Source organism: Lytechinus variegatus, chromosome 5 (genome assembly GCF_018143015.1).
Source record: "Lytechinus variegatus isolate NC3 chromosome 5, Lvar_3.0, whole genome shotgun sequence".
NCBI classification, from domain to species: Eukaryota; Metazoa; Echinodermata; class Echinoidea; order Temnopleuroida; family Toxopneustidae; genus Lytechinus; species Lytechinus variegatus.
Window position 1 is genome coordinate 19,649,294 of NC_054744.1, and position 72,089 is coordinate 19,721,382.

At 35.5% G+C, this 72,089-nt stretch overlaps 4 protein-coding genes across 5 annotated transcripts; 1 reads left to right on the top strand and 3 right to left on the bottom strand.

Annotated features, from left to right (window-relative positions):
- Positions 1 to 15,075: 15,075 nt before the first annotated feature.
- Positions 15,076 to 23,054, bottom strand: LOC121415665 (uncharacterized S-adenosylmethionine-dependent methyltransferase Rv2258c-like). Of its 2 annotated transcripts, none has more exons than XM_041608968.1 (5): positions 22,874 to 23,054; positions 19,327 to 19,515; positions 17,507 to 17,718; positions 16,421 to 16,543; positions 15,076 to 15,912 (listed from the first exon to the last, which is right to left on the bottom strand). In XM_041608968.1, exons 2-5 carry the CDS (start codon positions 19,509 to 19,511, stop codon positions 15,347 to 15,349), a joined length of 1,086 nt encoding a protein of 361 aa, XP_041464902.1. In that variant the 5' UTR covers positions 19,512 to 19,515; positions 22,874 to 23,054; the 3' UTR covers positions 15,076 to 15,346. The 2 variants fall into 2 exon arrangements, with proteins under 2 accessions (XP_041464902.1, XP_041464901.1); XM_041608967.1 differs by having other exon boundaries at positions 22,869 to 23,054.
- Positions 23,055 to 26,877: 3,823 nt separating this feature from the next.
- LOC121415666 (leucine-rich repeat-containing protein 28-like) lies at positions 26,878 to 45,606 on the bottom strand. Its single transcript, XM_041608969.1, has 9 exons — positions 45,569 to 45,606; positions 35,710 to 36,022; positions 34,895 to 34,932; positions 33,605 to 33,642; positions 32,988 to 33,125; positions 31,567 to 31,773; positions 31,039 to 31,141; positions 29,812 to 29,972; positions 26,878 to 28,687 (listed from the first exon to the last, which is right to left on the bottom strand). The coding sequence occupies exons 2-9, from the start codon at positions 35,941 to 35,943 to the stop codon at positions 28,446 to 28,448; spliced, it is 1,161 nt and encodes a 386-aa protein (XP_041464903.1). The 5' UTR covers positions 35,944 to 36,022; positions 45,569 to 45,606; the 3' UTR covers positions 26,878 to 28,445.
- A 110-nt stretch (positions 45,607 to 45,716) lies between these two features.
- Positions 45,717 to 58,243, top strand: LOC121415668 (glutaredoxin-like protein C5orf63 homolog). The gene is made up of 3 exons (XM_041608970.1): positions 45,717 to 45,817; positions 56,227 to 56,283; positions 57,107 to 58,243. Exons 1-3 carry the CDS (start codon positions 45,752 to 45,754, stop codon positions 57,269 to 57,271), a joined length of 288 nt encoding a protein of 95 aa, XP_041464904.1. The 5' UTR covers positions 45,717 to 45,751; the 3' UTR covers positions 57,272 to 58,243.
- A 7,131-nt stretch (positions 58,244 to 65,374) lies between these two features.
- Positions 65,375 to 70,936, bottom strand: LOC121415669 (stabilizer of axonemal microtubules 2-like). The gene is made up of 4 exons (XM_041608971.1): positions 70,605 to 70,936; positions 67,353 to 67,529; positions 66,892 to 67,094; positions 65,375 to 66,710 (listed from the first exon to the last, which is right to left on the bottom strand). The coding sequence occupies exons 1-4, from the start codon at positions 70,640 to 70,642 to the stop codon at positions 65,710 to 65,712; spliced, it is 1,419 nt and encodes a 472-aa protein (XP_041464905.1). The 5' UTR covers positions 70,643 to 70,936; the 3' UTR covers positions 65,375 to 65,709.
- Positions 70,937 to 72,089: the final 1,153 nt, after the last annotated feature.

The window sequence follows — 72,089 nt, forward strand, 5'->3', positions numbered from 1 at the left end:
TTTTACGTCTAGGTTAATCAGTCATAGTGGCTGACGTTATAGACGACAGATATCACTCTCGGGCCTTTTTATCAAAGTGGAGACAATGGCAGAGTTGGGATTCGAACTCACAACCTTACGATTATGAGTCCTATGCTCTAACCACTGGACCACACGACCCGTACACCCTTGTACCCTTGTGTTATCTCTCCTTAGGCAATGTGATCAAATCGTGATTAATAATGCCATGATGCCATTTATCAATTAAAATTTGCACATTTTACATGGTTGTGACCTAGGTAGAAAATATGAGTATGCTGTGAATGTGATTTGTTTATCTGTTCAGTTGACAGGAAGATACTGAGGGGGCAGGGCAGGGGCGAATCCAGGATTTTCCAAGGGGGGTCCCTCTCAATGGGGAGGGGGGGGGGTCAAGGATCGCTGGATTTGCCCCTACGGTACTGGATCTGCCACTGAGAGCGGGTCATGAATATTCTCCCAAACCTCCATTCCCATATTCATAACAAGTAATGTAATTGAAGTAGATTAGAAAGAGTTCCGTGCTCCCCATTACAGATAATTTATCTGTCAACTTTAATGTCAGAAATAACCATTGCATTCACAGAGCACCGGTATTTTTATACTTAATTGATAAATAAGATTAATGCAAAATTGGTTCTGATTTGTTCACATTGTCAAGATACAAGACTCTCTTGTTGCTACCACCTTTTTCCTTTTTGCATAAGTACATTAGTTCAAAATTCAGAATATAGATATCCACTTTGTGGGTTTTTTTTAATATACAGTATATATAAAACACAGTGTCTATTCTACAATGTCTATAAAGCTTGCAATCCAATACCATCATTGTGAAGAACTCCATGGATATGTACTAACTTTTGCAAGGGCTGTACTCTTTTTTGTTGTTGGGTATTGTACAATGTAAACCTGGGAGAAAACCCTAATTTTAAAGGGTGAAATTTGGAGAGGAATATACAAGCGTAATATCAATATGTAAAAGGAAAAATATAATTTAGCATTTTCCAATTCAAGATTGAATGCTGAAAATGAAGAGATACAAGGTGCTCACTCTTTCCAAGTTTTGGTGAGATCCAAAGATTATTCACACATGATTAAACTCATTGTCAGATATAATGAAAGAGCATTATGTTAAAGCACATGAGTACGATATGTCATGGGTAAAATCTGCAATCAAAATGTAAAAAAAACATATTTGAAAAAAATACTTTCTGAAAAAGTAATGACCTACTTTCATGTATTTTTTGGTGAAAATTTGAAAAAAAAGTGTTTTTTTTTTTTTTTGGGGGGGGGGGGCATCAATTACAATGGCAAGCATCGAATCGTACAGCGTGAAAAGCACAGGGATGTACTAACGATATATCTCTATGGTGAGAAGGGATTGAAAGTAGGAGAAATTGCCGTACACAGCGGGGGGGGGGGGAACAAAAATTGAAATCTTAAATTTTTGTATTGAAAATGTTTACAAAATTCACCAAAAGTATGCATGAAATTTTTCGATTTCACTATAGAAAATGAAAAAAAACCCGCCCCAATTACAATCTCGGTCGCTTTGCTCCCTCGCTTTTGAGTTTCTTCCGAAATTTTTTACCCATCCTGACCCCCTCCATGAAAAAATCTGCTTACGACCATGTCAGAGAAAGAAAAAGAGAGGATAAGACGTATAAGATATCCGGTTGGAAAGTAGAGGAAATAGATTTTGAAGGAAAGATAATATTGTTGACAGAGACGAGGAAAAATCAATCTATTTGACAGATTGCCGATTTTGATCGAGTTTTTGTAAATGTGTGGTAAGGCTGCATGGGAAAGAGAGAGAGGATGAAAGGAGGAAAGGGAGTGGATGAAAAGTTTTTGTTCACTAAAATATAGGCCCAAATAAATTGTGTTTGCAGCTATTAAAAGCCATATTTGCAGTAATGTACCATGATTGTTATTTTTACAACAATTTTCAATTATTTCATGAGAAAAAACGAATGAAAACTACTTATAAAGAAAACACCTGCATCAATGGATGACCGACACTCCACCCCCCCCCATGATTGAAAAAGGGGATGACCCCAAAAAAGGATGGGGAAGAAGGGTACATCAAAAAGAGACTTTTGGCCATGTAATTCTATGATGGTTTTTTATCTCTTAATAAAGTCACCATTCCCATCATATCCGTTACCCCCCCAAACGGGCTTATGATGCAAAAGCAGGGGGGGGGGGGGCGGCAAAAAGCCGGAAAACATTGCTCTCTACTACCCAGGGAATTTTGATAGAAGGGGTGGGGACGGGGGGGTTGCAGACGACTAAAAGATGACGTCACGTTAGGGTTATTTATAAAAATGCATGACCAAGATCTCTTTTCTTTACCTTTCTCTCTTCTTTCCCCCTTTCTTCCTCTTTTACCTCTTTTTCCTTAGTTCCCCTTTTCCCTTCTACTAGTATCTCGAGGGGGAGGGGGAGGTAATCACCCGTTTTACACTTCTATAAATAGGCCTACATGTTTTTATTATTTTTAAAAGTCCTTTGGACTTTTAATCATGAATTTAGGGCATAATTGCACGGGCGTCGATCCATTTTTCAGATGGGGGGGGGGGCAAAATCAAGAATCAATTTTCCAAAGGCGCTCGATCACACAAAACAAACTAACAAACACACACACACATGCCTATATATATGTGTACATATATATATGTATATACACACCCTCACACACACACACACACACATATATATATATATATACAGTGCGTCCCAGAAAAAACGAAACCGAGGTTTAGCGACGATTTATCATAACTTAATCACAAATAAAATAGACAAATGACCTACCATTGTAAAGCTTAGAATCTCCTCTTTCATCTGATATTACTTAAATTATTCCTTATTTACGCATGAGTGAGCAAAAACAATTTGAAGAATGGATACCAAAAACTCATTTGGCGGGGGATATCTTAATTTAAAAAACAAAATCACAATTCTTAAAAGTTCAATATCTGCTCTTTAATTTGATACCTCAATTACAGAAAATGGTCAAGAAATAACAAAGTTCTGGTTATTTGAAATATGGCTTGAATTTCCATAATTTTAGTAAGTAAACTGTTTTCACCGGTTTCCCACAGAAACTATTGCATGGTTAACAAAAGACTCAATGCATGGCTGATCGTGAACAAAACGGAGTGCCTAGTGAGTTTGAACGCTAGCCTGTGAAACGTCTTCATTTTATGAAATTATTGAAATCCAAGCCTTATTTCAAATAACCAGAACTTTGTTATTTCTTGACCATTTTCTTTAATTGAGGTATCAAATTAAAGAGCAGATATTGAACTTTTGAGAAATGTGGTTTTCCTTTTGAGAGCCAGATACAACCCGCCAAATGACTTTTTGGTATCCCCTCTTCAAATTGTTTTTGCTCACTCATGCGTGAAGGAGAAATAGTCTAAGTAATATCAGATGAAAGAAGAGATTCTAAGCTTTACATTGGTAGGTCATTTGTCTATTTTATTTGTGATTAAGTTATGATAAATCATCGCTAAACCTCGGTTTCGTTTTTTCTGGGACGCACTGTATATATATATATCTCGGTCTACCAGCAGATTAATGCGAGCGCGAAGCGCGAGCTGAAAATTTTGATATTTCGATCTGAAAAAAAATTGAGTTTAATGGACGTTTTTGATAAAGAACAAGATATATATATCCAACCAAAGATTATTGCAAATCGAAGTGGGAGTTCTTTTGAGGTTTAGAACTGAAAACGGTACCATATTCACCTATTTAATCATGGAAAGTATGGGTTTTTGTTACAGAAATGATGCGAGCGCAAAGCGCGAGCTGAAATTTTTGATATTCCAATCTGAAAAGTGGACATTTTGAGCACGATTTTAGACAAAGAACGAGTTGTGGATATCAATCTCGCTTGCTGATTTCTGTGTAACATTACAATCTTATTTTATTTTTAGCACATGCGGAATTATTGGGGGGGGGGGGCAAAACGATATGTTTGGCCCCCCAATATTTTCATTGGTGGGGCGAACGCCCCCCTGCCCCCCCCCCCCATAATCGACACCTCTGCATAATTGTATAGAAAATAAATGGCAAGCAAAAAAAAATAGTTGTATAAAAGGCAACATTCTATATCCGCTATGTTCTGATCTATGGTTTTACCCACTTGCTTCCCCTTCAAGAGAAATGTGATATGATCTTCGGAAAGAGAGATGTTGCTTGATGCGCTTGTTGTTTTTGGAACATGAATATAGCTAATAGATGCCAAATTAGCTGCGATTTTATGCGGAACTTTTTATGATAATATATACAGTATATAAAGTTTCGTGGCATAAAAGAAGTAAAATCATAATACTTTGTATTTGGGATTATAACAAATGTTTTCAGGTCACTGTCATCAGATTGCAAGTTATTCTTTCTGTGCTAAAATACAGGTTCCATCCCATGGGTAGAGCGAGCCAAACCGTAAAAAAAAATGCATTTCAATGATAGTTAACGAAAATTCCACCAAAATGTATATTTTACTGTATGAAACCAAGAGTGAGATCGAGAATCTTGTTATATAGTGAGAAGATTCCAAAGTGTAGTCTTACTTCATCGAAGTTTATAATATAGGCCTGTAGGATGAGCGCCCCCTTCCCCATCCGAGCTCCCCCCCCCCGCCCGTATTTATCTCGCGTTTTCGAATTTTCGGAGAAAGGGTTGTATTTTAGGGGCTCACTGTTCGGGGAGCAGATCATGAAATATCATTGAAAAGGGTGTTTTCAAGCATTTTCTTTTTTCCGAAGTATTTTAAGTGTATCAATTAATGATTGTAGGAATCTCCCCGAAGTTAGCCCGAACAATTAATCGTGAAATTTAGGGGGTAATTTTGAAAGGCAGGGGGTAATTTTGAAAGGCCTTGATTTTGCTAACTTCCCTTTTAAAAATCCGTTAATTGGTCAAAATCTTATAACCCATTTCAATTCTTGGGTATCTCTTGGGTATTTGTTTTGTCATTTGTACAGCGCTTTCTAACTTTTGAAAAAGCGTCTGATATAAGAAGTAATTATCATTATCACTATTATCTCTAGGAAAAATGCGTAAGGTTGACCACCTATAGAGGAGGTTTATTTTCAGTTGGTCCATTGCCAATTTAATGATAGTAGATGAGTTGGCAATTGGATCAAATTTTGGTCTACCATCAGTTCGTCCAATATCCACATATTCTAATTGCCATTTCGTCCACTCACCATTTCCTCTAATAACCAGTCCAACAGCTATATACCATTGGCCTAATTAGACTAAGTATCAATTGGGCAAAATCAATCAAGATAAAACGAATATTGGGCCAACTGGTTATGGGACCAAATGGTTATTGGACCAAGTTGCTGTTAGACGAAATGTTGATGGACGGAATGGCATTATACTAAACGAAGGTAGACCATGTGGTGAGTGGACGAGTTGGCCGAATTGGCAATTTACCCTATGAAGAGGAGGGGGTGACAATTTCACTTGCAGGGGGGTGCATGAGCCTGAGATAGAGTTTACTGCGTAGTGGAGGGAAAAAAAGCAAGAAAGGAGAAGAAAAGGAAAAAAATGGGGGGCATAACACTGATAATTTCGATTAGTTAAAGAGAGAGAGAGAGATGTCTGCAGCAGGGGCCGTGTAACTTTAAGATCACTTTTCTATTCAATATTGATTTTACAAAATAATGTCGTCGTATTACCCCACCATCACCCTGCATAAACCATCCTCGCGCCATCCCGAGGCATTCATATTTTTGTGCTATTGGGGAAAGCCTTATTATTTTGGGAAAAAAAATCGTCACCACTTGTTTAGTTTGTTGGTAAATGCAGTAACCATACCAACGAGACACCCGAATGTGACTTTGAAAAAAGTTGGCAATTAGAAAGTCGAATTTAGAGTAGAAAATTTTCGGGGAAATCCCTATTCACTTCAGGCTTTGATGATAGTCTTTAAACAAAGCTCATGTGCAATCCTGTTTTGTTATTTTGCTTTGTGGGTATCACTTGAATTGATTTTGAGTTTGCAGAAGGGGCAGAAAGGACCGGACCATATATACTATAGGTTTATCATGTTAATAATGGACCACATCAGACACCACGTTAGATTGCCCTGAAAATTACAATGAAAAATGATATGATAAGCTATTTTTACCACTATACTGGAAACTCGTCTTTATGAGACAATAGACTACGTTGACATTGTGATTGGTTATTATATTGTGACGTCATGGTAAGATGTTTGGTTTTGTCATAGAATGTAATTAAAGCCTGCATGTAACCACAAGTCTATGATGTCAATTTGTAACTTTCAATGGTTTGTATAATTTGGGGTTTTCCCTTTTATATCATTTAAGAGAAAGTGACGGGTGACCTAGGAGAACAGTATGATTGATTTAGGCCGCCTTTGGCCGGCGATTTGGATGTTATAAGAGGGACTGCTTGTTAATTAGAGGGCGGGTGCAAGGATTTGGAGGGGGGGGGGGGGGGGGTGAGATATAGTGGGGTGGAAATGAGGGTGCGATATAGATACTACTTTTCTTGATTATTGATCCTGCAGCGAACTCTGAACTCCGAATTCCCTCTCTCCTACAATGATGATAATAAATAATGATATTAATAAATGAATGAACAAATAAGGAAATTAATTAAAAAAATCGAATTGCTGAGAATATAATATCGGAAGGTGTGTCGTGGAATATGCATCTATTTATTGCAGCACAATTAAGATTCCAATGCTTGATCTTAACTTAAAACTGTCTACAGGCAAAATGTTGATGAAAAGGATCACCCCCCCCCCTATTCTGTTAGAATAACTTTTTGGTCAAAGTCCCAAATATCCTTGAGAATCCTTGTTATTTTGCAATTCCTTGTAGGCCTACACCTAAAAATAAGAAAACTTCTGAAAATAAGGAGAAGTGAAAGGACCGTATACAGCTTTGAGTAGGCGAATTACAAGGGTGTTTTGATACTGACGAGGGGATATTGCAGTGGATAGAAAGATGGGTGGCATGTCATGAAACAAACAGGGATTTTCACGACTTGTTATAAGCTACTGAAATCCTTGCATCTGATTGGCTAAGGGCAAATTCGTCAGTGCAAATCACCTGACGGTATACTTGATGAAACACTCTCCTGACTGGGTGTTTTTGTTGTTGTTTTTTTCCTCTAAACGAGCATTACAGTTCCATACCCAATTAAGACCGCTCTTCCTTAAAGGTCAAGTCCACCCCAGAAAATTGTTGATTTGAATTGATAGAGAAAATCAAACATAACGCTGCAAATTTTATTGAAATCGGATGTAAAATAAGAAAGTTATGACATTTTTAAGTTTCGCTTATTTATCACAAAACAGTTAAATGCACATCTCAGTGATATGGAAATGAGAGAGTCGATGATGTCCATCACTCAATATTTCTTTTGTTTTTTTATTGTTTGAATAATACAATATTTCAATTTTTATAAATTTAACAATAAGGACCAACTTAATTTAACGATAAACTGTTGAAATAATGGTAGTTCCACATGTTCAGGGAGAAATAAAACTTTGTTTCACTTGACAAGGAGAAAATTAGAATATTTCATATTTCATATAATAAAATACAAAAGAAATAGTGAGTGGGTGACGTCATCAGTCTGCCAATTTGCATACCAACCAGGATGTGCATATAACTGTTTTTTTTTAAATCAAGCGAAACTTTAAAATGTCGTAACTTTCTTATTTTACATCCGATTCACTGTTCAGTGTTTTGTTTGTTGGAATTTTCTCCATGTTTTCGAATCAACTTTTTGTTGGGGTAGACTTGTCCTTTAAGTCTGCATGTATAACACCGTCCTTGGTTATATTCAGTGGCGGCACCAGGATTTTAAGGGGGGGGGGTGGATGCCAAAAGAAAATGTAGGGGAAGGGGGGATACTCCACAATTTTTTCTTTTTTCTTTTCTGAAAACAAAAATGCTGGTTGTCGCAACTACGAATTAGCCGAGATTACCGTTCAAATACATCGCACTTAACAATTTTTTTTTCACTTACTTTGAAAATAAGTGTTTTTTCCACCAAAATGTGCACAAGATCCTTCGGATCAAAAATGCACTCCTCAAATGCTTGGTCACAACTCTTGATCATGTTCACTTTTTATGGTGATATCATCAATAAAGACTAATGTGCACGCATGGTCATGTCATAATATTGCAGGGGTCGAAGACTCGATACTTATGTCATCATCATAAGTATCATGACTTTATTCATGCGCTAATATCATACATGTAAATTATCTTAAGCAATCAATATTTTAAGAGCTTTTAGTTTCACACAAACTCCACTTAGTGATTTGATTTCAAAACTGGAAAGTCATTGATGTTTCACTAATATGAGAAATGTTATATAGTGACGATATAATGCAGGGGTAGCGGAGCGTCTTTGAAAGTGGCGGGACATCACCATAAGGGATACATTTCGTTTAATATTAGGGTGACATGCTGTTTAATTTTCATTTTGGATACGATTCAAGACGATTGCAAAAAAGGGGCCGCGGAAAGGGAGGGGGGGAGGGGTTGGGGTGATTGGGCTTCAACCTCTCACTCTTTTCCATAAAAAGCGTTTATGACCAAATTTTTTCAAGCTCAGCCCCCCCCCCTTACCAAACCATTCCGCGGTCCCAATCCGCATGACAGTGCGTGAAAATAATAGAGAATTTCAGTTTCTTTTTGGAACATAATACAACGAATTATTTACTTTGGAAAAGTATAGGCCTCCGAAGAAAACGAACATAAATTTATTTCAACTTTTTTGTTTCAAACGTTTCAAACCATACTCTTCTATTATAGTGAAAAGGGGGTAGTCAGTATATTTAACTTCATGATAAACAATTCCTCCCTGAAACATGTTTGAAACAAATCCCCATAAAAAACAGAGTATAAAAAACAGTTGTTTTCGTTGTTCTTTTAACCGTTCACAAAGCAAAAATCATATCATTGTAATGCAAATTTGTTATATTTTTCTTTCTACTCAACAAATGAAATTACTTCCTTTTCTAAATAAATACCCTGTTTTCCTCTCACCCCTGTGGTCGTGTTGTGACGTATAATTTGCACATTGATGGGGGATAATTTCATTTTTTTCTCCTACACATTCTTAACTTGCATGAGCATGATGGAAAAGGAGTTATGATACCTTAATGCGATTCTCTTTTCTGCATTGTCTTGTGGGCAACAGTTTGCCGAAGAAATCAAACTGAAATATATATTATATACTTAAAAAACAATGGTAATTCATATTTGAAGGTATAAACGTAGGCCTACTCTCTTTCGATCGATGGCAAGTTTACGAAGTTGGGAGGGGATATTATGGTAGAAGATAAATGAAAGTGATTGTCATCAAATGTCTAGTCTGTTTGCTAATAAAAAGAAAACACGTGCCGGACCTCAGTTGCAATTATTGAATGTTTTCTTAAGATCGCATTTCTAAAACCTCAAGTGCCACACTGCTTCTTAGTATAGCTACATTTTTTTTTGCCGTGGGAAAGGAAAGATTTTTAATACAAAAAAAAATATTCGATGTGGATTCTTGAGAAATTTTGAAGATTTACAAGAGTGAGAGAGGGGTGGGGAAAAAAGGAAGGAAAGAAAAATAGAAAGAAAGAAAGGAAGAAAAAAAGGAAAGAAAGAAAAAAAGAAAGAAAGAAAGTGAAAGAAAGACAGACATGACGTAAAGCCAAACATACTTAACCTCCAAAAGTAAATAAACCCTAATTGTAATCTTGATTTTATTTTGAATATAATGCTCACTATCCGTACTCTAACCATGCCCTCTGAGATCTTTAGACCTGACCAAATGTCGTAGGAAAATATATTGTGTGATCAGTACTGAATGAAAGTTTTCAAAAAACACAGTAACGATACATGTATCATAAATTCAATTTATTTAGGTAATAGGAATTCTCACACATTAGAAAAGACAACTTGTGGCTACCTTCTATGAGATTATTCTACTTTACTATGATATTCCAAGATTTTGAGACAAGTTGTTGCATCCCTTAAGCATATGTGCATGTATATCACTGCCAAATTAATCGAGATGTACTCTTAATTTTTCAGTGAATATAATGTAAGATCAAAGGCTTTTGATTTCGGTAACTTTGCCAATATTGTGACTAGTAACTACCATGGCAACAGGGCTCAGCAGCTAATCAAAACTAATGCTTCCATGGTTGATTACAATAATGACAAAATACCATAATTGTAAGTCTTTATTAAAAAGAGCTCAGGTAGATCACGTATAAAAATTTGTTGTTCTGTTTTGATAATATCAGGGGTACAAGACAAATTGTTGTTAATGCTATTGATGTTTTTTCAAGACCATTTTTTGAGAGACCATGAGCCTAAAGGTGATGAGCCCCTGAAGTCACCAAACCTGTGTCGTTTAAACTAGTCAACATAAATATGTAAAATATCTGATCTGGGATCTGTTGCCAAATGGTTGCAACTAAATGCAACTCCCAAAATTGAATGCAATTTGATTTTCAACCAATCAGAAGCATGCATTTGGGACTCAGTTACATTTATTTTTTAGTTGTGTTGAAATCTTTATCTACAATGGGCTTGTGAACAGTAAAATAATTAAACCATACATTTTAAAGGATTTTCAAGAACAGGGGACCGTTTCATCGACATTTTTGTCTGACAAGTTGTCAGATCTGACATCTTTCCTTGATTATGATTGGCCGAGAGGCACTGTTCCTATGGTAACTGTCGGATAAAATGGGACTTGTCGGATAAGACGTCCAACAAGTCCTTTCATGAAACGCTCCCCAGAGCATTACATACAGTTGAGGCCAATAGTTTACATATACCCATGGAATTCAGTGAAACTTATTCGCTTGCCAAACAACGTAAAATTTACTGTATCTTTAGAAATATAAATACTACCATGACAAATTTGGTATCAAATGAAAGAGTGTTTTAAGTTCTTTCACATGGTTGGGATGCCATTGGGATTAAAGCATATTTCAGGTGGAATCTTCTTTGAAGAAAAGTAATATTCCTGCCAAATGTATTCTATTGTTTGTTATATTTTGTTTGTTTGTTATATTTTCAAACATCGTTTCATAAAAATATATGAATGTCAAATATATGATTTATATTTAAATTTTTCTATCATATTTCACCACTGAATAAAAAGTGTAATCTGAAATGTTTGTGATGAGAAGAAACTTGCACAAATATAAGATGTTTTTGTCCAGTTTTTATATTTAATTTGTCTAAAATATGAAGATTTATGGGAAAAATGACACCTAAAAATTTTCAGCTCCTGATAATAAAGCAATGTGATGAAGGGGTATGATATATTCATTTGTTTGATATCAAATTTTTCATGATAGCACAAATATTTTATAAGATACCGTTAATTTTATGTTTGGCAAGTGTCAATTTTTCTTTGAATTTCCTGGGTGTACGTAAACTTCTAACCTCAAGGTTTTTTTACCTATACCTTGCAAGTCATGTGGCGAGTAATATTGATTTAAATGATAACCTTGATAAGAACATTGTCTGGGCTTGCTTTATATCAAATTTACAAGTGAGTTTTAAAACTCAACACTTACACAAGTCAGAGACAGGCTACACTCTCTTTTAGAACTGTAATTTGTTTTGGTCAGTGAGAATGAAAAAAAAAATGAGTCATAGCCAAGGCATACAAGCTTCACTATATTCCTTTTGTGAAAAAAAATCTACCTGTTTGGCGAAAGGTACAATGTCCAAGTAGATTCTATTTCTGTAGCCAAGAATGATTAAACAATGAAAGATTCTTAATACCATTGCACATAAATTGACCAATGCTAATGCTAACGGCTTATTTCGAAAGGGTGGGTGCTGTCGCGTTAGGGTGCGTCAACGCGAACGCGAAGATTCGTCCAAAGCCCCCCCGGTTTGGCCGAAAGGGTGCGTTGGGAGCGCCACGTCGCGTCGCGTTCACTGGAACGCGCCCTTTCGTCCAAAGCCCCCCCGGTTTGGACGAAAGGGTGTGTTTAATAATAATGAATAAATAAATACAAATATTTATAAGAAAGCTGAACAAACAAAAAAGACGAGTGATATGTGAAATTTGCATAGGAACATAAATCATCATATGGCACAAACATTCTTAAGGTAAAAAAAAAACAATGACGGCATGCTGCATGAGGATTTTTCGGTGGAAATGTTTTATGGTGTAATATTGATACATGTAAAAATTATGACTGATTTCAAGGTTCTTTCAAATAAAAAAGTAACTTACCTTCAATTTTATACTTTGCAGGTGTGTATTTATTACAAAGGAAAACATTTGTATACCTGGAGATATTTGATGTCCCCCAAATTATAAAACTTACGGCAGATGTGTCCTGGAAGGGCAAGGCCAAAATTGATGTCGGGTCAGCATTCACAACGTTTAACTCTTCAGACCCTACCTTACTATATTTCACACTTGAGACCCTGCCTCTACATATTTTGTGAGATGTATCTGTTGTGTATGTGTGCGTGTTGTGTGTATAATAATAATAATAATATGTGCGTGTTGTTTGTATAATAATAATAATAATAATACTTATAATAATAAAAATAATAACAATAATAATAATAATACTTATAATACTGATAATAATAATAATTTTCACCCCAAAGAATGAATTAATTCACTCCAATTTGGAGTGAAAAATTGGCGCCAAGTGGCTCATTGCAAGGGTGGGTATCTGATTTTATTATTATTATTATTATTATTATCATTATTATTATTATTATTATCATTATTATTCTTAGATGAACTTTTCTTTCTTTTCTTCAAATTGTCAATGCTTTAAATGATTGAAAATCCACTATTTTACGTGCAAATTGGCAATATTTGACAAAATACCTTATATTCAGCTTTCTTATAAATATTTGTATTAATTTATTCATTATTATTAAACACACCCTTTCGTCCAAACCGGGGGGGGGGGGGGGGGGCTTTGGACAAAAGGGCGCGTTCCAGTGAACGCGACGCGACGTGGCGCTCCCAACGCACCCTTTCGGCCAAACCGGGGGGGCTTTGGACGAATCTTCGCGTTCGCGTTGACGCACCCTAACGCGACAGCATCCACCCTTTCGACATAAGCCAATGCTAACGGACTATTACAGAATATGGCAAGTATCAATCTACACTAGCGGATGCAAGGCCAGAAGGATATAATCACAACACTAATATAATTTTGCATAAGAGTAGTAAATGTATGTTGATTTATTAATTGTTACCTTAATTGTGAAGCAATACCTGGTGTTCATAGGTTAAGAACGACTTTAAGAATGACTGGTGTGCTAATTAATAACCAATGAATATTCAATGATGAATAACATTTACCACAAAAAAGGATCACCAGTCATTCTTAAAGTTACTATTAACTTCCGAACAACTTTACAAAACAGCCTAATGGTCTTGTCCCGGCCTCATTCGAGAAAATACCCTTAGGACAAGGACTTCAAGCCACCATGGCTAAACTACATGTAGGCCAAGCATTAGACCTCTGCGACCAAGGCTACATAATTAAATTAGTTGAAGAAAAGATGGAAAATCTTAAATTTGTCATGCTAGAAAAAGTAACATGACTAACTTTAACAAATTGCCGCATAGTCAAATCATGTAGCATGTGCTTGACTTTACAGTAAAAATTACAAGATGAACCATTACTACAAGTAGTCACTGAATTATCTTTCACCAAACATGATATAATTACACTATACTCTAGTATACATGTGTATGTATGAAAGCTTAATATTCTTAGAAATTATGTTGGCAAATTAATGCACAATAATAATGTTGAAGATGTTCATCATCGCGATGAATTCAACAGAGTAAACGATTATTCGGTTGTCTCGCAAAACGGTTGAAACTTTTTCAGTTATCTCTATACAAGTTTCAAACGCTTCAAGAGGTAATCAAATCATTGTCTACTCTTAATAATAATGTAACTTAACATATCCAACAAACTTCTGAACCGCACCTTTTAACAGGAATCTAGCTCAATGCCTCCGTACGTCTTAACCTCCCTCTTCTACAATGGGTGCCTATGGGAAAGACAATGAACACGTTTCCAGCAGAGAGTCGCAGCATAGACAAGGTGTTTAATAAAATAAGATGTGAAAAAAAAACACTTCAAATGGAATAAAATGTAATGAAGTAATAATAAGAACAATGATTTTGGATTGGTTCAAAGGTGAGGTATACATATCTGTAAAACAGTATTTTGTACTTCATGATTAAACTTCATTTTAAGTGCCACTTAATTGACCTCTTTGTGATTTTAATTGATATATCTATTACTGCATGTACATCATTCAAGCACCAATTCTGAAAACATGAAACTATCCTCTCATACTCAATACTGTTTCCTGAAAGAGATAACTCGTAGTGGACATAGTCACACACACATATAAACAAGCTTTGGGATGAACTAAATGAATCCTTGACTGTGCAAGAAAAAAGAGAGAGAAGAGACGAGTTGTTGACAACCAACATACATAAAATCACTGGTATTCATCGTAGGTGGGCTAAGGCATAAAAATTAGAACAATGCCTCAGTCCGACATTCAAGAATTCAACCAACTTGATCAGATTCTGGTAATGATTTTCTCATTTTAGTGTTCTAATGCAGCAAGTAACAGCAGCACATTTCATGCTAATAAATAATATCTGAGATGAAATTTTTTGGTATTCTCTTTACATTTATCATTTCTAAATCTGATACATTAACTGAAACTAAATCATAGAAGTTGGGTTGGTATATTGCATTTCTTCTTTGCTATGTTTCCTGAGAATGAGAATTTTTTTTTGTCATAGCAAGTTCAAGCAATCTAAATACAGTCGATTATGAATTAACCTTAATGTTCAAGATTGCAAAGCACACTCCATGGTGACATATGGCGCATAATATGGCAGCCTCCTTTGCAGAAGAAAGACAAGAAAGTGAAGGGGTACCGGTACTTACAACATGCTCATCTAGCTTGAGATTTCATTGATTAATGGCTCGGGAATCAAGTTTATTCAATACTGATAATAGAGGTGCCTATCAATTGTAGGAAAGATATGAGAATTCATGATTTTTAAAATCATAACATTGATAAATCAGGATACTAGTACTGGTTTATGACTGATAACATTCAATAAGCCTTTGGAAAGACAAATTACTCTCATGATTCAGCCTTAATTTAAAATTTTGCCACTCACAATGATAGCATAGATCATAAAGTTTATAAAGACAAGATCATATTTGGCAGACAGCAATCAAAATAAATCAACTTTACTTCCATATTGAAAGCAAAAAATCTAAACCTTATACTTGTTTTGTACACATGTAATGTGCCTGGTTAGTTCCTGCAGGGTTTGTGATCGAATCCACCCTAAACCCAGCTGCCTTGAGAAACTGGGTGGCTTTGTCTCGTCCCCAACAGGTTCCTAGTCCCACACTGCCCTCAGAGAAGAGCGATATTGGCAGGCAATGGAAGAGACTCATGGTGTATAACCTAGAGAAATACTCGTTGGAAGCATTCCTTGATTGCTTGGTGTTGCAGTCGGGATCTATCATGGAGAAGACTCCGTCAGGTTTGAGGATGCGTCCCAGAGCTAATAATACCTTATCCGCGTGACCAAGGTCATGGATGACATCATACGTGAAGATGTAATCAATGGTCTCGTTCCAAGAGTCAGGTATACATGCTGCATCCTCACAGACGAACTCGACGTTTGCAAGACCCTGTTCCTTGGCCAACTCCCTGGCATAGTCTGTGGCCTCCTTTGAGAAGTCTAGTCCAATGATGGTGCTATTTGGATAGTTCTGCGCAAGGGCAAGGGAGGCTAGTCCTCTCCCGCAACCCAAATCTAGTACTCGGATCCCAGACTCTAGAAGGCACAAAAGAAAATCAAGGAACATCATACGCAGTGTATCAAGAATTTTCAAAGTGTTGGCTGTTTACACTAACACTACCCATCGACCCAAAGACCTGATTTACAAAAATTGAATTTGTAAACCAAGGACTAAAAGCCTATTTCAAGTGTTGGTAGAAGAATGAATATAGGTCTGGAACATATTCATATTGTCAGATTGTCTACTTTCGATATGAAGATGATCTGGGATCCATTTAGTAAAGAGTTGCCATTGTGGTAACAATCACGGGAACAGCACTGTGCAGCCAATCACAATCAAAGGTCATGGCAGTTACTATAGTTACCATGGTTGTTGATCTTTATGAAACAGACCCCTGATATCCCAATCATGGCTTCTGGAGAACTTCAGTGTACAGACATATCTGCATGGCTATCCATACCTAAACAATAGAGATTTAGACCAGGGTACAGAATGAGCAAGTTTGGATGGCTTCCCTCATCAGAATTCAGAATACAGACTTACTCATTCTTTCTTCTACTTGAGGCATAGATGGTATGAAATCTTGAACCAGATGTTGCTGAAACCATCTACTGCTAAACTTGGACATCATGGTGTGAAAGTCTGTGTATTCAGAGTATGATAATCCTGCAAAAACAACATTTATAGTTCAACATTTCTGCACACATGCTCATGATTTACAGTGTATTCCACAAAAAAATCTGCCCCCAATAATTGTTAATATTTTCAGATACATGTAGTATTGACCATTGATATCATTGTAAAGCTTACCATCTCTCATATGATTCCCCATTCACGCATTAGTGAGGGGGGGAAGGGAAAAAAAGGATACAAAAATCACAGTACTTGAAATTCGAAAAGCAAATCACATCTTGATAGTTCACTATCTGCTCTAAAATTTAATGTCTTTTTTTCTTAGACTGTAAAGTCTGCATTTCCATAATTAAGTTGTGTTGAGCAAAAGTCTGACAACTAGCCTGTAAAATACCAAGGAACCTGATTATTTTGGTTTTAATTCCCTAGACCTATCCTCTGATATCATTAACTCAATAAGCCAGTTCGTAGTTCCTTTCTGCGCATGATCAAAATATTCTACGCATGATCAGAGGAAGGTCATTTGTACTAAAGTGACATGGTGGTTTAAAATCTAATGAGATAAGCACCAATTTTGATGTCTTGATTATTCATATATTCCTTTGAATAGTGGTTTTCATTTACATCCACAAAAAACAACAATGCGTCCACGAATGACTGGTATTTCACAGTTTGCCAAAAAGTAAGCACATTGTGCAACATGCTATGATATGCATTCAAAGTAGGAATGCAACAAATACCTTCATAAACTGTTCATTGGTGTGCTATTCTAGTCACCTGGTCTATTCAATTTCTTCATTCTGCTATGTAAGGCAAGCTTAAAATATCTTGCTTTGAAATCTGCCTATCATACTGAAAGAAATGAAAGGTCATTTGACCAAAATTGTCCCTGAAGTAACTACGAACTGGTCTATTTGATGGTAATATCAAAGTACCTTTATATAGACTTTTTAATGCGTACCTTTACTAATGTACACATACATTCTTTATATTTACCTAGTGGGCCATCTTTTTTGAGACATTCTAACAGCTTCTTGTAGATTTCACCAAACATGGGCAATGCGGTGATTACTGCTGCAAGATCACACACTTTACTGCCTGGTTGAAAGTAGGGAATACGATGAGGGGGGAGAATGTATTTCTCAGTCTCTGGGTTGATGTCTACGATATCGGCTGTCACCATCACTCCAAGCCATTCCTTTACGTATCTAAATGAAGAATGAAAGATGGAAAGGGAGGCCACTGTGCATTGCAAGTCTTTGAAAAGTTTAAATAGAACAAGGATCGAGCTGAAGAAATCAAATACCACAGTCAAATCTGTTTTAGCAGCAACATGACTTTTAGTGTAAACCCATTTTTAGTGGCCATCAAAATTGACTCCCATGAAAGAAAGATGTTGTAGCAGACCTATCTATCAAAGCCATCTGTCATCACAGGCCACTTTGCTGTTACTCACTTACTCTTGTGTAGCCTTAAAGAGAAATGCCAGTAGTTGCAGTAAACACTGATTTCATGAGAAAGTCTGTAAAACCAGGCTTAATTGTCAGTATATCATCGAGGATCTAGATCTGGTACAGTCACATAAACTGAACTTTGTAAAATCATGAAAAATATTCACAATGAAGATCACCAACACAGATAAGCGCACGTGGGACAGTGTATTATTATTGCTTTGAATGTCGTGCCCGATGCTTGACCCGATTCCTGTGCTTATTTGCTAATTTCTCAGCAATTACACAATTTCTTCCAGAATCCTTTGGCACATATTCTTTATTTATACAAACAGACACTTTGGTGGTCATTTCATTGGATTCTGTACAAACTAATTTTGATATCATTACCAAAACTGGCATTTTACCTTTAATAAACAGATTTGACTGTGATTTATTCATGTATTAATAATAATAATAATATTCTGTTTTTATATAGCAACGCTTAATACATAGGATCAACGTCTCAAAGCGCTTTACAGATATATTATTACCCCGGTCATTGGATCCTGTCATGACCACGTACAATGTATGCCCCATCTCCACTCCCTGAGGAGCATTCCAACAAGTGTTCCAAGAGTTCAAATTGAAATATATGATGTTGATCAGCCTCTTATCTCCCATTCAGACCTTAAAGAAGTGGATGTGTAGAGTTTATTTGCTATTTCCAAAATAATTTGTAATGCTATTTATGTACGGTAACTTGAACAGACTGTACACCAACCAAAAACAATTTTAAGACCAATGTTAATGTTATGTCTATGATACCAATGATGCCAAAACAGAAACAATATTCATGTTATTCATATGATATGACATAGTTCAGCAACTAATAATGTTGAGACAAATTGCGCCATTTATTCATAAAGGTTAGTCATTTTGTTTATGACATTTTTTTTTATATCACAAACAATATTCCAGGTGAAGGCCTACATTTTGATTGAGATAATGATGCTTGAAAGTCTGGCTGCTTGTACAAACTTGTGTTGACACCATTACCTAGCACTATTTGGGCTTCTATAAATCTCTAAAGGCCGTCAAATTTCTTTGGTCGTGGATGATCCATCTGGCCTTGATGCACCTCTCATTGGCCTTGCAGATATGATTTGCCCTCTTCTATTATTCCAATTTGTGCTCAAAGAAATTTTCCCTTTAGAACCATGGACTTGCCCTAAAAGTATTTCAAGTTGGATCATCACACTTATTATTGTGACAATATCATCTCCACTAAAATCTACAAAAACAGCATTTGCTGATAGAGCATTCCATACCATGAGCTGGTAAATAAATAAATAAAATTAAAAAGAAATGAAAAAAAATCAATACCTTTCCTTGAGGCCAGCTGTATCAGCAATCTCTTGGACCGTCCTCTCCTCGTCCTTGAGCTTGATAAGAGCATCAAACAGACCAGACTGAATTCCTAGAGATGTTGAAAGTGAAACAAACCCATGGATCACCAGGCTGGTAAATCTCTCCCCAAACTCCTCAAAAGTCTCTCCTGCCTTGGCCATGGTGCTGTAAAATGAATGGAGATGTTTGTAAATTAATATGCATGAAGGTAGGTGGCTGAATGGCAGAGGAAGTAGAAATAATGGATTGATAATGATAAAAAATTGAAGACTTGAATAGGTTAAACCTACTTAGGGTGGGTTTCAAAACTTGTGGTTGTAAAGTGGTCCAGCAGCATAGCCCAGCAAGCACAAGTATAGCCCAGTGTGCTGCTTGCACAGAAATAACCATGTTCTGAGAAATTATTTCATCAATATACTGAATGCATACAGTTTTAAGTCTATCTAGTTGCACATATGCTATCTGCTACATCACACATGCATAACAACAGCAGCATACAACATATTTCTTACAGCGCGTAGGGCCTACAAGTAGTTTAGAAATGATTGTTGGAGTCTTGTGACCTGCTAAACTTATCTGGGCACTTAACAAGCACAAACAAACTAGTACAATATGCCAACGGCAGTCTGTACTTGACAGGAAGAAGGATAAAGTGACCAGAATGCAAAATTCTGCCCCTGGCCTCACTGGCCAAACTGTTCACAATTATTTTGACCTGGGCCGGATTGTGTGTTGTTACTTTAGAATTGCTGCATGCAAAGCAAACATTTTCTGTGTTTTTGACTGAGGGGGAAGATGACATACACAACCAGGGGTTTATCAACAAGAGAAAGGATCCATAACTATGAAAAGTAAGCAAAGACATTAGGACAACGAATTAAAACAAGTGGAATGCCTCTGGCCGTCTCACCTGCATCACGCGGTTCAATATAGCAGCAGTGCTGACTTTGAATACTACTCTAACTCACACAAGATGTTCAGTGATACATGGTTACTCTTATGTCCACTTTTTATGAACGAGACCAATAAACTTACAGAGATATGATGGTTATTCAACAAAAAACCCCAACATAGCCAAAGTTCATTGACCTTACATGACCTTTGACCTTGATCATGTGACCTGAAACTCGCACAGGATGTTCAGTGATACTTGATTACTCTTATGTACAAGTTTCATGAATCAGATCCATAACTTTCAAAGTTATGATGGTAATTCAACAGATACACCCAATTCGGCCAAAGTTCATTGACCTTTGACCTTGGTCATGTGACCTGAAACGCGCACAGGATGTTCAGTGATATTTGATTACTCATATGTCCAAGTTTAATGAACTAGACTAATAAACTTTCAAAGTTATGATGGTAATTCAACAGATACCCCTGATTCGGCCAAAGTTCATTGACCCTAAATGACCTTTGACCTTAATCATGAGACCTGAAACTTGCACAAAATATTCAGTGATGCTTGATTACTATTATGTCCAAGTTTCATGAATCAGATCCATAAACTTTCAAAGTTATGATGGGAATTCAACAGATATCCCCCATTCGGCCAAAGTTCATTGACCCTAAATGACCTTTGACCTTGGTCATGTGATGTGAAACTCATGTAGGATGTTCAGTGATACTTGATTAACCTTATGTCCAAGTTTCATGAACTAGGTCTATATATTTTCTAAGTTATGATGACATTTCAAAAACTCAACCTCAGGTTAAGATTTCGATGTTGATTCCTCCAACATGGTCTAAGTTCATTGACCCTAAATGACCTTTGACCTTGGTCATGTGACATGAAACTCTAATAGGATGTTCAGTAATACTTGATTAACCTTATGGCCAAGTTTCATGAACTAGGTCCATATACTTTCTAAGTTATGATGTCATTTCAAAAACTTAACCTCAGGTTAAGATTTGATGTTGACGCCGCCGCCGCCGTCGGAAAAGCGGTGCCTATAGTCTCACTCTGCTTAGCAGGTGAGACAAAAAACGAAACGGCATTTCTACTAAACAGCATTACCTCAATATATTCTTTATTAGCATTTTTGTCAAATATGTTGCTCAAAACTTTTTTTAATACCATAAAATTTCCTAAATAGTAAAAAATAAAGCTTAAATGCTCCATAAAATGTTTCTGGAAATGCATACAGCATTTTGGCCCATCCCCATTACCTCGGGCGAAGTTCGTGCAGGCTCCACTCCAATTCACTACCGCTACACTAGTACACTCCACCTACCCGAGCATAGTGTAGCGGTAGTGAAGTGGAGTGGAGCGTGCACGAACTTCGCCCGTGGTACATCCCCATAAGCTATACTGTGTGGGCTAGTGGCTGAAAATAGGCATTTAAGTCTTAATGCTGACCTAGACTATGGTATTTGAGCCTCTGTGAGGAGCCATGGAAACATGTCACATTGATAGATGATCAACCTGGCTGAAGAAAATGTGAAGATGTTGCTACATTTGGCTACATTGTTCACTCGAAATATAGAATGAAATTTGAGGCAAATTCACCTACTACTAGTACTACAAAATTTACAGCACAAATCTGGTGCCATTGCCCACCTAGACAGGAATAACCGTCATTTCTGGGGATTTATTCGACAATTTCTGACATTTTACTATAATCCTCATTCACCAAGGAAAGGATCGAAGACGGTGTTTTGATCATCATTTGAAATGGTTTAGCGGTAACTGCGGTCTAAGGAATGATATTTCTGAATTTTAAACATTTTTTCGTAAATATGGATGTGATTTCTTTTTCATAATGTGACATTTTATGTACAAAAACGATCGGAAAATCGGGTTTCCGCTGTTAGATCTAACATTACTGCTAAAATACGTTGTCTGTACGCAGAGATGCCAAGTTCAAAGACCAGCTATGCGTGAGATTTTCTGTGAATCTGAGTGAGATCACAGACATTGTGTACAATGTATATGGGGATAGGCTGTGATAGTTGCGTGAGACAGAGATTTGAGGGGATGAACAAGAGTCCAAAATGCTCGAGTCTCACGATGCTTGAGTCTCGCGCATAATGCGTGAGACTTGGTAGCTCTGTGTACGTGCGGGCCTCCAAGCTCTTCATTCTATGTATTGGTGAATGAGCAATGCAGTTCAGTGGAACAACCAAAATACAGAGACTGAAGCTTTTGGTCTATTGCTCACCCTACTTTTGGCAAAGTCAGCATCTTAATTCTTATTATTATTATAAAAATAAAATGCATTTTTGTTCAAAATATTTTCTAGATATAATGTATATTCATAAATTCATTGTTTTCTTGACTATTTGGAATTGGAGTTCTCCCCTTTGTTCACAAAAGACATTTTGCAATTTCCTATAGAAAAAATTATGACACTGATCGAAAAGGTCACAAGTCATGCAAGTTGTGTCATTTCCAATTTCATAGTTATTTATTTTTTAACTTTTGACTTTTTATTTAAAAAGTCTTGACTCTTGTCAACCCTCGACCCTCTTCCTTTCCTGACATTTAATAGTACATGATTTATTATCAATCAACCTACCGTACCATGTGTCAATAGTTCCGCTTTTAATTCAAGGCAAATTCGAATTTAGTTCAGCAAGTCCGAGCGGGTGGCCCTTCTCTAGCTATCCTTGCCGCCGGGAGAAGCGGGCGGCGCAGGGCTCCGGCTGCGCTGGTAGACGGCTCGAAAGAGACCCATTCATACGCGGGTATCATGGAACAACAGCCGATATAAGCGTGCGGGAGCTAACAGTATCTTCAGGCGTTCTCAATTATTCATTAAAATTTGTGTTCCTTTTCAGAACTTTATTTGAATTTTCAGTCATAAATAATAATAATTTGAATTTTTTAAATAAATACAACATATAAGAGGGATCAGCATCTTTATTAAGTTTCCCTAGCCAGCGCATACATTTTGAAGACGTCTGGCATACGACTACCCCCAAAAACAGCAAAAAAACAATCCGACACGCCTCTCATGGCCACGCCCACCCCGGCCCCGCCCACTTACATCGAAGAGCAACATGGGAGGACATTTCCCTGTAAAAGTGGATTATATCACTAGAGTAAATTCCTATGCATCCAATTCGTATGTGAATTCCCCCCCACAATTTTAAGCTCCACCTGCATCAATCATGCCACACTTACTCCTTTCCCAAGGTGAATTTAAACCTTTTTTCCGCAGTAGCCTATACATTAACCATTTATTCACCTTCTTAAATTTTCTTGAATCACTTGATAAAGTCACATTAAGAATGTTAACATTATCGACCATTAATATAGCGCACGGGATAGCGCAGCTACTAATACTATATTATATACTCTATGGTGCTCTAAACATTTGGACCATGGCAACCCCACCCAAAATGCCCTGGGTTCTTGATAGAATGATGGAGTTCATAATAACCTTGACTTTCTTTATTTCATTACAATTAAAAAGTGTAAGGAAATGAATATGTGGTCTGACCACTTGACAAAATTTATAGGGGAAGTTCACCCTGACACCCTGACAAAAAGTTCATTGTAAAAAGAGCAGAAAAAAATAATTAAAAATATTGCCGAAGGTTTGAGAAAAATTCATCAAATAATTAAAAAAAGTTATTAGAATTTCAATTATTTGATTTATGACGTCATATGCGAGCAGCATTCCTACGTAGTGAATGGTAAAAAAAATCAATGAAATGTCATTTTCTCAGAAAATGGTTTTCACTGTACCTTTTGTATATCATTAGACAAATCATTTCACACTCTATCATGAATAGAAAACAAAATTAAGTCATCAGGACCGATACAAAATTTGTAATGCATGCATTTATATTACATAACACATGGGGCAGCTGCTCGTTTATGACGTCCCAATTCCAAAAATTTGAACTCTAATAACTTACTTACTCTTTAACCGATTATCCCCAGACCCTCACCAATATTTTTTACTATTTTTTCTGCTATTTTTACAACTAAGTTTTCTTCAGGGTGAACTTCCCCTTTAATGGTCCCAAAGAGATGAGAGAGAGGGCGCTATTGAACTGGAATTGGTCATAATATCATGTGCATTAGAGATTGAAATCTGGCTATTTCCAAGCAAGTGAACCTCCTGTCTAATGGACCTTTGGCTTCAAGGGCCTTCCAAAACGTGGCAATTTTACAGAATAAAAGAGACAACACTCAGATATACATGTAACAAATCATGAAAATTTAATGCAGATAAAGTACTTTATCAAATACAAAAGATATTATGACACATAGAAAAGCAAGAACGAATTGCCATAGATATAAATACACCCTAAATAAATTTAATGATTTGTGTGATATATATAATTTTGTTAATTGCTATTCAAAAATAAATATAAAAGGGCAAATTAAATTATACATTTATAAATCATCAGAAGTAACATACTGATTTCAACTTATTTGATATTAATTCGATCATATTTTGGAAAGTGTTGGGAAGAATATTACAAAATGATGGATTTATTTAGTCATATTTAGTCATTTTCCAACTATTCACAAAATGTTGCATATAAGAATTAATCATCACTTGATGTTATTTAATGTTTGTTGTTATCCAAATGACTTCAATCCAATTTCACCAAACAACTACTTCTTTTTTTTTAATTGCCTCAGTGGATAGATCAAATAGAACAACATGACAACAACAATTAAATTGATAGATATAAAATGTGTTAAATGATGATAAACAAACACCCAAGATTATCTGTCTGTTACAGGACTCCCTCTCTCTATTCTAATAATTTTATATGTGATGATTTGTTCTTCACTCCATTCAAAATTGTCATAATTGCTTGTATAAATATTTCATTTGACACTGTCAGTCATATAAATTGCTCAACGAACATTCACAAAATGTTTACTTCAGGCATCAGTAGCAGTAATAATACATTGGCATTATCTGCTTTAACATGTTAATTATTCCTACAAGGAACCCAATCCCTACAAAATAACATGGATGGAGCAGGGAAAATGTTACTAAACTGGAACTTTACTAAAGTGGAAATCAAATGTCATAGAAGCAAATAACTAGGTCATTGAATAAACTTGAGTTACATGTACATGTAATGTAAATCACTGATCAAGTTGAGAATGATTTCAATCATAGCAAAATTTTAAGATCGATGAACCAACTTTCTTCAGCTTTAACCTAAAGGGTCTACCACTGACTGTACAATGTTAATGGAGTTAACAACTATTTGGCATAAACCCAACAACTTGCCACAGTAGATCTTGCAAAAATACCTCTCTCACAATTTGTTCAGAAATTAAAAGACCAGAAATTTCCTTTTTCTCAAGATGGGCCATTTCTCCAAGTACTCTAATTCTATTACTCTCCGACTCCTTCCAAGAGTCACATTACATTACAAACAGAGCCTGGGGCTGTTCCAGATAGTTAAGTGTGACTTTAATATCACACTGTAATTCCTCATTGCAAACAGTATATGAAATATTGCAGTACTGATGCTTTAATTTTTTTCTCACTGAATGATATTTGATGAAGAAAATCATATTTCCTTCCACAGCTAACACAATAATACATTACGAGCAAGCTTTATATCTGGATCAAACTATTATAAACTGGCCATCCTCTCATCAAGTCCATTATATATCTTCATTCATATGAATACTTCAATAACAATAATAATACATATCATGACATGATATTGTACATATATATTTTCATTCAAAGGAATATTGTTCATCGGCAGAATAATCAAGTCTACTATCTTTGCAACACATTAGTACAAAGAAATAATAAATAAAATACAGGAATGTACTATTCTTCTCTATAATACTATTGGCAGAATTCAATCAATCTTAAATTTCAAGTTTGAATTGGGTGGTATGACACACATCCCATATAGATTACATTTTGTTTTCAAAGCACTTAACCAAAGGTAGATATACATGGTCAGCCAATGTAGTAACATTTCTAAATAACTTGAAACTATTCTAAAGAATTCTCAAGAAGTCTAATTTTCATACATACATGTATGGAAATAGCTTCTTAAAATCAGTACCCCCCCCCCCCTAAGACACAAAGGAGTTGTATCATGCATACATGAATATGATACATGGAAATGAAATTTCAAGGACTTTATTATTTATAAGTCTATCAATAATGAATCTTAGAGACACATAGGCGGCGGAAGCGGGGGGACGTGTCCCCCCCCTAAATTTTAGGTGGGGGGGACGGTCCCCCCCTAAATTTTACTTTGATAACCTTTTTTTTTTTTTTTTTTTTTTTGCTTGTCAATTTTTCTCCTGCGTCCCCCCCTAAATTCACATGGCCCTCCCTCAGACGTGTGTGGTCCCCCCCTAAAATTTAGGTTGATGACCCTTTTTTTTTTTTTTTTTTTTTGCTTGTCAAAAAATTTTGGGGCGCTTGTCCTATTTTTTACATGTGTCCATCCCAAAATTTCAGGTGGACACCCCCTAAATTTATTGGCTTCCGCCGCCAATGTAGAGACATAATTATAATTGCACAAGTACAGTAATGTTGCAGTATACATTAAAAACTTCAAGAAATTCATATTTTTAGGATATATATTTCTGTAATTACTCCCTATATATTCCTACTACCAGCCTGGTAAAAACAGGTGACAGAGTAGAGGTTTGCCTCACAGCCATATTTTGTTAACCTTAGTCTCGGCCATGGTCTGATTAATAAGTACACAGGAGAAACTATACCATCAGTCTCATGTCATGATTTCAATTTCCTTAATTCACCCAATTCGATTCTTTGTTCATCACTGGTCACTTTCTTGTAAAACAAAAAAGAAATAATATTGCACAAGATAAAGTGTTTTCATGTTTCAAACGATTGTTAGCCTTCTTAATATCAGAAGTCGGTCAAGATTTTAAATTATTAAGTCGACTGATCAACCTCTATCTATCTTAACAAACTACATGTTTATGAAAGACATTCAAAAAGTATAAAATAAAGAATAAAATAATTATGACACAAAACTTTAAAAATCAAGGAATACAATCCTTTTATCACAAAGACAGACTCTTTTTAGTTGGCTATTTACAGCTCATTATTTCTAAAATTGCATACCAGATACTTAAACAATAAGTAAGTCAAATTCTGAACATCCATCTGTACACAAAAAAGTGATGTAACATACAATATATGACAGTGATACATTTGGTAGATAACATTTAATTGGTCCAAAGAAAGCATATTTTGTACATGAATGGCACAGACATACAATGTAATATAAAAATTAATTGCTTATTAAGTCTCGCACATATAAAAATTGAGAACGACTATCAGTTTGAGACTGAAGATGCACTTTGTTTATGCTTATTTATAGGGAAGTATTAGTATTCTGAAGTATTTTGAAACACACATTTTGAATGAATGTCAAAAATTCAGTTTGAAAATGCAATTTGGAATTTTTTTTTTTTTAAACACAGCTTCAAGTACTGTTAATGCCAAATTTCTCTTTGCTAAAATGAAGGAGTTCCCTTTGTTCACGCTGTCTTCACATTGATGCGTACATGACATTGTTTCTGAACATGAAACATTCTATACATGTGTTAAATATATGAAAATTTCAGCAGGCAAGTATTGATTGTGCAAAACGGTACTCAGACCGTATTTATACATGTAGTTGACCACATGAACATAGTACATGTGCATAGTGGTTTCATATGTCACCTAGGGGTGTAACACAAAGAGATACGCTTAATGTTTATGATTGATTGTAACTTTTTAGTATGTGGATTGTCACAGACTTCCAGTTACAATTAATTACAAAATTGATCATATCTTTATTTTACAGGGCCCTGGTATTACTTCAAGTGGCAAGAAACCACCCTTCCACTTGTATTGAGGCATATACAATGTAGATGAAGGTGATGGTAAAGCCTGGATTTGGTTTTACGATTTCCAAATCAACTTGCCATCAGTAGTCAAAGAATTCTCTAAAAGACTACTGTATACATTCTCTATTGTGGTTTGCCACATTTTCCACAATCTCTTTCCTCTCTCACTCCTTTCTGACTACATCAAACCTTTGCCTACTGGGATCAGGTAGTCCATGCACAAAGACTATGGGATTTATAGAAATTGGTAGTCAACGGGTTCATGTAGGTATCAGGTAGGGACAGGATGCTTCTTGAACATCTCCAAACACTTCATGGAACAGCACAAGGCGGTCAGAGACAGATTGCTGTTGCCACCGAGTGTGAACTGCTGAATCCAAGGTATCTGAAGGAAATGCACATAGGCCTCTGTGAAGATGAGTTTTTCACATCCTGATGGGGCAACGCAGTGGGCAGTGGGGCAAGCAATCAGGTCAGCAAGACTCTTGGGCATGGAATCAACGTCCAGGATGTCTAGTCATCAGGGAAAATGAAGATAGAGCAGATACACATATAAAGAAATTAGAAATACCACTCATTCATTGAAATAGGAAAGCACAGAGTTACCATGGAAACACAAATGTGTTTATATTGCATTGATTTCTGGGGCTATGACTGATTGCAAGTCTTCCTCCCAGGACTGAAATTGATTTTTTTTCACAGAAGATATTTTCAAAAGGAAAGCTCCACATGCTGAATCTTATTCTCCCCCTTCTGATTCTGTTTGGTTTGAAAGATTCACAGAATTCAAGGAATTTCAGTGTTTGGAGATGTCCACAGAAAACACATTTTTCGGGCTCCAACAATTGAATGATGAAGAATGGTGGAATCATGAAAATCAAAGCGATACCCAAGATAACAAAACTAAAGTAAAACATCTGCGTATCAAACCTATTTACAGTGTTTAGCACATGTTTCTTAACTTTATTGCAAAGAAAGTTGTGTTTTTTCTAACATCATTTTTTACCACTGCTTTATCATACGATTGTAAACATTGCCAAAGAATACTGAATGCGGTGCCTGGAACACCAATTAACACAGAAATAGAACTAAAGAAAATGGAAAACTAGGGCTAGTGTACACCTTAAAGATTGAAGTAACAATTTCCTAATGAATCCGTACAGAGTCCAATAAAATGACCACCCAAGTGTCTGTATGTATAATACAAGGAATGGGCCAAAGGATTCTGGAAGAAATTTTGTAATTGCAGAGAAAGTAGCAAAATTATCATCAAATTCAATCTAGATGTTGCTCCTTTTTCAAAGCAATTAGCATTCACTGTCCCACATATGCTTCAGTGTGATCGTTTTTCAGCTCAAATTTCATGATTTCACAAAGTTCAGTTGATGTAACTGCACCTGGGGCCCGTTTCATAAAGGACTTGCAACTGTTGTAACTTTGCCATTATGGCAACTACCATGGTAACCTTGATTATGACTAGCTGCTGAGCCCTGTTGGTAGTTACCATTATGGCAAAGTTACAACAGTTGTACGCCCTTGATCTAGGATGATACGGTGACAATTAACCTTGGTTTCACAGACTTCCCTGTGAAATCTGTGTTCACTGCTTTCACTACTTTCGTTTGTTTTCAATTTACCCTTATGATGGTAGACAGCATTTAATGCTAATTCAAGAAGAGTACTTGGTATATTGATGGATGTTCTCTCATCATGATAGACCTGTATCTCAGAAGGAAGAACTCCATGTAGTCCACCAATCTGAATACATCTATTACCGGGAGGCTTGGCAGAGCCGCATCTTCAATAAAAGAAACATAGAGGGTAGGATATTCAATGGACAATAGTTAGATTTGGATGAGCTAGGAATGCTTGATTGCATGGGAAATAAGAACAGGAGGGATTCTTTGAGCTGAGATTAACTTTACAGCTAGTGCATAGCTTGGTAAAGATTGAATACCGGTAATACAAATTGTATTGACCTATCATTTTAACTTTCAAACTTGCATCTTGAATCCACATGTATGGGATTTTTTTTCATAATTGTTGCATCACCACCTGATATCATGCCTCTTTTGGGAACAAGCACATTTGGACAAGGAATCATTACATCAAGGTACCTTTTGTAATGACAGCTTAAAACAGCCTATTGTATAAATTTGTGTACAAAAAATGTCACATTTCTGAAACCGCTACAAAATATGTATAGCGAGTGTATCACCGACAGGCCTTGTATTACTGAATGCGTGCATTTACACATTATAAAATAATTTCAATACGCTTTAACTTTGCGACATCCATCCAAAGGGAATTTGGATAGAAACATGAAAAAGTACCAAAACAATCTTTTCAAAGTCTTTTTTGCTAAGAATATTAAAATATGGTCAAAATAGCTGATTAGTGATTTTGTAAATTTCCAACTTTTCCTACAGAAAACACACGTTCAATAATAAAGTACCTTTTTCAATTGACCAAAATATTTCACAAGAAGGGTACGTTTGGAAGCTGATATTGTAAAAAAAAAGATTGATCTCTGAAAAAAATTAAATCTTTACTTTTTGTAAGCATTTACATGTATGTATTCATGGTGGAAGTTTGATGAATTTTAAGAAAATATTGTGTACGATACGACTGAATTTATGAAAAGTGTTCAGTAATACACTAATAAATTCACTTTCTACACCTTCAGACTTCTATTTTCTCATCAAAAGTCCTTTCTGGAACAACTTGGATCATAAAAAAATAAATAATGTTGAGAGAATACTATAGAAATAAACATAACAAATAATTTGATTAATGTAGTAGAGTTCATCCAATTTGACTCAATCATCTAATAATGGGGGTTAAAACTAGAAGCTTCTCCTCACCTACAGACTCCTATCTGCTTGCTGTGTAACGTGAAGGGTATCGTGCATAGTCTTGGATTACTGTCAACATATAGATGTTGCAGATTTGGTAGCCAGCCCAATCCTGCAAACAACGTTCAAATTCAAAGTACATGTGTAGGTTATACTTCAAAAATTACTATCAAATTTTGTATACCCGGTAATCCCAATGGAATTGAAAAAGAACATTCAAAATCTTGAGAAAAGTGTTGTTTTCTATAGAATTTATAGACAATATAATTCCTAAAGTTTATCTTTGCAAATTATGTCAAAAACAGATATTTGTAAATTAGAAGTTTATTGTAAACATGTAATCTAACACACCTGATCTCTAGTCCAGTGCAGCTTGATTTTACTCAAATCCCAAATAAATCAAACTTTAACAATGAATTGCTTTCACTCACAAATACAATGTTTCAATAAATTGTATAAAATCAGATACAATCCATATAACATGAATCAAGATATTCCTACAGGTTGCAAAGAAATATAAGAAAAAGTTCAACTTACTCATGGGCAAGACTAGGAGATTATTGCCTGTTACAGATAGTTCTTTGAGATTGTTCAATGTGATGAGTTGCCTAGGTAAGGTAGTAAGCTTGTTCCTATCCAGGTGAAGGGTTTCTAAGGATGAACACAGCCCAATCTCTGATGGGATACTTTCTAGTTGGTTATCCATCAGGTTCAAGATTGTCAGCTGCTTTAGTTCTCCAATTTCTATTGAACATCAAAATAAGAAAGACATTCTGAGGGCACAGTAGGACCACTTGACAATAAATTATTTGATCATACAACTGATTTGTGGGATTGGTTTAATTGATGCAATGTAATCAATAAAAAAATTAGAAGCTGACCCTTGTATTTACCTTGAGCACTCCTAATGTGAAGAACTCAATTCTGATCCCATCCCCTGCTTGTCGTGCTTGGTTGCTCTGCACTGTAATCTCCCCCCCCCCTTCCTCCCCTGTGGAAAATTGACTAAATCACTAAGGCCCGAATTCACAAAGGTGGTTTTGAAAACCCACGGATGAGTCCATGGTTAATGCAGATTTCCTGTATAAATTATGCTTAATTTAGCAAGTACCTGGCACGTGTATAAAAATGCCAATTCTGATGCGCGCTTTTGACACAGTGCGCCAAATTGACGCTTGTTACCATGGTTAGAAACGCAATTTTATTCATGAGTCCACTGTTTTTATTCATGAGTCCACTCTTCAAACAGTGGACTCATGAATAAAATAGCGTATCTATGTGGAGCGTTGTGGCCCAGTGGATTAGTCTCCGGACTTTGAAACAGAGGGTCGTGGGTTCAAATCCCAGCCATGGTGTAGTTTCCTTCAGCAAGAAATTTATCCACATTGTGCTGCACTCAACCCAGGTGAGGTGAATGGGTACCTGGCAGGAATTTATTCCTTGAAATGCCCCAGCGCTGTAAAAGGCTGCGGGGCTAAAGCCAGGGTAATAATATCCAAGTCTTTTGGAAGCGCACAGAGACGTTATTTATAATGTGTTATGCGCTATACAAGAACCGTCTATTATTATTATCTAACAAAGGTAACAGGCGTCAATTTGGCGCACTGTTACAAAAGCACGCATCAGAATTGGACATTTTTTTATACACGCGCTAAATTAAGCGTAATTTATACAGGAAATCTGCATAAACCATGGACTCAACCATGGGTTTTCAAAACCACCTTTGTGAATTCGGGCCTAAGGATTTGTGCCTTTAAATAGGTGGCAAAGACATTCACTGTTTGATTGATGTCTGTAATTAAGTACAACTACAAATACTGTACATGGGCTAAATGTCCATGCCTTTCCCCTTTGGATTTGACAGTGCTAATCTTAACATACTTTCTTCTAGAACTTGACACATGTGCATACACCATGTACATGCATGTAGGGTCCTTAAACCTTTTTATTCTGTTTACCTGGAGGCAGAGATGAGAGACGGTTAACTGTCATGTACAACTCTTTAAGGCCGGTACAGCGACATAAAATATCAGGAAACCTGGTGAAGAGATTCTGACTCAGGTCCAGAGATTCCAGGGACTTCATCAGACTCATTTCTAGAGAAAGAAAACACATCCTAAGAACAGATCAAAAGCACACCCAAAATAACTAAACAAATTTCACTTCTCTATAAAAAAAAACAACAACTGAATAATTACATTACTCAATCTTACATTTCTAAAGAGAAATCTTGTAGCACATACCAATGTCAGATGCATCCCTATGCATTTTTTGAGAGGAATAAAAAAAAATCAAGAATATGCACAAATGTTATTTTGTAATCTAGACTATGAAAAATAAATGAAAAAGTTAAGAAAAAAAAACCAGCTGAAGTAAACTCAGGACTATAGGCCTATCATTTTCAAATTCATATAATCATTTTGATAGACTCAGAAGGAACAGCTGCCCCAGGCTCCAAGTTTCTCATCAATCGACATTTAATACAGATAACATTTGCTTTGAAATCATATCCATAATCCATACAAATGTGTCATAGGATTCACATTAAGAGGGAATGTATGAAAAAAGTCATTACCCTTGGGAAGAGATGACAAGTTGTTTGAATGAAGATATCTGAAAAGAATAAGTTGAGATTCAATTTAGCACAAAAAGACAGATCACATATTATTTATTCTAATGATGCAAAAGGGTAGATTTTATTGAAGGATCAAACAATATCTTAACCATGCTTTTCTTTCAAATAGGGTTATGTGATGATAAGACATATCTCACATATTCAATATTATATCAATACATAATCAATACTTAATCAATACTTCAACAGAAAGTATACCAGCTCCAACTTTCATAAGAAAGCATTACTCATTCTTCTTCTAGCTAAACTTCTGACGCACACACATTTCATGAGTTTCTTCACTACATTTCATGTTCTCCCTAAAAGGTCAACTCCCCAACTCAGAGTAAAGTTATGACGTACAAATTGTTTTGGTCAAGCGTCCAAGGTTGACCAACATAACACCTGTTTGGTTGTAAAGAGTCTAGACCAGACCAATATAAAAGGGGTTCACTTCTGAATCCAAATCAGATTACTTTAGAGATTGTTCCAGCATACAGACAGATTGCAGTTTCAGAGCTTGGAGCTTAGAGCTACATAAAAGTATACTACATTAGCTTGCAGCATTATCTTAATCTTCACAGAGTATAGTCACCATTAGACTTACTCATGTTTTTGTCAGTAATCATCTTTAATAAATAAATGTATATATGAACTGTACATCCTGAATCCATTCGTCTACACTCATTTAAGTCCGGTTGAAAATAAAAGAGTATTCGATCCAGCGACAACACAACAATAACCCAAGTTTTTTTTAAAGTCATTCCTATACAAGGTAACCGATCAGGGTAGATGTGCATAAAGCAGGGGTAATAGAATGCAGTGCTTAAAACTGCTATCATTCACAGATATATGATTAGAGATATGTTGTAGATCTTAAATGTCTAGATATTATCATGGTTTCAAATTATAACAAAGATCCAAAATAATGGTTCAGGCATGACAAATATTTTGAAGCAGAAAAAACCTTCCTTCTAGACTTCTCACTTATTTGGATGCTATTTTAATGCTGTAGTATGAATTCCTCTTCATATTTTGCAGTTTTCCAACAATATTCAACAACCTATTCACATTTCTCTATAAAAAAAGTCCAATTAAAAATTCAAATACTTTGGGGAAAACGCTGCAGTATAGAGAAAGGGAGTTTAAGAGATATGAATTCAACTATTTATAATATGAAGGCTTTAACATACAAATTGTAAAGGGGAAAACAATATGAATAATGATTGCTGAAAAAAGTTGATTACTTACAGAATTTTCAGGCTTGTCAACCGATGAATATCATAGGGCTGTATCAAAAGCAAAAGACAGACTAGGTTTCAGTTATAATGTTCAAATTTCATATCATTTTGCGATTAAACTCAATCTAAAAATCAACAGAAATGGAGATCTGGAAGTGGCACTGAAATTAATCCTGTACATATAGACACTGTCATGGCCGTACGCAGCTCGGGTGGGGGTGTGAGAGGTGCGGTTACACATTTTCTTTCCTGAAAATTTTCACAAAATTCACCAAGAGCATGCACAAAATCCTTCAATTTCACTTTAAAAATGCAAAGCACCCAATGACAAGCTCAGTCACTTTGCTCCCTTGATTTAGAGTTCTTAATTTTTTTATGCATCTTGCCCCCCCCCCCTTCCCCAACCCCAAGAAAAATTCCTGCGAACGGCCATGCACACTGCAGTTCTGAAATAGTGTTACTGAAATTACTAATTATGAGAAAATGAATCCATAAATATCTTTGCCTAGTATTGCCTACTGACAAATCTGAATATTCTGCAACAAGTTAGGACATGAATAAATCAGTACAACCAGCATTATCCTCCTTGACAGAAAATAAAAAGTACACCCCCCCCAAATAAAAACAGTGACTGAGGCCTTAAATAGCCCTATTAAATTACCATCCTATGATCATAATGAAATATGTTCCTGTATCAGCTTCACTGGAAGTTTAGTGATGTGCTGACTTTATAAATATTGGCCTAACTCCAACAAAATAAGGTCGAAACAGAACTTGAAATCATCCACTGAGATTATAACATGACAAATTGCTATTAAAACTTACAAGATGGGTGATCAAGTTTCTCTTGGCATAGATAACCTGGATGTGTGCATAGTCATCTTGACTGGTTAGCTGAGGAGGGAACTGCACCAGTCCTTTGTAGTTGAGATGGAGTATCCCATGTTCCCGATTGCAAAGGGCTTCTTTGAAGATGTCTGAGAGACTACTCCCTTCATTATCTTCTTCCATCATTGAAGCACCCCTAGTCGTCAGATGCATGTTAGTCCCATGTTGCATTGCTGAGTTGTATAGTTGATAGGCACAATACTATCCACTTCTACACTGTGGTTCAGCAGGACTGCTAGTGTCAAACTACCTGGAAGGAAAGATTTTTGGAATACCTTAAAACGGGGTAAATGGGCGCAGAGGGCTGAATATGTAATGAGACATAGTCTCTCACATTGTATTTAAAAAACAATGCTGAATAGTTTTATTTTCATTCATTTTTATAGTTATTTAACACATCTCCTCAGCTGTCTATGTGTTACTGTTAAACAAGCACAAATCACAAGGACACACTCATATCACAAGGACACATTCATTAAACATTCATACCCAAGCATGTACACACCCTCACACTCACCCCACATCCAGACACACACACACTATAGAAACAAAAGTACATACATGTAGTCATGAGCAATACGTAGGAATTTTCAAGGACCGTTCTTACGAGATAGGAAGATTGGCGACAAATTGGCGCTTTCCATTTCACGAAGGCATTCGTCTTCTAAGTCTGCAACTTTGTTTGATATTGGCAAAATAGTTAGTCTTCATTGTCACCTGACCCTTTTTTTACGGGATACATTTCATGAGATTATAAATTCAATGCTTTGTTTAGAAAATTTAAAAATTCAATTTTGAATGATGAATCATGTATGCCATCTGTAAATACATTGCTTAATTGTAACTCTAGAGTAAAACAAATTTATCAAGAGATGTTGGAATTAAATGTTGAAAGATCAAAGGCCAAATTATTTTGGAGAGAAATTTTAGATGAAGAAAATAAGAATTCTTGATTTTTACATGGACACTGAAACTCAAAAGTATTCAAGATAATGTCATAGCCCACTTTAATTTCAATTTTATGTATAATTTATTACCTACTCTCTGTAACTTAAAAAAAATGGAATTTAAGAAACACTAATATTTGTAGTGAGTGCAATAAGTTGAGTGATTTATTTCATTTGTTTTGGTTGTGTATAGAGGTTGATAAGTTTTGGAAATACGTAGAAGCACTCATAAGAAAATGTTTAATTCAAAATTTTCGTTTGAAGCCTCAGCATATTGTTTACGGTCTAAGAAAAGAAAAAGGAAAAGAAATTAATTTAATTTTGAATTAAATTAATTAAATTATATTCTATTTACAAATGTTACAAAATAACATTAGTTACAATGAAGTTTTATGATTTGAAAATTATGTTCATATATGTTGTGAAAAAAGATATGATATTGAGAAAGGTAAACGAAAGGAAAATTTGTATATGAATATGAGCAAATGGAATCTAATATTGAATAATTTGTAAAATTTTTGTTTGTGTACATATGTATGTGTATATTTTTATTCAAATAAAGAAGACCAGTACTGGTTTAAAAGAGAAAAAAAAAATAATTTCAATAAATGGAGATCAAATACTTTGTTATTTATTACAGTTGTAGAATTGATGTACATGTATGGTGCTTATTTTGGGTAAAAGGGGAAACAGCTTTAAAGATTCACAAACATAACTGGATAAAATACAAATATCTCTATTATTTTCCTTGTGTGTGTGTGTGTGTATTTGAGTTTTGTCAGACGTGTATCAATCAGATGTGATTGACGTTTAACATCACCATCCAAAAGACGTGACCAGGGCTCAAACCTCTGCATCAATTTGTAACTTTCCCATATGGCTTGGATTACAGGCGCATGCCACATTACACCCTGTTATTTAGAACAAGGTACCTTTCATTGATATTTCAACAAAAGAGACCCTTGTCCGAAAAATAAAAATTTGAATTAAAGTAATTTCAACATTATATTATTTCAATATTCTGAATTTTATTGAATGTTAATTTCAAATGATAATTTTGCAAATTATGCTTTAAATGTTAGTTGTTGAGGTACAAACAGTGACTGTAAAATGTTTGATTATCGAAATACATATATAATTCTTAAATTCTAACAAACCATGAGTGTTTGAAATATCCCTTTCCATGTTTTCATGTCAGTAGGCCTAAAAAGATATCAATTATTTCAGCGCTTTTCATGCACATTAAAGGGGTCATCCAGGCTGAAAAATTATTATCTGAACAGATAATAATCAGACAAACAAAATACTGCAAATATGATCAAAATCGAATAAGGAATAATGAAGTTATGCCATTTTAAATATTTGCATTATTTCAGTGAAACAGTTTAGTCTATACATATCTTCATGAATATCAAAAGAGTTGATTGATGGTGTGTATAATCTCCACTTGTTCTTTTGTATTTTATTGCATGAAATTATTTTTTATTCAATTTATATCCTCTTTATTTGAAAGCATGCTTAAAAGGTCTGGTTTCATATTGGAATGACACATATTTGCAGCTCACACTTCGCAATCACTGCGCATCATTTCCTTTGCAAGAAACCCATTATTTTTTATGATTGCAAAAAGTTAAAAAATGTCCCGTTTTGAGGTCTTAACCTCAAAAAGCGCGCATTTTACATTTGCAATGATTGTTTATTGGACATATCTTGCTCTCACATTAAAACGTCTATAAATTATTTTTTTCAGATCAAAATATTAAAAAAAATCAGTCGCATTAAGATACCCATCCTTGTAATTGATACAAAAAGTGTTTAGAATGTCAAGCTTTCAGCCAGAATAAGAAAAAAAATCAGCAAGCACTTTGCACTCGCATTACTAACTTATTCAGATAACATCCTGATCATTTTTACAAAAAAATGCTTTGAATGTCAAGTTTTCAGGTTAGATTATCCAAAAGTTTTAGCTCGCACTTCGGGCTCACATCTTTGATTGGTGATATATCAATCCTCCTCATGAGTCATTCCAAGTTTTTCTTTCTCTTTCCTTGTCCATGAAAGCATGATTATTTCTCCTTCTTCCCTTTCTGCCGACTTCAGCATTAGACAAAGCCATGACACCTGTTCTGGAACTAGAATCGTACTCAATCTAAGCAAAGTACATGTACAGCAGAGAATTAACTTCCGTAACAATTACTGAAAGAACTTTATAGCAAAGGAAATTAGAAATTCTAAGTTCTAAGGAAGATGCCAACATTCAAAATTTGTAGTATGAATTATTTAGAATTCTAAAAGCATTAAATATTGTATATAATTCTCAGGAAATTGCTTTCGTTGGCAATTTTCACTCTTTTCAAAGTGATGTTGAAAATAAGTTGTGTAATAATAATTTGACAAGAATGAATTCAATAGCTATGATTTTTATGGGAACCTAGATGGAGGGTACCTTATATGACTATGATCCGGAGTGATTCAGTAAAGCACAAATTTGTAACATATTCAAGAAAAAATGTCACGGAAGTTAATGCCTTGAGGAAGTTTATGTCTTTATGCTTTATGGTCAAATGTGGTCATAATTTAGCAGCCCTAACTTTGAAAACTGTATTTATTATGAAAGGTGTCTCTTATCCTATATAGTACTGAATCCTTAACAGAACTGCCAAAGTGCATATTTTCTTAAGGAGCGCTATGGATGTTAAAGCTGTTAGTCATACATTTCATTTTCAAAGAATAGTCCTTCACTTCCGTGTAATACAGGAAACACATATGATAATTCCCTATTAATCATTTATTAATGAATATCACTCTACTTGCAGACACATTATCATATAAATATCAGTCAGTTTGAAAGGGAGAAAAAACTTATGGCAGTCTTCGTTACAGATATTAAAATGAATTTGGAACAAAGTTAAAAGTGAAAATCAAATACTACGATAAGCGCAATATGTCAGACATTTACACCAAGCTGCCCTCACTACATGTACAAATTAATGTAGGGAAGAAATACAGACTACTTATTAAAGGACAAAATCACAAATCCACCCCACAGAAACTTAATTTGAATACAAAGAGAAAAATTCAACAATCATAACACTGAAAATTTCATCAAAATCGGATATAAAATAAGAAAGTTATGACATTTTAAAGTTTCGTTTATTTTTAACAAAACAGTTATATGAACGAGCCAGTTACATCCAAAATGAGAGAGTCAATGATGTCACTCACTCACTATTTCTTTTGTTTTTTATTGTTTGAAATATGAAATATTTTGATTTTCTCGTCATTGTCATGTGAAATGAAGTTTCATTCCTCCCTGAACACATGGAATTCCATTATTCTAACATTTTGTGCTTCAGGCAAGGAGGTCCTAATCATCAAATTCGTAAAAATTGAAATATTGTATAATTCAAACAATAAAAAACAAAAGAAATAGTGAGTGACATCATCGACTCTCTCATTTGGATGTAACTGGCTCGTTCATATAACTATTTTGTTAAAAATAAGCGAAACTTTGAAATGTCATAACTGTCTTATTTTACATCCGATTTTGATGAAATCTTCAGCATTGTGCTTGTCTGATTTTTCTCTATTGATTCAAATCAACATTTTTCTGAGGTGGACTTGACCTTTAAAGAGAATGATAGTAAAATCTAAAAATGACCAGAGACAGTGTTGATTCTAACAAAAAGCAAAAATAAAAGGCTTTTGTAATATTAGAGCTTAACTACATGTAGTCACTGGTCAAATATGCTTTTGTGGAGCTAGTCTATTAATGTCATTGTCTTGATAATATTTTTGTAGAAAATGCAGAGATGCGAAGTTCAAAAATTGTTATGAGATTTTCATGACTCAGCGTCTCTGCTCGCGCGCAGCTACTTACACTTGTATGTTTCGAAAAGGCGCATGCGCGCGAGATACAAATTTTTTAAGAATTTGATGATTAGAACCTCTTTGCCTGAAGCACAAAAAGTTGAAATCATGGAATTCCACATGTTCAGGGAGGAATGAAACTTCATTTCACATGACAATGACAAGAAAATAAAACAAGTGGAATGCCTCTGGCCGTCTCACCTGCATCACGCAGTTCAATATAGCAGCAGTGCTGACTTTGAAAACTACTCTTAACTCGCACAAGATGTTCAGTGATACATGGTTACTCTTATGTCCACTTTTTATGAACTAGACCAATAAACTTACAGAGATATGATGGTTATTCAACAAACAAGTGGAATGCCTCTGGCCGTCTCACCTGCATCACGCGGTTCAATATAGCAGCAGTGCTGACTTTGAAAACTACTCTAACTCGCACAAGATGTTCAGTGATACATGGTTACTCTTACATGTATTTCCACTTTTTATGAACTAGACCAACAAACTTACAGAGATATGATGGTTGTTCAACAAAAAAAAACAACATGGCCAAAGTTCATTGACCTTACATGACCTTTGACCTTGATCATGTGACTTGAAACTCGCACAGGATGTTCAGTGATACTTGATTACTCTTACATGTATGTCCAAGATTCATGAATCAGATCCATAAACTTTCAAAGTTATGATGGTAATTCAACAGATACACCCAATTCGGCCAAAGTTCATTGACCTAAGGCCTTGGTCATGTGACCTGAAATGCGCACAGGATGTTCAGTGATACTTGATTACTCTAATGTCCAAGTTTAACAAACTAGACCAATAAACTTTCAAAGTTATGATGGTAATTCAACAGATGCCCCCAATTCGGCCAAAGTTCATTGACCCTTAATGACCTTTGATCTTAATCATGAGAGCTGAAATGTGCACAGGATATTCAGTGATACTTGATTACTCTAATGTCCAAGTTTAACGAACTAGACCAATAAACTTTCAAAGTTATGATGGTAATTCAACAGATACCCCCGATTCGGCCCAAGTTCATTGACCCTAAATGACCTTTGACCTTAATCATGAGACCTGAAACTTGCAACAAAATGTTCAGTGATGCTTGATTACTATTATGTCCAAGTTTCATGAATCAGATCCATAAACTTTCAAAGTTATGATGGGAATTCAACAGATACCCCCAATTCAACCAAAGTTCATTGACCCTAAATGACCTTTGACCTTGGTCATGTGACATAAAACTCATGCAGGATGTTCAGTGATACTTGATTAACCTTATGTCCAAGTTTCATGAACTAGGTCCATATATTTTCTAAGTTATGATGACATTTCAAAAACTTAACCTCAGGTTAACATTTTGATGTTGATTCCTCCAACATGGTCTAAGTTCATTGACCCTAAATGACCTTTGACCTTGGTCATGTGACATGAAACTCTAATAAGATGTTCAGTAATACTTGATTAACCTTATGGCCAAGTTTCATGAACTAGGTCCATATACTTTCTAAGTTATGATGTCATTTCAAAAACTTAACCTCAGGTTAAGATTTGATGTTGACGCCGCCACCGCCGTCGCAAAAGCGGCGCCTATAGTCTCACTCTGCTATGCAGGTGAGACAAATATTTCATATAATAAAATACAAAAGAAATAGTGAGTGATTGATGTCATCAGTTCCCTCATTTGCATACCGACCGAGATGTGCATACATGTATAATTGTTTTGTGAAATGAAGCGAAACTTTATGTCATAACTCTCTTATCTTAAATCCGATTTTGATGAAATTTTCAGTGTTATGCTTGTTGGATTTTTCTCCTTTTATGCAAATCAAATTTTTTGTTGGGGTGGACTTGTCCTTTAATACTTGGAGCGGTTTGACCATACATGAAGTCCATAGACCCTTGCATAATGCATGCAACAGGCCCCTGATTAGACCAAAAGCTTCAGTTTCTGTATTTTGGTTGTTCCACTGAACTGCGTTGGCTCATCTAAATGTCAGAAATTGTTGAATCCCCAGAAACGACAATTATTCCTGTCTAGCCACTGATTAACGTTACTTAGATACGAAACTTTCGAAAGACCCTTTCATGCAAAACCAAAATATCTGCCAGAGCTGAGCTTGGAGTAAACAGCTGGCAGCTGTCTGTTTCAAGGAGTTTTTTTAACATTTTTTAAAACTTCTCCTCATACACAGACGGCTCGCTATTGTGCAGTCACCATTAGGGGACTTGCAATGCAAAATCCCCCCATTGGGGCTCTTCAATTTTTGTTTTTAAAGTAGAAATATATTGAAAATCGTAAAAATGGAGAATCATATATCACAATAAAGGAGAAAATAAGGAGAACACGATGGTGTACATCATTTATCATGGAGACGGATGAAACTCAGTTAATTGATAGTTTGAAGTTCTCTCTCTGAATGCTTCAAACACGCAGCCTAACGTCCGCGAAATTGGGGATTTTTTATGACGTCACTGTCTGTACGAGAGGCGTGATTGGCTCTCCCACGTGAAGCTCCACTTGCATGCAAAACCTGTTGCAAGGGTACATTTTCTCCACATTGTCACTGAATATTTCGATCCCGAAATGATCGAAAGAAAACCCAGAATTTTATCTAGATTTGGATTTTCAAATTGATGATTTTGAGATGAAGAGAATGATGATGAAGTGAAACAACACAGTGACGTAGTTGGAGGTAAATTGGGGGAATTACGCCGATGATGATGATGAAAATTCAACTTGCAACACAATCACAAGTAAAGTCATGTACATGCCGATTCGCTACCAATTCATGCTGCTGGAAGTGCTAGCTACACCGCGCGGGCCAAATTGAATTCATGCTGAACATGAATAACCACATCCAAACAGAGTCTATCATAAGAAGGAAAATGATATAACTGTACTTACAAACAAGTGAATAATCCGAACCTGAAGGCAAATCAATTCAACGAATACATGTAGTAGCAGACGATATGGCATATTCACTGACGATAAACTTCATGTGGCTGGATAGATTGTCACTCGTTCTGTTAGATGTAACTTTTACCGAACTTTTATCTCATTAATTTGACAAAATTACGAAACTCGTGGAATTATTTATCTATGTAAAAATATAGTAACATCTCTTATCATTTTTTGAATTACGATAAAACCTGTTTTGAAGGAAAACGTTGAGGTAAATTAAAATTAGATGTAAAAGATCATCCCATCATGCGTAGCATTATGTGATCGTAAACAAACCATCACAACAACACATGCCGTATTGTTTGCTCGCCTGAGAGAATAGATCTATGCACGTGTGCAGCAGCTCTCAATCAGCAAGGAAGGAATACGTGCATGTTTGCGATGGTTTGTTTGCAATGACATACAAGCTACGCATGTTGGGGGGGGGGGGGTGATACATGTAATTTTAAGTTTACCTCAACGTTTTCCTTCAAAACAGGTTTTATCGTAATACAAAAAATAATAAGGATGTTACTATATTTTTATATATATAAATAATTCCCCGAGTTTCGTAATTTTGTCAAATTAATGAGTTACAAATTACATCTAACAGAACGAGTGACAATCTATCCCAGCCACATGAAGTTTATCGTCGGTGCATATCGTCTGCTGCTATTCGTTGAGTTGATTTGCTTTCAGGTTCGAATTATTCACTTGTATGTAAGTACAGTTATATCATTATTTTCCTTCTTATGATAGACTCTGTCTGGATGTGGTTATTCATTTTCATGGATTTAATTTGGCCCGCGCGGTGTACGTAGCTACCACTTGTAGCAGCAGCTGCATGAGTTGGAAGCGAATCGGCATGTACATGACTTGTGATCGTCAGGCAAGTTGAATTTTCATCATAATCATCGGCATTGTTCCCCCATTATTTACCTCCAACTACCTCACTGTGTTGTTCACTTCATCATCATTCTCTTCATCTTTAAAATCATCAATTTGAAACCCAAATCTAGATGAAATTCTGGGTTTTCTTTCATTTCGTGATAGAAGTATTCAGTGACAGTGTGGAGAAAACGTACCCACGCAACAGGTTTTGCATGCAAGTGGAGCTTCACGTGGGAGAGCCAATCACGCCTCTCGTACAGACAGTGACGTCATCAAATTCCAGTCAATTCAGAGACCGATGCGAGGCATATTTCGGAGAGGCATTTTAGCGTTTTTTAATCGGCGATTTTCACCTTTTTGTATTATTTTCGGTATTTTTGAATGACCCACTGATGATCCCCACATCATTACCTTTCCATTGATATATAATAAGACCACATTCATAATCAATATATTTCTCCTTTAATGAATAAAAATTTTGAAAATTAACGCAACCAAAATGCAAATTAATATTCCCTCTTAATTTAGTCTTGGGCTTGGCATTATTTGCCAAAAAACGGAGAAAAATCAAGTTAAAAGGAACAAAAACAGTGACTTACCTCGGCTGTCGCGCAAATTCACTTCCCCCTTTTATCCGATCTTAATCATGACATGGCCAATGCCTGGCAATGTTGTCATGAGTCCCCTGTACTGTAGATCGTGCTACAGTACAAAGTTCGGTCTCTTTACTACTTTAGTTTGGTGAGTGAAACCAACAATAACATAACTAATAACAGAGACCTAAGCTTTCGGTCTAAGCTTGGAGGTGCAGAACCTGAGCAATGTTTGCCCCATACTTTCGGCGGAAAATTTTCTCACTCCGCCGTTCACATGTTTCAAAGCGTAGCCGTAGGCCTCCTAACCCAGGCCAGCTCCAGCGAGCTTCGGCCCGCTTCGCAGCCCGGAGCTCCCTGGGACAGGAGGCCGCGCCGAGGTGCCATACCAGACTTTACGATTTATGTCATTCATCATGACATTCAGTAATGTTTTCTTTTGAAAAAAATACGTACAATATACCGGTACAAAGTCATGCAAATGTTATAAAAAGTCCTAAATTCGGGAATGCGAATGGTTGGTAAAAACTAAAATTTATTCTTACCCGGTCCTGGAAAATTCACAGATCAAATTCACAAAGCAGAGTATTTGCTGCCCTCTACGTACGTACGTACGGTACAAATGCCCCCCCGGCCGGGCCCCTAGTCTGGATCCTGGATTGAAACAACGACGGTCGACGCGAAACGGTATGCATTTTCTGTGGAAAAACGTGATTAGACCTGGTTCTATGGTTGTACCATATTTAAGAAGAAGATTAAGCGATAATCTACCCGTGCTTACTTTGTATACAAAGGTATTTTCATTATTGGCGTTTGTTGAATGTTGTTTTAGCTACAAGTACAACTATCTTTAGAGTTAAGTACCGGTACTACAACTTAAGCCTAGGCGCGTGCGAGACTTTTACGCACGCAAGAGGCATTGAGGAATCACGCTATCATGATACCTCTATTCAAATTTCACACGAGCTAAATCGCCGTGTTGAGTCATAGTGTAGCACTAATATTTGTATGACAATGGCTCATAGTTAGGGTAGGCTGCGCGCGCTGTAGGCATACCTCAAGCGATGTATTTTAACTACTAACCTCGTACAATGTGTGAGTGGACACTATTATGATTCTGGACGCGCATAATTAATACTGCGTTTGAATTTATTGAAAACAATTTCGCACCGCAAGACTTCCGCGGTAGGATTTTTCCTTGAACGCTTTAGCGCCTATTAATATGGCGCCTCAGCTAGGCACGGCCGTAGTCACTAGATGGCGCTGTCGCGGAAGTGCTCAAAATTTGTACGTAAGTTTCGTCCGCTTGTCAATGAGTGAAATCGCATAGCGATGCGATATCGTCAAAATTAAGCCCCTGTCAGCGCGGATGAATATGATATTTTCTCTTTGTGATTGTCCTCCCGTGCGATGAAAAATATGTCATCGTAATGCATATGACTTTCGCGAGCTACCGAAGTCATTTTCGTGCCCCAAATTCCATGAAATCTTCCAAAAATAACCATGAAAGTGTCGGTAAGTCAAAAATGTCTTGAGTTGCTCTCAATTCTTACCTTATTTAGTTGTATTTCTTGCAAAATGGGTCTCGAAGTGTTCTGGATTTTCCGTTGATTGTGAAACTTGAATTGATTTCCTTTCTATTTCTTGCAGTTAAATTGCAGCGCGGGGAATCGCAAGGGCTGTGGAAGCCCTTCTCAGTGAGGTTTACAAGCTGAGCTGCCCTTGAATTTGGTCGAATTTCGAGCCATTTTAATCGCGCGCACGGGATGATTAATTAACATAACAATTAGCAGATTAGAGATCAAGATTACGTCACGTACGTGCGTACGTGTGAAACACAGAAATGAAATTGAACTTGAATCACACGGAATCACAGTCAAGAAATGCTTTGTTTTCTTTGTTTGCTAAATGATTTCCTGAATTTAAAATCATGAATAAACACCAGAGTAATGACATGAAGGAGATAATCATGGTCATATGAGGAATAACTAAATATTTTCTGAAAACGAGTGAATATGATGGGACAATAATGTGCATGCACTGGAAAATGAACATTCACCTCACTGTCAGTGCCGTGGTGTCAGTCACTCAGACAGTGCTTTACTGCCTTTTACTGGCCTTTTCTTTGCACTGCCGCCGCCACTGGTTTTTCTTTTGCCAACTAGATTAAAACTCATTAATATGTTTATTGCAATTTTTGAATAAATGGTAATACAAAGTGGAAAAAAATGAAGATAAAAATAATTTGGACTAAAAACTTGTCATGCCATCACCCCCCCCCCCCCCTCTAAAAAATACACACTATCTTGAATGACTCGTTAATTTAATTTGCATTGAAAAAATAAATAATTGTATTTATGCACTTTTTTTTATTTCTCATTCTTTCTGCCAGAATATCAGATGCCATCATGAATAACCTCACCACCAGATTGAACTCCTAGACATCTTGATAATGACTATCTACTGAGATATATCTTGCCTTGAGATTGGAAGTTTTAAGTTCAAGTCAGAGTGACCTAAGGCCCTACTAACAAGAAGAATCCAGATTTACATAAAAACAAATCCCACGAAAGATACAAACTGATTTTACTCTTAATGTGTAGTGTGTATGTGAGACACTGTGTTTGTGTTTATTTTGAGGACCTCCTGTCTCTGTTTTTATTATTTTATTGACTGAATGAATGATCAATACCTAAAAGTGAGAACTGATTTTTGAGGAGAGTACATTAGTGTATGGTTTTGAGTGAATTTGATTTGAGTAACTGTTTTTCTTTATTATTTTTCTCATAATTATTTTGCCTTTTATTATATATTTTCAGTTAAAGTAACCAAATTTGATCAAAGTGTTCAATTCTTGGGATAGAATTTTATCAGGTAATAAAACTGAGTTTGATAAATCTAAAAAAGGACACTGAAAAAATATGAACACTTGGAGATGCTCACTAAGAAGAGGAAAAAAAACATGAAAGGAAATGGAACTTAAGTGGATGTTATAGCATGCCTTTCGCAGATCTCCAAGCACCAGGAATCATAGGCGGCGGAAGTGGGGGGGGGGGGACGTATCCCCCTAAATTTGAGGTGGGGAGGGGACAATTCCCCCCCCCTCAATTTTTTGTTGATAACCTTATTTTTTAATTTTTTTTGGCTTGTCAATTTTCAATTTTGTTTCCTGTGTCCCCCCCCCAAGATATTTGGTCACTATCTTTTTTTTTGGGGGGGGGTCAAAAGATTTTGGCAGTTCCCCCCTAAAATTTTTGGCTTCCGCCACCAATGCCAGGAATGTTGATGTTCAACTGAGAGTTGCTGAAGTGGAATCTCCGTTTGTCTGTGAACTTGTTATAGAGAATGATTATTCCAGGACAAGTTAGATGATATTACCCAGCCCATAGCATACATCCCAACAATGGAATGGAGGCAATATACCCCTGTAATACATGAAGTATCATATTATCTTTAGGTTGGTTTGGAAAGTAAGTCCTCTAGTCAATATTAATGTCTGCCCAACAAAATGGTACTATCTGGCAATATGGTGGTTCAATCACAAGCAGAAAAAGTTTAGTAAATGTAGGACAATTAAACAAATATAATACAGCCAAACTGTCTGACCCCTTACTTGACTACTGACTTAACTAATTATTGAAAAATGACAAGGGATGCTTAGGCCCTTTGTAACCATTGCATTGGGCAGACTGAAGCAGATGACTAGAATTCATACTTTCATGAAGATGAAGGAACATCAAAATGATTACCGGTATTACAATTTAGCAAATATGAATTTATAACACTGTCATGGTTATAAAAAATAATGAATTTCTATCAAGTAAAATGACAATACAATGTAAGAAATAACTGCAATAAAGTAATTTCATTTCCAAAAGATATCTTCCATAATTTAATAACCAAATTTCTCAAGATAATATTTCTTCTGCACAAAGTGTATGAAATGCTCAGTGTAAATCATGCTGTTTATAAATCTCTAGGAATTTTTTTTTTCAAAATGAAAATACATGTAAACTTAATCAAAACCAGGGGTGGTGGATCCAGGATTTATCCTGGGGGGGCACATTTTCAGGATGAAAATTTGTCAAGCAAAAAAAGGGCCTTACGGGGGGGATTCTTTGATGAAAATTGCATATTTTCATTACATCTTGACTGTAGCTCTCAAGGGGGGGGGGGTTGAGCTAGATGTGCCCTCCCCCAGATCCACCAGTGATAAAAATCAACATTTATGAAAGATTGCATACCTTATATTCTGAATTGGTAAATTCAATGCATATGTCTACAAAATGAAACTGACATGTTTGGATAAATTGCTTATTTTTGTTTCAAGAAAGAATTCATCAATAACAGCTTAGAGTTATTGAGAAAACATCAAGAAAAAATAACATTCTGATATGCAATAACTATATCTATTTTATACATGCTTTTTTTCCAAAAATTTAATCCTTGACATGGGGGGGGCTGGTTTAGTAGTCAAATTCACCCCCCCCCCCCCCCCCGTTAAGTAAAATGCTTTATCAAAATAAGATTGTGCTATCATTTATAAATTACTGCATTTTGGAGCCCATTAAAATTCAAAATGAATCATAGAGGGCAGTGCCACACCTTATTCACTGAAATTAAGGAGGGGCATGCACAGCTGAAAAACTATCAGCAGGGGCAATAATTTTCACTGCAATGTTAGATATCCTAAAAAAAAATCCTGAAAACACATAATTAAAATAAAATTAAACTCCCAGGAAGTGCCCCTGTATACTATTACAGCCCTTGACCTGTATATTCTCAAGGGGTTCAATAATTCCTTCTCTTCCCTTGTAGAGTCGGTTCGGGTGCGAATGTGTCTGAAAAAAAATGATAAGTAAAAAGAGGATCATTAATAAAAATTGTAGAGAGAACAGAACATATCATTTTTTTTTAATTTAGCAAGCAAAAACACAGATTGATCTGGCATTGGAAAATAAAAGGAAATTAATTAACACCGCCCCCCCCCCCCCCCCCTGCTTCAACATTTTTTTTGTTGTTTGCTTCTGCTTACAACTTTATAAATTTACCCGATACACCTTTCAAAACTTTTGGCTCCATTATCATGATTATGCCACTGTTCAAGTATTATTTATTTGGAAACCAATGCTAAAACTATAAGGTGAAATGAAATTATTTAAAGAAAAAAATATATATTTCACAAAGTATAAAATCATAATGATGTAGGTCATGTTGAAATTAGACCCTGGACTGGACTCAAAATTAGATCAAGTGTAGTGTAGACCAAATGTAAATTAGACAAAGTGTAGACCAAATGGCAATTAGAAATTTTTTTAAACCAAATGGGTCAAGCCCATTTGGTATATGGTATAAAGACTAAAATATATGTATATAAGTTAAAAAAATATAATTAAGTAGCCTAGGTTGTGCTGAAATTAGACCAACTGAACATTTCACAAAATGAGAATTAGACCAAGTGTAGACCAAATGGGTTTAGCCCATTCGGCATTAGACTAAAAGAGAAGTGGGCAAATTGCATGTGAACCAAAACACAATGTGGAACTGCATGATATAAAGCCAATTTTATGTACCAGTATTTGACAAAGTAAAAAAATATATAATTATGTAGGTTATGCTGAAATTAGACCAACTGGACATTTCGCTAAATGGGAATTAGACCAAGTGTAGACCAAATGGAAATTTAGTAGACCAAATGGGTTTAGCCCATTTGGCATTAGACCAAATGACAAGTGGGCAAACTGCATGTAGACCAAATGAAAATACACCATGAAAACACATATCACAAGTTGGGACTGATATAGAGAGCCGTAGCAGACGACGGAGATGGGTACATGATCTGCGTCCGCAAAAAACGCGCACGCATCTATGTACTAACATGAAAAACAGCATATGGGACGATCTGCCTAAAAATCGCACATGCGGGGGCGCGCGTTTCCGTTTTACACCCTGGCGAAGGCATTTTCCGAAAAAGTAGCCAAAAAGCGACTAGTGAAGAGTCTACGTCTACGTTTGTTTACATTATCAGCTGGGCGCGCGATCCAAAGTCCGCACCGAAGTTATCCACAGATCAGAACATACTGTACTTGCAAATGCAGCCGAGCTTATACTTTCCAGGTTCAATACGAATGTTTGCCTTGATCATTTGCCTTGCCGATTTGCTGATGTCTGTCTTTCTCTCTATCTGTCTATATATCTATCTCTCAAATTCTATCTCTATCTATCTATGTTACTGCAGTATCTATCTAATAATCTTCTCTGTCTCTCTCATTCTTTATCTAACATCTATCTCAAATTCTCTATCTCTATCTATCCATCCATCTGTCTGTCTTTCTCTATTTCTCTCTCTCTACCTACCTATGTAACTACATGTTAATTTGTCGCTCTTCTCTCTCATTCTTGATCTATCTGACATCTATCTATCTCTCAAATTCTCTATCTATCTCTCTATCCATCTATCTATCCATCTGTCTGTCTTTCTCTATTCTCTCTCTCTATTTATCTATTTTTTAACTAGAGTATCTATCTATCTGTTAATTTGTTAATAATCTTCTCTGTCTCTCTCATTCTTTAATTATCTATTTAATATCTCTCTCTATCTATCTATCCATCTGTCTGTCTTTCTCTTATTCTCTCTATCTATTTATCTATTTTTTAAACTTATCTTTCTGTTAATTTGTTAATATTCTTTGTCTCTCTCCCTCTTTATCTAACATCTATCTATCTCTATCTATCCATCTGTCTGTCTTTCTCTTTTTCTATCTATCTATCTATCTGTTAATTTGTCTATCTTCTCTGTCTCTCTCATTCTTTATCTTTCTATCTATCTAACATCTATCTATCTGTCTCTCAAATTCTCTATCTCTCTCCTTCTCTAGCATCTGTCTGTCTTTTTTCTCTCTTTCTCTTTGTCCGTCCATATTTCTATCTACAACATCTCTCTCTCTCTCTCTCTCTCTCTCTATCTATCTATATATCTATCCTTCTCTCTCTCTTTCTCTCTCTCCCCCTCTCCCTCTATATATCGACCTCTCTATCTCTCCCCCTCTCTCTATTTATCTATCCATCCATCTCTCCCTCTTTCTCTCTCTTTCTATCTATCTATCCACCTCTCTCTCTTTCTATCTATCTATCTATCTATCTGTCTATCTTGTCTCTATCTATTTATCAGTCTTCTACATCTATCTTTCGGCAGCTTCTAAGTCATCAAACTTCAGTTTGTCTTTCCATTTATATGAGTACCTGTTTATTTTGATTTTGTCTGTCATTCTATTCATTTAGTTAATAATTTATTTTTAGAAAAAAAAACTATCATAAACAACGCGACTGCAAAAGCATGTTCGGATTTCACTCCTGACTGCCGCTCTCTCTGTACATGAAGTGCCGAGGAACTCTATGCTCTGATCAGTATTAAACTGTGCAAATTGCATGCGGTGGTGATTTTTTATAGAGATCAGTGTGGTGGACTCGCCTGTGTCGCACGCTTCATGCAACCAGCGACGTGTGTAGACTCTTCACTAGTCGCTTTTTGGCTACTTTTCCGGAAAATGCCTTCGCCAGGGTGTAAAACGGAAACGCGCATGCGGGGCTATTGGAGAGTCACAGCAGAGGACGGCTAGCAGACGCCGACGGGCGCGCGCATTTAGCGAGCACATCGTGATCGTTTAAACTATCGATAGTAAGGACAGTGCATAACACAGGGACCCGCGATGTCTATGACTTTTTCGACCCATGTTGGTGCTATGAAATTGCTCATTTTTACAGTTTAAATGAATTTTACGTAAGTTTTAAGTGGTTTCACATGACAAATTAGATATTAAGAAATTTTTTGATATCATTCTTGGGGACAACAAACACATTTTGAAATTCTTGTTGTCCTGCCTAGCTCAGCTACAGCCGGGGTAATAATATGATACAAAGTATCAAAGCGCAGTTGAGTATATGCACATAGTAACTGCGCTATATAAATGGACATATTATTATTATTATTATTATTATTCAATTTGAGTTTTGAGTGACACAGAGCAATAGGACAAGATTGCAAAAACAAGGCAAAAAAATATCGAACTTTTACCCTATTTATCTAAACTGACAGAAAATGCTTAAAATATCATATAACATAGTTTTGCATTAACAGTTGATATATTTTCTCACGGAAATATGAGCCTGATATTGGCCGAATTTCAATCTCGTCCGCTCCTTCAGAATGATGAGATGTGGTGTATTGTGGAATGTGGGTGATCGTCGAGGCCTAGTTCTCAAGGTACCCATGCGCGAGGTTGTGAGTAGAGCCATCGATCGGCAGCTAGTGCATGGATAGAACTTGAGCTATGAGCGTCATGATACAAACGCGAACGAGCATAATATAGGAAAGTGCAATGGAATATGCAGCTAAGAAAAAAAAAATTCAAAAAGTTTTCAAACACGAATTCATAACCAACATCTGCTCAGATTCGATATTAAAAAAAAGCAAACAAAACTTAGAATTTACTCATGATATGATATAAGAAGAAAGCACACAAATTTGTTTTTACATCATTATAATCAAGGATATAATGTAATCATAATGTAATTTGTCGCGCACGAAAGTAATTGTTTTTCGTGAGGGGTATGCGGCAAGTGCGATGCACAGACAATGGTTGGAAAATATAAAATAATTTTATCATATTCATAATTTTCATATTATTTGTAATAGCAAGTGTGAATTTTTCTTGTTTGAATTTCCTCTAGTTGTCATTTTTAAAGCACTGAAATAAAGCTGTCCGGCAATAGGATACACTACCATACCTCAGGCGATGTTCATGCAGGCTCCACTCCACTTCACTACCGCTCCACCTACCCCAACATTGAGACCAAAAACTTGCTCTGATACTCCCGAGTGACAAAGCCAAAGGTGGAACTTTATGAGGGAAAATCATGCAACATCATCATGATCTTTACAATTTGAAAACTAATAATATTCTTACTTTACACAAAGTTTCACTTCTTTTCCATGCTTCTAAGTTCTATCAGTCTCAAAATTGGGTGATTTAGAGCCAACATGGAGTGCCTCACACGTTTGAATATTTCGCTGCCGATTTAAAAACATCGCATGCGCGAGGGGCTGAGCTCAGACCCTAGCGCATGCGATGTTTTGAAAATCGGCAGCAAATTATTTATACGTGTGATATGGTGTGGCCTGCCTATGCTGTGTGACTGAGTATGATAGAGTGGGGGGGGGGGGGGGGAGGGGACCAGGAGGAATATCTGCACAGGTTTTCAAACAAGTATGTAAAATCAATACCAACCGATTCTAAGGCATTTTGACCTCCATCTGATACAAATATATTGCTTTTGCTTCACTTTTCAAAGCTTTAAAAAACTATCGTGCACAAAGGAAGATGACACTTTTTCAGCTGAGCTGTTTTAATTCTGCTGAGTGATTTTAACTCTAGGATCTTGCCTTCCGTTTGGTATTAAGGATTTTAGTTGACTTTGTATGAATTGTGAGAATTTTTATTATTGCATATCAACCTCCTGATTATTTTTACAATTTTTTTCAAATTTGGTCACCCCATCAAACATGTACATACATGTATGCTTGTTTTTTGGCACACTAAAGATTGCCTCGGACATGATTAGATGAGTGACTACACTTTGTTTCTAGTAAAGTTATTCATCATCTGCCCGTAGTCAGAAACTGAATTGAATCCTTGAAATTATAATTTTTCTAATTTGAAAAGAGAGTGTATGAACTACATATTTGACCTTCCATCAACACAGGGCCTCACCAAATATACTCAAAATTTCAGTTTGTGAGTGCTCTGGTAAGTAAAAAATTATTAAATTCCCAAGGTTATGAAATGTAAATCATATCATAAGTTAGTGAAATTCATTAAATTTTGTGACGAAAGTGATAGTTTAAAGATTTTTTTTTAGTTTGTGTTTAATTTTGCATACGGTAGACTTTACACAAAATTTACAAAAAATTGCTCCTAACTGGGAAACGGGCCATACATAGTTTACATGTATGGCTTGGAGATGGTGGCCTTGCGAAGTGTTTGTCTCTAGAGTGAATAGTATGTCAGCTGATTTGTTTGCCATAAAAATTGTAGTACTAATAGTAAAAGGCCATGTCCACATATGTGTCAGTCAGATGAATACCTAACAGGAATGGTGACCTACATGTATGAATGGTGTAACTACAGGGCCTTGCCCATTAAACTGCATGTGACTTTCTATGCCCAGCCATACTATTAAAGGACAAGTCCACCCCAACAAGAACTTGATTTGAATAAAAAGAGAAAAATTCAACAAGCATCAAAATCGGATGTAAAATAAGAAAGTTATGGCATTTTAAAGTTTCGCTTATTTTCAACAAAATACATGTAGTTATATGAACGAGCCAGTTACATCCAAATGAGAGAGTTGATGACATCACTCACTCACTATTTCTTTTGTATTTTATTATATGAAATATGAAATATTTTGATTTTCTCATCATTTTCATGTAAATGAAGTTTCATTCCTCCCTAAACATGTGGAATTCCATTATTTTAACATTTTGTGCTTCAGGCAAGGAGGTCCTAATTGTCAAATTCGTAAAAATTGAAATATTGTATAATTCAAACAATAAAAAACAAAGAAATAGTGAGTGACGTCATTGACTCTCTCATTTGGATGTAACTGGCTCGTTCTTATAACTATTTTGTTGAAAATAAGCGAAACTTTGAAATGTCATAACTTTCTTATTTTACATCCGATTTTGATGAAATTTTCAGCATTGTGCTTGTCTGATTTTTCTCTATTGATTGAAATCAACATTTTTTTGAGCTGGACTTGACCTTTAAATTATTTACAGTGATGTAGATTCTTGCAGGGGGATGATGACGTGTTAGTGTGAGTGATGAGGAATTGAGGGGGATGGTGTACATATTGCAAGTTAATTTATTGCAGTACTTTGATTAAGTGTACTTGTGATTTTTTTCTTTATTCCTGGCTGGGAGATGGTGGCCTATGGGGCCTTGACGTAACTGTTGGTAGACTGGTAATGCCAAGTCACATTTATATGACAAGGTTATGATTTTTAAAGATATTTTGTGAGTAGGCGTATATTTTTAAGTCTCTATTCATAGCTGCAAACAAGTAGGATTTTATCTTAGGTATTTAGTGGGAGTTTAAAGGGGGAAATGACACTTAATAGGGATTTTTTTTTCTTTTTCAGGAACAATGTTCGCTTTGTGATGAAGCAAAGGAAGTTCTACAGAAATTCTCAAATAAGGTGAGAAGCAAGGAAAAATAATGTTTTCTGAAAATTTTAAAATATACTAATCGGAATTTGTAATTTTTAAAAGTTCAAATGATTATTGGCATGCTTGGTGTGGGTGCCTTTTCTTGACAGTGGCAGCATCAGCAGCTGATAATCTTGCCTCAAACATATGTTTTCAGACCAAAAAAGAGAAAATAAACCTTATTGTATTATTTTCTTATAAATTTCAAGTTTGTTGGTTTTTCTTAAATATACAGCAAATGCAGTCCTAGGAATATGAATTATTTTAATACAAAAAGATCAATGATAATATCCTACATGTTAAACTAACCATTCTTCAGAGTTCAAATCATTATGATAATATTCATTTAGAAGTCAAATTGTGTAATCTTCATGTCTTATTTGTAATAGTTTCATAAGAAAATTGTGATATTTTTTATCATGGTGTCTGGTCACTTAGGTAACTTTTAATTGGTTATAATTTTGTAAACTATCAAAACTTTTCTTCACAATATGAACTCTTGAATATGTGAAAACCACTTTTCTTTATGCCTGGAATAAACAAATCCATTTACCTTATCACTATTTATATGTATGCATTCACAAAAGCCATAATCCAAGCTATGTGGGGAAGCTACAAATTGATGCAGAGATTCCAGCCCTGGTTACATCTTTCGTATGGTGACATTAAAGGTTGGTCCCAGACTAATAATCATATCTGATTGATACACGTCTGACTTATTTACACATACACACATGTACACAAGTATAATGGGAAACCTTCCATGCTTTTCATTATTCTAATATTTTCATAATTTCCCTTGTTTATTCTCAGTTTGTGCTGAAAGAGGTTGATATAACTGCACCAGGAAATGAGGAATGGAAACGACTTTACCAATATGATATCCCCGTCTTTCACTTCAATGGCAAATACCTCATGAGACACCGAGTGAATGAAGATCTTTTTCACAAAAAACTTGAAGAGAAATCGATCATATGACCAAGCAGTGCATGAAACTGTGTGGTAAATTTCAATTATGGCTATTCAACGAGCTATCTTCTGTTCACCAGTGATGTTCTCACAACTGCTTAGATTCTGGATCAAACGACAGGTTTGCCATAGATTGTCACACTTCTCACAGGGTTCTGCCCAAAGCTACGCCTCTCATATACAAAGCAGGACTAACTCCAGTATTTTTAATAGTGTACCTGATAGAGTGAAGACCAGCATATCAGGGCAACATAAAGAAATAAAAAAGTTTCATAATAGCAATGACAATTCCGATTCAAGAGCTTTACCAAATAACAACCTACACGTTAATTCTGATCAAGCTTCTGCTGGATCAGCTAAATTGAATGGTAAAAGAGCAGGTGGTTTGTCTGCTAAATCAGAAACAGCTGTTGATATAACGAGAGTTAGTGAAGAAGACATGAGAAATACAGATCTTTCCTCGTACATGCCAGAGCTATTAGAAACAGAGTTGACCAACCAATCCTCATCTCGAAGGCTCGTGAACATCTACACCGATGCTTCTGGTCGCTACGGTCTTGGCTGTGTGTGGGACAAGAAGTGGGTTGTCAGCCAATGGGAAGATGAATGGCTGTCCAACAACTACCGCTGCATGGAACTCTTAGAGATGAAAGCTGTCCTGGTGGCAATCCTAACCTGGGGTCATGACTGGACTGGATCCATTGTCCGGGTCCACTGTGACAACAAGATGGTGGTTGACTACTTCAATCACAGAGCTCGCCTCCATCAGAAAGTCTCCGAGGTCTATAAGTCCATCAAACTTGCTGCATCCGAGTGTGGTTTTGAACTGGTTGTGGAGCAAGCCAACAAGTGTCATGTTCAGTTTCAAGGAACGGATAGTTTGTCTAAACTGGATTTTAGTAGGTTTCATAAGCTGCTTCCAGACATGAATAGTGTGCCTGATTTTCCACCAAGTGATCTGGAGTTCTTGTTACCAAACATGTGGGAAAAAGTATGTGTGTCTGTCAAACTTCGAAGTACAAACAGCCTTGTAGGCATCAGATGATATATATTAATTGAAAGGGGTATAGATTTAAAGTGTCTTTGAGGTGATGAATCTTGACATTTATTTTTGTCAAATAAAATAAGATTTTCATATTATTGACTGTCTCTGTATTATTACATTTATTTACAGAATAGCAGGAAGACATTCAAACATGGTGGTGTTTCACAAAGATTTAAGTCTGGCTAAAATCCCACTGAAATCCTGAGTTGCATGTATTATACACAACAAAAAATGTAAGTCCCCCCTAAATTAAAGTGCTGTAACTTTTGAACGGAATTATTTTGAGATATGATATTTCGTAGGTGGTTTTCTACACTCATTAAGCAACTCCTGGGGAAGAATGAGATTGATCGGTTGAGTCATGCATGAGTAATTAAAGATTTAATTAAAAATGACCAGTTTTGAAAGTCACCAGAGTCGTTTTTCAGGTTGTGCAAATATCAAGTTGGGCAAAAGTTGTTGTTAGGTGAACTTTTATGGTGTTAATGCTGTTTTACTATCCATCATTTAGCCACTCCACACACAATTTTGATATCATGGTTGAGTGAGCACAATATTGCAGGGACCGCAAAAGAGGGGGGGGGGGGGGGGGCTGGGGGCCCTCACTTTTTTCCAAAAGCATGTACAAAAATGTAAAAATGACCATACGATTGTGATTTTTTGCATAGTCGGCCCCCCCCACACTTTGAAAACCGTTCCGCGGCCCCTGGTTTGTGATGTATCATGGGGTTTTTGGTAGTATCCTCTACAACTTGTTAGGTCATATTAAAATTTGAAAATGTTGGTGGCTCTCCCGATTATAGGCCCCTCTCCCATTTTTGAATTCTGGACCCAGCCCTGATATGTCCATAAATTAAAACTGATCATGAGAAATTGTTAGGAACAGAATGCATTTATGCAGTATAAAGAGTATTCATTCCTAAGTTTTCGGATGTGCTCTCAACCATGAAAATGTTAAAAGTTCAGAAAGTGTGTGGTGATAGAAATGATGGATGATAAAAACAACAGCAATTAAAGTCACATTTGAAACCGAATTTGCCCCAATATTCACCTTATTACCCTTTAAAATGAGTCTGTGGCATTGAAAATACCCATTTTCCCAATTGATAAGTGCTCACTCATCCATAAACAAACAAATCGATTTCATTTTGGCACAGAATTCTGCCCATAGGTTGAAAAACATTACTGCCAAATGACTGCTAAAAACAGCCTTAAAAAAAGTTCCACTATATTGAATAAGGGGTTACTTATTCTTAAACATATGCACCCATAATGTACACAAGTCTATGAGAGAGGAAGTCAAAATTTTAACAAATATGAAATAAGGGTTTGTTTCATGGACATTTTTTGTTACTTCTGCCAACAGTTATTTCATAAAACTTCGCACATGGCTTCAGAGTAACACTATCCAAAAGGCCCGCACAACAAAATAACAATTCAATACGGCACACAGTGGGGCCAAGGCCTCTGACTTTTTTCTCATTTGCATAATTTTTCGAATATTGTGTGCTCACTGATGCATTAAACTTCAGGATTTTCATAAAAAGCAAATCAAATGAACCATGCAAGGAGGTTTGTGACAGATATCCATAGTTACAAATTGCATTTGTTCCATAAACTTGTGTTTATTCAACCGTAAAATTTAGCCCAAAAAGTTGTATCGTCTTTTAGAAAGTACATTTTACAAGCTTTCTAAATATTTTTCATGATGAGAATGTGGAATCAGTTCCAATAAAATGGAATCAAAGTCATATTTGGCTCGTGACTTTTGAAAGTGACATTTTGCCTTCTGGCGGTGCTCACTGAAGCGTGACGTAAAATACGTCCATAACATTTAATCAGATGGTAGCTCATAAAATTACCTACACGCTCATGTAAAAATTTATCAAAAACTCGCATTGGTTTGGAAATTATTGATGTTTGTTCAAGGGGGACTTACTTTTTTTGTTGTTTATATATGTACAGCATCACCGAATTGGTCAGGGGAGGCGTGTTAACCACGTTTATGAAATAACATTGAATTACCTGTACGTGTTTGCCTTTGCCCTTTTGCATGATTTAGAGTTTAACTCTTTGTGACACTCACCCCATTATACCCAGTTTTTTTATGAGAAAAAAAACACATGTTGGCCCAAATTCACAACTTTGGTGAAAAGGTGGTTCATGAATCATGGTTTACAGTTCATGCCGTATTATATGCAGATTCCATGCATTAGTTATGCGTGATAAAGCATGTAGATGAAGAAAGGGTAAAAAACTGAATGAATACATGGATGTTTGTCATGGTGATAAATACAATATTGTTGCTATGGTTTGAACATAAATAAGCCCACAGCTTTTACTGTTTATAGGAAATTATTTGCAATCAATGGGCTCATACTTTCATATGGCTTCATTTTCTATTTCTAGCATATCACATGCACAGTAAGAATGAAGTGTGTAGATCACTGTTAGACATTAAACATGCACAGCTAGGATGAACACATAATCTAGAGTATGAGTGTTGATTGTAATAAACCAAGTTCCATGACAATACACTCTTTTGTTTGTACATGTAGGTCTATTTTACAGCATCTCTGTTTTAACAGGATGGAAAATTAAAATACTTTCAAATGTGGAGATCATGGTATGAATATGTGGAAATTATTTTTATGTGAAATGTTTCTTCTTAATTAATATTATTATAAAGGATGATATCCTTCTTTTTATTCTCATCCATAATCAAATTTTACTTGTATGTGTGAATATGATAAATATTCCAAATAATATCTTATGATCATATTTATGATGATATTCTGCATCTAAATAGCAGTGATAATTTATGACATTGCATTTCATATACTTTTATTCTCTTGTATTTGTTTAAAAAATTACATTTCATTGAATTTGATTTGTGCTCATTGTCAGTATTAAAGAATAAAGAATGGTTAGCAGGTATAGTTTCGTTTCATATTGTATTAAGCTAGGTGTTATCTCACAAAGCTTTAAAGGGGGAATGAATCCAGTGGAACAAGTTGGCTTTGTGGAAACAGAAAAATCAAAGAATAAGATCAAAGCAAGTTTGAGAAAAAATTTGAACAAATAATGAGTTACGAGCATTTGAATATTGCAGTCACTAATGCTACATGTATGGAGATCCTCCCATTGACAATGCGACAAATATTTGTGATGTCACATGTGATAGACTATAAAATACCCTGAAAATGACAATTTTTGCTCTTAGGTTGATACAAACTGTTTATCCATAACGTATTATTTGAAAATCTGTGTACATGCTCTATATAGAAAGAATACATGATCTACATGTACTGATAGATGTGACAAAAGAGGCATTTTAAGACAAGTGAAATGTATAGAAAAGTAATGGGACAGTTGTTCACATGTGACATCACACATCTTTGTCACATTGCCAAAGGGAGGATCTACATTACAACAATGATCTAAACTTCAAATGCTCAAAATTTAATTATTCATTCAACATTTCTCAATCTTTTTTTTTGTATGTGTTTCTTTGATTTTTCTGTTTTTGCACAAGGTATCCTGTTTCAAGGGTTTCATTTTTCTTTCGTTAAATCTTTCCTTTGATACATGTACACGTAGTTCTGTATATTGGTTAATGCTTTATGATTTTGGATCACAAGATGTCAGTGTTAGAAATAGGGTATTGCTCTCATTTATTGGAAAAAAGACAATTATTTGAATCATTATCTTATCAGCTTTTGTTCTTCAAATTGGCAACATTCACATAGGATGTATTTCTTATTGTTATTCTAGGTATACCTGTACATGTACTAGAAGTTTAAAAAGTTATCAGGTGAGAGTTATGTTTATATACTTGACTGATTTGCAATAACACCATGCATCCTTCAAACAACAACAATAGGAAGAAGAAATGTAAAAACAAAAAACAAATACAACAAAATGCTTGGAATTTCAATTGGCATTGATCATAATTCTACTTTTTATTTCATAATTTAATCATATGATACAAGCATGATATTTGATTTAAATATATGGTTTCTCATATTGATTTGAATATAGAGATTACAAAGTCAATACTAAAGACAAGGATAAGATCTATAAAGGACAAGCCAACCAAAGCATGAAGTTTATTTGAATAAAAAGAGAAAAATCCAACAAGCATAACACTGAACATTTCATAAAAAATCAGATTTGAAATAAGAGAGTTACATGTATGACATTTTTAAATTTTGTTTAATTTCACAAGACAGTTATATGCACATCCCGATCAGTATGCAAATGAGGGGACTGATGATGAGTTGTGCATGTAACTGTTTTTGTGAAAAATATGCAAACTTTGAAATGGTATAACTTTCTTATTTTACATCTGATTTCAATGAAAGTTTTACTTTCAGCATTAGGCTTGTTTGATTTTTCTCTATTGATTCATATCCCTTTTTTTCTGGGGTGGTCTTGACCCTTAATACAAGCTGATGAAGATGGAAGAAATAGATAATTCTGAGTAATGGTATAGAAAAATAAGTGCTTGGTAATCTAGAATTTCAATCTAATTATTGACCCCAAAATGACAGTCAATCTAAACCACTTAAACTCTTCTACATGTATGTTCATTTCTTTTTATGCCTCGAGGCATCTTTAAAATATACAGCATTGTACAAGTAAATACACAGCAAGGAAAATACATTTCAGACTAGTTACTTTATTTATAAGTACAAAATGCAGAAGAAATATAATAATAGATGTGATTTCTGTATGGTGAACAGTCCTAAGATTTTCCTCAATAAACAAAAGAATCATTGACAAATTGCACTATTTCAGTAGTTTGAAGCTTTCCATTGATTACAATTTGATAGAAGAAACTCAAAGAAAATGAACATACAGTGTACTATTAGTGTAAAACTCAGCCTTGTAAATATATTTCAAATTTCTCATGAATGATGATACAATATGCTTACGAGAAAGTAATCCTTAAATTCTGAGTAAAATACACAAAAATTTACCATTATTCTTTTTGAATAAATTCAAGAAAATAAGATTTCCGTCCTCCCTGAGAAGACTCCTTGGTAATTGTACCCTGTACATGTAGATGGCAGAGTTCATTGTTTGGTCTGTAACCATTTGGTCTAATTAACTGTTCAGTAAGTCCATGTGGTTGACTTCAATTTGGTCTACATAATTGTGTAATTTGTTTGATTTTCTAGAGTAGGCTTAGACCGTTCAGGACATACATGTACATACATGTGTCTGCACATGTATATATATATATATATATATATATATATATATATATATATATATATATATATATATATATATATATATATATATATATATATATATATATATATATATACTTGTGAAAAATTAAAATGTACAACAGCTTTGGCAACTCTTGTATTTGAATTTTGTGAAAGAAATGTATGAAGAGAACAATGGTACTGTAGCTTAAATCAAGGTTCCTCAGAGCTATCGCCCTTTGGAAAAATTGGTGATGCCAAAAAGTGTCTCTGTCGGGGTCGCCCTAGCTACTGACCCATCTCTGTGATCTAGTGGTTAAGGCACTGGCATTCAAAGCTCGGGGCCCTGGCTCGATTCCCCCCAGAGATATTTTTTCCGCATCGCCAATGTTTCCAAAGGGCGATAGCTCTGAGGAACCTTGATTTACGCTATGCCTACCATTGCTATCTTCATTCATTTATATATATATGTGCTAATTTTCAGTTTGGTGAAATAATAATTAGATCAAACCAAGTGATGTTAAAGCCTGATGATGATATTTGGACCAAGGAAAGTTTGAAACCTCGTGAAGATCTAGATACATATATCTCAATTCAATTCAATCTGGAAACTAGACCAAGTGGTTTTGGACGGGTGTGCATGAACCCCTGTAGCAAGAGCCACATATGGTGTTATCAAGTCTCAAAAGTGTTTGACATCACAGATTGGTTTCTTTCTAGGTTTAAACAAATCAATTGAAATACATGTGCTTCACACTTGGTATATGGTGATAAAGCATTTGTATTTGTGTTTTATCAGATAATTTCCTCAAATATACATGTACATGATTGAACTTTGGATCTTTATAAAGTGCATACTTGACAAGAAATGTGATACAAGATGTGATACAAAATTACACAATTCATTTGATTACTCTGTAATTGAGAGGAATTTCATTGTTAGGTATACAGATATTGTTAGGACCATGGTTCTTTTTTTTAAAAAGTATGCAGTGTTCAGTAACCTGTAAATAACCAGAATTATTCTTACAAAGTCAAGTTATATAACAGCCAAAGTCCATACATTAGGATTTACAAACTCACTTTATAAATACATGTGAGTTTACATTGTATTCACATATTTCAACATTCCATTTAGCAAATTCACAAGTTGAGTTATAACTGAAGATGTTTCACTGCAATGTTTTTTAGTACTATTTGAGTCCTTATTAATTTCATCCAGCAGAAATGCATGTACTCTCCTAAGTACATGTAAGAACCCAAACATTTAGAACAAAAATCAAATCCTGGGTAATAATACAATGCCCTGAGCTATTTTATGGATCCATAATAATACCTGACATCCCCCACTGAGGCAAGCTTTCATCTGTGGGTTAATTCCATCCTATTCATCACACCTTCCTTAGTAACAAGCCAAACACATTATTATCCCTGGAGATGTCACATACAAGTACTTTGCCATCGATCAATTATTAATTACAAATCAAAGTGTTGTCTCTGTGCTGTGATTGTCTCAGTTTAGCTATCAATGTCTAAATATAACTATAACAGGTGAAATTAAACATGAAAAGATATTATTTGTTGACATAGCAACAAATGACCGATTAAGAATGAACCTTATCTGTTCTTTAAATGGGTATGAAAAATTATGAATATGAATATATCATGAGTATCCTAATGCTGGTTGCAGCTTTATTTTAAGTTTCTCTACAGCTAACAGATTTTATATGAAGTTGTACTTCTAGGTGTAAATATACTTCAACTTTTTATTAAAAGAAATTCAATAAATTATTTTCATAATATATAGTAACTATTTGAAATATGATATCAGCATACTGCTGTTATGTTGATCGATGGCAAGCCATTATCAAGTCTATTAATTTTACAATTGTTATATTTACTTCATTACTTTGTTTCATAAATATTGGTATATCATGCCAATGTCAACTTGTATCATTGTTACACACAAGTATATATCTCCAACTCATTGGGAACACACTTTCCAACTTGTTGATATTTTTGTATCTCTGCAATGTACATTCTTTATATACAAAATTTATTTCAAAATATTCACTTGGACTTTAAGTCTTTAGAAGCTTTGGCAACATGTTATGATACAGTAAAATATTATGTAACTATTTTGTACATGAACTTACTTCTCATTAGAGCTTTCAGCACAAGCCTCATGCAAGCGTTGGCTGATCGATATTGAGTTGTTGGGGTGGTGTTTTCTGCATTGTCTGCATGGATCCATTGGTTTGGTTCTTCAACCATATCTGATGACCCCTATTATCGACGTCGGCATACTGGAATCCGCTCTTCTTCAGGTCTATTGCTGGACACGGAGAGAACTCCTTGGGGATGTATTCAGCCTTGTAGTTGGTACGGTCATCAAAGGGCTCTGAGCTTAAATTTGCAACGTTGTCAGGAGCCATGCTCTTTGCTGGATGTGCATGTTTTGCCAGGTAGTTGGTCTGGTAGTGAGACATACCCTCAAATGGAACTGATGGTCTCTCGTACGGCCGTTGACTTGGGTCTCCTCGCCTTGTTGGTACGCTATTCCATTTCTTGAAGTCTTGATTGTACTGGGTTCTGTCATCGAAGGGGACATTTTGTCCGTGACGGCCAGAGTGTGGGCGAACCGGGAGGGCGGGTTGGACCTTGTGTGCCGGGAATGCCAGGTTATGTGTGGTGTTCAAGTCTATTTGGCCACCAGGTTTCACCCATGCCTCGGGGACATGTTGGTAAGGACGTGCCAGATCCCACTTCTGGTAGGACTGCCTAAAGGTAGTGTTGTCATCAAATGGCTGATCGGACCTTAATGGTGTGTTGCTTGGTTTACAGCTTTCTGGGACATACCCCTGCTTCGCGTTAAAGTCCCTCTGGAAAGTCGACAAGCCTTCAAACTTGTGAGGATTCTTCTTATACTGGGGCTTGGCAGGAACAAACTTGGGTTGTGCTGCATGAGGAATGTATGTCATGCGATGCGATGTCTTGTCATCAAATGGAGTAGTTGATACCTTTGCCTCATCATTGGGTTTCATACTCTGTCTCATTGCTGCCCTTTTAGCAGGAAAATCCCTGGTGAATGTAGAGAGACCGTCGAAAGCTGCATTGGGTGGGATGTAAGCATGATGATCCTTCAGCTGTTCCTTTGGAGGAAGATTCCACTTCCTGTAGTCGTCTGTGATGTGAAGACAAAAAGTTTTGATTACCAAATGACTTTAGACAAGCATCCTACAAGTCTTATCATCGAAATCATCTTATCATTACTGGAATAATAAAGTTGCTTTGATAGCAGATTCATCAACAAATGATATTTTACAAACATCATCTTTAATCAACTGCAAGGCACAAAAACTTACCAACATATGTTGGAGTTCCCTTAAATGCACCAGGAGATACAGCCCTAGTTTGGTTGCCACGGTAACTCTTAGCAGGTTGTGCTTTACGATGAGGGTAGTCTTTAGTGTAGGATGTCAGGAGGTCTATGTCACCCTCTTTTGGTTTGAACTGTTCTGGGACATGCATGGCCGGTCTTTCAACTTCATGCGGGATATAATCAAGCCTGAAGTAATATAGAAAATGAAACGTGAAAAAAAAAACAATATGAAAAATGGAATATAAAACTACACAAGTTGATAAAACTGCTTGTGGAATTTAAGCAATCAGTTAATACACTGTGGGTGAATACATGTACATGATACATAAAATTGTACCATTTTCTCAACTTTTCATACAAGATGCTCACTAAGAAGGCAATAGCAACGATATAATTATCACAACACTAACTTGATGTGTGTAGTAAATAAGAATAAACCCTTACCTGTTTGTTGTAGCATCGGATATAGGATCGCCACTCTTCAACATTTGGGGCTTGGGCTTGAAATTTTCCCGCATTCCATTGCCTGGATATGCTTTGTACTTGTTGGAGTATTCAGAGATGGTGCAGGGTCCATTGGCCTTCTGAGGACCCTTTGGCCGATGGGGACAGCGATGCCGTCTAGATGGAGTGGGCAGGGAAAAGGAAGAAGATATAGTACAAAATCAATGCCATGGCAACAATAGATGCTTTGCAAGGAATGGATGCAAGAAACATTACATGGAGGGGAAGTGGTTTTGAGTGGGCTATATGCTTTCACAGGAAAGCAATGCAAGACATTTAATTATAATTATGATTGTTTCACATCTCATTGTAATGTTTATTACTTGATAGTATTAAGATCATCATGATGATTTATCCTTCCATTTCCTCATGTTAATCTTGATCATGCTTCAGTCTAACATTCCTTGCTGCTACGTATTTGCATTCACTTTAATTGAATCCCTTTTTGTAAAGACTAAAATCCATCCTCCTTTTCCTTGTTCTTTATTTTCAAATCTTTAAATAAATAATTTTCCCTATTTTTTCATTTGTACTTTTTACTAAATATATTATTATTTCACATATATAAATACATCCGCTTATAGAAACAAAAACAAATCTAAGGTAGATGTCAATCTAATTTATATTTTCAAAATGCAAAAACAAAAAGGCAGAAATGCAAATTTCAAAAAAATTCATTATTCAATGTAAGCCCCCAGATATGAGGTACAACTATCATTATTGTTATTATAATCATAATTAGTATCATTATTACTGTCATCAATCATTGTCATCAACATCATCAGTTTCATCACCATTATACATTAATAATTTTAAAAAATTCATTTGTAATTGAAATGTCTATCAAGAGAGTAGAATGGTCTGACTAGACTTTCATCTCGCAATAATATGCGTATATCCCACAATATCACATTCTTGTATTTCCGATAACCAATATGAACCACAATATTTGCCAATATAATTTCTCTCCCTTTCATCTCCATGAATAAACAAAGACAATCTACTGCTGGAAGAAATCTACCTCCCATTAAATTTGTTTACTCTGGTCACTATGGTGATGCTATTGGTTTTCTAGGCCTTGACTGTTCGACCGCATTGCCACGCTATACTGAATTTTGTTTGATCAGCCGAGTTAATTGCTTATTACACCTTCAAAGATGTATCCCTTTCACATTGTTAAAACGTCCTAAGCAAATTTAAAAAAAACATTCTTATTGTGCTTTTGTGCATTAAATAATTAAATGATTCCTTCTCAAATACAATTTTTTGTTTATGTAATGAATCATGCAATAAAAACTCAATGCATTTTTATCCTCAGAAAAAGGAGATACATGTATGTCAAACCATATACACGTATATAGACCATATTACCATTTCTGTTTCTCGACAAAAACAAAAAAAATGAAGTCAAAGGATTTAATGAAAAAATCTGTAAATAGGACATGGATATTTAAAAACAAAATATATCATAGGTCTTCAGTACAAATATGTTTAAAAGGTTTATATCATTTCATTTGTAAACACAAATTTTTGCAAACCTGTAGACAATATACAAATGCGTGAATTTTTACTTTTTTTTATTATAGATTATCATCTATCACTATCATCTTTAGTAACATTATTAATAACAACCTGCATAAATGCTATAGTGGGAATTGATCGACTGAATGGGGAACAATGGGCCTATTCTGTAAAATAGTGTACTCAAAGTTTGGACAACAGGAGAGAACAAAAGAATCCATTCAAGGAAAAGCAATATGATACCACATAATCATCACACCATCATTATTATCACAGCATCATTATCATGTTTTTTATATTATTATGGTCATCATTACTATCATAATAGCAGCACACATTATTATTCATTGATATGGTTATTATTTTTCTAATCTTTATTACTAAATGTATTATCATTTTTTCAAGGGGGGGGGGGTCAACACAGCTATAATCTCACTAGACTCCAGATTTAAACTAAAGTCAGCAATATCCTCAAAGTTCAAAAGCACTAAATTTGGAGATTAGTCTCATGTTAAATAAACTGGACTCAATTTCTGAGAAACAAAAAAGGAACAAAATTGTTGAGAACAAAGGCATCAAAGACTTTCTAGCAATACACCTAGTCATCTTAAGAAATTGCAGGCTATTTATCATCTATTTAAAGAGATCATTTAAATACCTTTGCTGAGTAAAGAGGGCTGTAGTGGCTATTCAAACAACAAAACTCTTTGCAAAAGTAATCAATGCACAATAAGAAACCCGAGTCTTAAAATCAATAGTAATTCTATATTATTTGACAGTCCTTTGTTGAGCCAACTTAAAGAAAGCTATGTACAGAGAAAGTTATTGAGAACAATAGCTCAAGCCCGACTCAAGGTAACAGAAATTGGATTGAACGCAAACCCCGATGCAAACATGATGGTCATGGCATTTCTGAGTCAATTCAGACAATAATAATGAAGACTGATCTACTTGCTCTTTGAAATTCCATCAAAACTTTCACAAGTGATAAAAACATTATCCATATCATGTCTTGTCTCAAGTTTTTCTTCTCCCGATCGGGCCCCTGATATTCGAGGATCAGGGGTTATCAGCAGGTTGGTTGTTGACTTCGAGCGAGTTTCTCATATATGGCAGGCAACAAAGAATACTTTGATTTATTTCAAGAGCAATTAATCTATGTCCTTGAAAAGAGTTAGGGCGTATATAATTGTCATTAATTTTCTCTAAAACAAGTTTATTATCGGCTCCATAATTTATTTATGTTTAGAACATTTTTACGACATTGAATTTTGTAGTGAAGAAACTTCCTCATGCAGTGACAAGAATAATAAATAATATACACCTGAAATCAGTAATAATTTCAATTATAAATGAACGACGAAACTATACTCTAAGTGTGATATATACAAACTACTTTAGTGGATTTTCACACATTGTGATGTAGGACTACAGACCAAAAATTTCGCAAGCTCATAAATATAATTCAGAAATATGACGTACATGTTGTATTGCCCCGGCATATTGTTCCAAAGATAATGTTAGATCAGAGGCTTTCCCATACTGGATAACTTAATAAGGTACAGGCCTATATGCATATGTATAAGACATTAAAATTGTAAATTCATCAAAATAATTTATATTGCTCCCTGGAGAGAAAAGAACGATGATGAGAAAATATTTCATATTTACCCGCACGTGCAGATCTCGCATATACAACGCTTCGTCATTTTCGGAGTAAATATATCCAAAAAATCTGGTTCGAAATTCACCCCGCTGTTGAGTGATTTTTTCGATTATTTTCTCCTCCGAGAGTTTATCCTGTATACGATAAGATTCCTAACATGGATGAAAGTCAAGTTTAGGTGTAATGAATGTGCGGTATCATACTGCACCCCACAGTGAAATACGAGATCCGGTGGTCGCGAGGGAAAAATTCGGCTGGCGCTGGCGTTGTTTAGCACGTTGTCAGGCCAACACCTACGATCGGCTCGATCGTCTGCGTACACAGTACATCACCATCATAACATAGCAGGTGAATTGACCTCATTGTTGTTGTTGAACTGACCTTCGGAAGTCAGCTACATTAATTTACGGGGGAGCAGGACTAACGTCGCTGAGGGAAGAGTTCTGAGGAGGATAAAAGTGAAAAATAAATAGATAATGCATTTTCCAACATTATATGGACTTGAAAATACGCTCATCATTTCATTACATTATTAATGATTATTGAGTAAATTATAATAAAGTAAATTGTTTGCATCAATGACGATAAAAAAGTGAACTTAAATGGTATCGTCCACACTAAAATAAAGATTATGGTGTCTTCAAAAAGTGCGATAAATTCTTCATTTTTTTCTTCTTTTACCGTTATACTTCATCTCCTCTTCCTCCTCCTTCATATTTATCGTCTTCTCCCTTTTCAATTTTCTTCTTCTTCTTCTTCCATTTTCTTTTCTTCTTTTTCTTCTTCTCCTTTTTCTTGTTCTTCTCATTCTTCTTAATTCTTCTTCTCCTTCTTTTTAATTCTTCTTCTTCTTTAAAATTATCTCACATTTTCTTATGTCATTCCGTCTTTTTTCCCTTTTTGTTTCCCCTTTTCAGTGAATGGAGGATGCGACCTTAGGCTGGGTACCCATATGACCACTAGGTTTTTAAAAAGAAATTTCGTAAATTAAAGCCAAATAGAGGAATTGCACATAGGTTAATTTTTTGTGTGTGATTTAGAAGAGAAATCATTCTCTTTTTGCCCAACAGTTCTTGAAATAACCTTTTTCGATTTTCTTTATTAATTTAAAAAAGAATTGATTTCATTTGATAAAACAATGTACACATGATTTGTGAGTGATATAGGCCTAAACTGAAAACGGATTATATAATAAAATGTCTCAACTTGAGACAAAAGGCAATAGGCAATTTCCCTGGGAGGTAATTTCAAAAAGCCTGAAAATATAGAAGCCTTAGAAATGACTATCTATTCTATTAAATTCCCTTTTTAAAAACTTGCGTGTGATTAAGATGTATTCTTAGTTTCACTTTTCTTATATAATCAGGGGCCCGTTGCAGAAAGAGTTGCGTTTAAACGCAAGCCAAAAAATCAATCGCAAGTCCCAAATGCGCGCTGTTGATTGGTTGAAAATCAAGTTGCGCGTGATTTTTAGAGTTGCGATTGATTGC

Bases quoted from the DNA above. Each gene is read 5' to 3' on its own strand.
- LOC121415665 (XM_041608967.1), bottom strand. The intron at 16,544-17,506 runs GTAAATATAAAG...TTGTTTTTGCAG, and splicing joins CAAAAAAGATGGCCCACTAG to GATTATCATACTCTGAATAC. The intron at 15,913-16,420 runs GTAAGTCTGTAT...TGTGCCTTCTAG, and splicing joins TCAAGTAGAAGAAAGAATGA to AGTCTGGGATCCGAGTACTA.
- LOC121415666 (XM_041608969.1), bottom strand. From the start codon at position 35,943: ATGCAACATGGGACTAACATGCATCTGACGACTAGGGGTGCTTCAATG. The intron at 33,643-34,894 runs GTAAGTAATCAA...TATTCTTTTCAG, and splicing joins TTGACAAGCCTGAAAATTCT to ATATCTTCATTCAAACAACT. The intron at 29,973-31,038 runs GTGAGGAGAAGC...CTTTTATTGAAG, and splicing joins AAGCAGATAGGAGTCTGTAG to ATGCGGCTCTGCCAAGCCTC.
- LOC121415668 (XM_041608970.1), top strand. From the start codon at position 45,752: ATGGTTGTACCATATTTAAGAAGAAGATTAAGCGATAATCTACCCGTG. The intron at 45,818-56,226 runs GTATTTTCATTA...TTTCTTTTTCAG, and splicing joins TGCTTACTTTGTATACAAAG to GAACAATGTTCGCTTTGTGA. The intron at 56,284-57,106 runs GTGAGAAGCAAG...GTTTATTCTCAG, and splicing joins TACAGAAATTCTCAAATAAG to TTTGTGCTGAAAGAGGTTGA.
- LOC121415669 (XM_041608971.1), bottom strand. From the start codon at position 70,642: ATGACGAAGCGTTGTATATGCGAGATCTGCACGTGCGG. The intron at 67,530-70,604 runs GTAAATATGAAA...CACTCCATCTAG, and splicing joins TGCGAGATCTGCACGTGCGG to ACGGCATCGCTGTCCCCATC. The intron at 67,095-67,352 runs GTAAGGGTTTAT...ATATTACTTCAG, and splicing joins TCCGATGCTACAACAAACAG to GCTTGATTATATCCCGCATG.